At 32.6% G+C, this 60,948-nt stretch overlaps 1 protein-coding gene, 1 non-coding gene and 1 pseudogene across 2 annotated transcripts; 2 read left to right on the top strand and 1 right to left on the bottom strand.

Moving 5' to 3' along the window:
- The first annotated feature begins 2,607 nt into the window (after positions 1-2,607).
- Positions 2,608-2,680, top strand: TRNAF-GAA (transfer RNA phenylalanine (anticodon GAA)). Its single transcript has one exon. It is a non-coding gene; the product is annotated as a tRNA-Phe (tRNA).
- Positions 2,681-4,246: 1,566 nt separating this feature from the next.
- LOC132309589 (glucan endo-1,3-beta-glucosidase 1-like) lies at positions 4,247-11,942 on the bottom strand (annotated as a pseudogene).
- Positions 11,943-48,267: 36,325 nt separating this feature from the next.
- Positions 48,268-49,699, top strand: LOC132310269 (uncharacterized). The gene is made up of 3 exons (XM_059808460.1): positions 48,268-48,531; positions 48,663-48,888; positions 49,046-49,699. The coding sequence occupies exons 1-3, from the start codon at positions 48,307-48,309 to the stop codon at positions 49,465-49,467; spliced, it is 873 nt and encodes a 290-aa protein (XP_059664443.1). The 5' UTR covers positions 48,268-48,306; the 3' UTR covers positions 49,468-49,699.
- The last annotated feature ends 11,249 nt before the right edge of the window (positions 49,700-60,948 follow it).

Genomic DNA, 60,948 nt, shown 5'->3' with positions numbered 1-60,948 from the left:
AATAAAAAATTTGCAAAAAGGAAAACCCCTACTTCTCACTATATATTTTTAACACACAAACATTAAGGCTAGTCGACCATCTTCGCTCACCTCCCGATAACTCGGGACACACTTTCTTAGCATTGTTATAATTTTTGTAGTGGTGGTATATTTGTAATTTACACAAAGATATTTTGAAAAAATATATGCAAGTTATACATGGGGCAAGTCACTCGCATACAGGGACGAACTACTACTTTCTTACTAAGGGGGAGTTCACAAAGCTTGGGTAAAACCCTATTCCCAGCTCACGGAATTCAAGAAAACCACTCTCTTATTAAAGGGCAAACTCATTTTCTTAAAGGGAGGAGTTGAGTGACAGTAAAATATATTTTTTCTTTTTAAAGGGCGAACTGAATGAAACTAGTAAAATATGCTTTTCACTTTTAAAGGGTGAGCTAAGTATAGTGTGTAAAATATACTTTCCAAATTAACGGTTGAGCTTTTGAAGATCAAAAAATCTATTTGAAGGGTGTGCTAGACAAACTCAATATACCTTAACTTACTAATGGGTTAACTAAACACAACTGTTCTTCTCATTAAGGAGTTGAGAAAGAAGCAATTGTACATACTTAGCTCGGATTAGTGAGCTTGTTTGGAAAAAGAAAAAAAAGTTGCAACCTACTTGGAAAAGAAAAAGAAAAAAAATAAAGATTTACATGGCAATCTCGATGCTCGATAAGCAAGAGCTCGGGAATGGAGGGCAACTGATAAGGGAAAAAAGGATAACACAATTCAGAATCAAACCAAGCAGTTCAACCTAGATCGGGTCATTCAAATAAAGATAATATCTAGTTAAAATAGATCCAAATTCAAATGGGGATAAGAATAAGGTAATCCCTTTTTCAAAAATCTCTCTTCATATCACCAAAAGTTTCTCACGATGACCATCTTCTATAAGTAGACGAAGAGTCAGACTTGAAAGGTACCTGAAATTAAATGCATAAATGATTTTTGTAATATTGAAACTCAATAACTTAGTTGAATTTTGAAGGGTACCCAACCGGCACTCCATCGGTGCTAGTTTTGGTTACAATCTCTCTTCTCTTGCAGGAACGATGGTTTGGATCGTGACAAAATCAATTATCATCTAAAAATGATTGATATGTTTGATTATAATATATACGGAGTAGTAAAAAGATAGAGTAATCTTATTTTTTCATATATTTTTTTGAATGGCTGAGATCATTTCACACTTGTACTGAAGAGGAGGATCTTAAACTAAAAATGAAAATGTTACTACCCTCACTGACATTAAGATGGACGGTTGTTAGAGGTTCTTTTCAAGTCTGAACCGGATTGAAAAAATTTGGACTTGATTTAATCTCATATTTATTATGAATTTTGATTTTTTTTTTGGTTCCATTAAAGCTAATGACGTCTTCTGTGATGCTTTTTTCTCAAGATAGATGATAACAATACTAAAATGGCACAGTGGGACCCACTCCATACAACAAATCACAATCACAACTCAACACTCATCAATTCTAGAGTAGGATGGAATTACCTTTCATTGATGGATAGAAACACAAATTAAAAAAAAATTAATATCTTCAATTACTTTCTCAGAAATTGCATAAAACCGTATACGTATACATATACATAACTCATCGGAAAGCTCTAATGGACCCCCGTTTTTCCCATGTTGTCCCACTTGCTCCAATTCTTCTACTTTTAACACAAACCATCTTCAAATTTTTGATCATCAATGAACTTCCCCTGTTTTTCCCCAAACCTCTCTCCACCACCGCCCCTTCAAATTCATCTTCAAGATCCCTCGCCAATCTCCTACCAACACCCAAATCCTCAAAATTGCCTTCGTCAACCATGAAATGCCTCCATTTTGAGATGATCGGAGCAGGAGGCGGGGACGGGCTCGCGACGAAAGATGAACAGTCGGTCCAACTTGAACCATAATTCTCTGCAATTCTTCTTGTTTGCGAAGAATCCTTCTCCAACTTCTTGCTTGGACTTCCCCTGATTTCCCCCAAATTACTCTCCACCGCCGCCTCTTCAAATTCGTCCCAAAGTTTCCTTGCCAAATTATGCCCAACACCCAACTCCTCTTCATCAACCAAAGGCGCCATGAAAGCAGGAGGTGGGGACGGGCTCACGTCTTGGCCCGATGAGCCCTTGGTGGATGTGCCGATATGATCGGCGGAAGCGGTAGCTTGCTTTGTTTTATTGAGAAAACTCTGACGCTCCGCTTGTAGTTTCTTGAGTTTGCCCTCGATCTGTTGTTGGCGGCGATGGCGCTTGAATCTGACGCCACCTATGGACCAGTGAGTTTCTTCGGCCGACGACGTCAACGGGTCGAGAACGGGGAGTGGTGGGTCGACTCGTTCATCGTTCAGCTTCACATGTTTTAGGGCTATCACCATATCTGATTTTTGGAGACTCTTTAATCGAAGAGTGAATAGTTGCGTTTGTTGAACGATTATACCATATATAGCCTGGTATAATGACTGTTGTGGGGTGTAGTTTGGGCGGGAATTTTGGCGCCATAAAAGACCGACGTAGTTGTTCAATTTTAAATTAGGATTACAAGATCAACGGCTTAAATATAAAGCGGGGATAGCTCAGTTGGGAGAGCGTCAGACTGAAGATCTGAAGGTCACGTGTTCGATCCACGTTCACCGCATTACTTTTTTTTAAAAAAAATTCCCCTGGAACTCTACGGTAATTGTTTTATTTTCCAACTGGTGTAATTTCCCTTGGAACTCTATGGTAATTGTTTCATCTCTAAGTGCTTGTGCCTGGATTTATGAAATCTTTTTCTCTTGAATTTCTCTTATGAACCCTACGTAAGTGCTTGTGCTTGGTCTTATGAAAGATTATTCTCTTGGAACTCTACGGTAATTTTTTATTTTTCCAACTCTATGTAAGTGCTTGTGCTTGGATTTATTAAATCTTTTTCTCTTGAAATTCTATGGTAATATTTTTATTCTTATTTTAGTTATTTGTTCTCTGGGAATTCTAACTCCATGAAAGTGCTTGGATTTATGAACTCTTATTCTCTTGGAACTCTATGGTTATACATAATGCATCTTCACATTGAAAGAGTTGATGCATCGATCACTATCATACATCTTTTGCAGGAAAAGAAAAAGGTTGATAATTCTGATTCAATACTCTACTTTGTTTCTTCTCATAATTAGAGATTGAAATGTTGTTATCAGAAAGCTACTTGATCTTCATTAATCAAAAGATTCAACTCAGATACATATACATGTATCTTAGGCTTGCGTGATACAACAATTACTTGAAGTTTTAATGCTGTATCTTTTTCTTTTTTTTTAGATCTTTACACTTCTCCTAGGCACAACATGCATAGGTACTATAGAGTGCATCATCAGTTATCCTAAGAATGCAAATGAACCAAGTTGTTCATGAATAGCTAGTTTAGAGTTGGCTTGTTTAAAGTTCGGTTCGATCGAGCTTGTTCGTTAAGCAAATGAGCTGAGATTGAGCTCGGTTTTTAGGCTTTGCCGATCCCGAACAACAATGGGCTCATGAACACATTCATAAATCTAAGCTTGTATATGTTCATAAACTTAAGCTAATAAACATTTTCATGAACATTAGCCTCGTTTATGTTCATGAAGAAGTCAAATGATCTTTAACACGAGCTCAAATTGAGTTTAAAAGAATTTTGTTATTCAACGAGCCAAGTCCAAGTTTTTTAAAAAAAAAATGATGAGGCAAGTCTGAGCTCAACCTTTTGAGCTCTTCATGATCCTGAGCCAAGCTCAAGTTAAGCCCACAAATAAACAAACTAAGTTCGAACAAATTTAAACTCAGACTCAATTCATTTGCAACTCTAGTTAACCCCTCTTTCCAAACAAAGCACAAAATTATTAGAGCATCCATAGCTCAAGTCAAATGGCCATTGCCTTGAGCTGTGAATTCTCTACTGGAGTGGCAAATGACAATCCTGTATTTTTCTTTTAAAAAAATAATGTAATGGTGTGTGATGGGGTGTAATGTATAATAAAATAATGGGTTAATTATATTTACACTCCCTCAAATTTGCTCTATTGACAATTAAATAAAACTTAACTTATTTTTTTTTTTAACAATAACACCCTTAAGGTTTGATAAAGTTAATAAACACACCCTACATGATGAATTGACATTATTACCTTAGGACTTTTACAAGTCATTTTATTTGACTAAACTAACCCTCTCACTTTCTCTCTCTACCCACCCTCTCCCTTCGTCTTTTAGCTTTACCACCATAGCCACCACCGCCATCACAGTATATCACCACAATATATATAATGGATCTCCATCATTAGTCAAGTGCATCCAAAGGGGAAAAAAAATTGATTCAGTGGATAAAATATATAAATTTTAGCAAACTAAATGGGATATCCTTTTCCAATCTTTGAGGAAGAATGCGGTGTTAAACTGTTTATACTAAAAAAATAAAAAAAGAAAAAAAATTGTTTCAAATTAAATGAGAGATGAATTTACAGACGAAAACTAAAGTTATGTGTAAAATTAAAAAATGCAATGTATGTAGCACCAGTGGTCTAGTGGTAGAATAGTACCATGCCACGGTATAGACCTGGATTCGATTCCCGGCTGGTGCATGAGCAAAAGTTATAGGATAATTACACTGACCTCCCCCGAGGTTTCGTCAACATACACTGACCTCCTCTCTTAGACATCCCTTGTAAGAGTGAAGTTACTGATTTGGCCTCATTATATTTAATTGTATTTTATTGCAAAAATGATAAATTTTGAAAAGACCAAAAAACCCATCTCTAAAACCCTATCCTCTCTACCTCCTGCATCATTTTTTTGGATCACCACAAATAAATTGTCGGGCGCCGCAGCCCCACCATCCGCACCCCCACACAACCTCCCATTACCACCATCATTAACCCCAGCCCACACAAGAATGACCACATCAGTAATGTTAAGGTTCTTCATTAAAAAATAAATTGAGTCAAGCATTGCGTCGAGCACAGTCAAGCAAAGTGTTTGGATCCACCATTTCTTTCGAATGTGGCAATGGCTAGAACTATCCAAAAGAACAACCCCTTTGTTCTCCAAGGATAGGGAGAATAATTGGGACAAGGTTTGGTTGAAGAATGCTTGAGACGGCGGGAATGGGTCGAGAACAATTGACGCTACACGCGACGTCGAGATCTTGATCTGAGTGTGGAGATTGGCGACGACAAGAGCGCTGTAGAGGGACTCGATTGCCATTAAGAGCAGGGGAGCGGAAGAGAGTATGGTGGTCAGGACCTCGGCGACGGCAGTGATAAACGTTTGAGGGTAGTACACAGCGATGTTGTGGCTGTTCCAGGAGGCGGCGGTGGCGTTGTAGGACCCAATTACGAGGAACTGGTTGTTGGGCACACTGATGACGTCCCGAATCTTGGTTTTGGCCAGAGCTTTGAGAATGTCTACGTCGGCATCATAGAAACGAACGTGTATTATCTTTCACTTATGTAGAAACAAAACCAAGTCCTTTGGTGATAGCAAATTTTATATATCTGTACCTATGTTGACTCCAACATATGGCTCATCTTTATCTCGTTGCGCTTTAATATCTGCAAACAATACAAATTCAGTATACAATTCTACATATATACATAAATGGGTATGTAAAGACTGATTTTTTAGAAATGGGTTTGTGGAAACAATGCTAATTTAGTATACAAATCTATACATATACATATATGTTTATAAGACTTTTTAGTATACCAATCTATTAAAGATTGATTTTTCTGAAGTGGGTTTGTGGTTTTTTACCTGGTAAGAATGTGGATGCTATTAAAGACAGTGAGATGATGAAGTGGGTGAGCTTAGAGTCTACCATTAGAGAGACGCTTGAGCTCTACTTTCTACCTTTTCTGTTATCCTTTGCTTCTGGTTTAACTAAGCTTTGTTGCATTATCTTATGCAAGCCCACTCACGGCCTGGGTGAGTTGCAATGACTGATGGTGATGGTTTGGGCAGACCCAAACTCAGTGAAGTGTACAGAAGCGACACTGTCTGGCGACCCCCAAGCAACAACGAACCGGTTTGATTGGTTTGGCCTTGAAGAAAGAAGATGTGATACTTAAGTAATTTCATATGATTTAGTTAGGATAATAATTTATTTACATGTCTAAAATGGGAATTAAAGAATTAAAAAATTGATGACATCATCATTTTCAGTAATGGAGGAGAGGTCCATGTTATCACTATATAAATATCGAAGGAGGTCAGTGTAATTTGACAAACAAAAGGGAAGATAAGTGTATGTTGATGAAACATCAAGGGAGGTCAATGTTATAATCCCAAAATTATATTACCTTTTGTCCAGTCTTTCATAGTTTTTCTGAAAAATTTATTATTGTAAAAATAATTCTATATAATCTGAATGCTTGAAAAATATTTTTAAAAATTTAAACGAAAAGAAGACATTGCTGGCCACGTATCTTAGAAACAGAATGGAATGATATGGTAAATTGCACATGCAAATACAATGATAATACATTCCTATCCCTAGTGGTGGGGTAGGACACCAATGTGAAAACGAGTGCCAAGATAAAATGGTATCTATAGATGTTTGTTTTGTAGTCGGTATGATGTGATGTTTATAAGGATTGGTTTACGGCGTAGGATTTAAACATATGGTTTAAATATTATGGGTTGTAGATTGATCGCGTACCATGGACTTAAAAACATAAATTGTAAGCTTTATAATACTATATAATGGTAACAAAATTGGTTGCACCATAAAACAATAATTTTTAGTAGTGTGACGTAAACGGATGCTGGGAGTTGAACATAATTCTAGTGTTCGTTTTAGAAATAATTTTGTTTATTTATTTTATGAATAATGATTTAATGATCGAATTTAATTTAGGTAAGTAGGATGGTAGGTTCTACCATATGATGTTATTATGCCGTTATGTAATGGGACTCGTCACCCTTTTTACATAAATTAAATTCGATAATTACTTAATTTGATCCTTAAATTACTACTCTTACGGATTGTATTACGCCCAAAATATCAATATTGAAACTTTCTGATAATTAAATAAATAAATAATTTGATGTAATTTTTTTTTTAATACTAATTTGATGCTACTTGAAATTTGTTGTTTTCTCCTCTTCATCTTTTGTGGCTTTCTAATATGACTGCAACTCATGCCATAATGCTTTAAATATAGGAAAAAAAAAAAAAAACCATAGGAGGTAGAGGTTACCTACCAAGTGAATTGCTGAGAAGGATAACTTATTCTAATTTATCTTCTTTTTTTTTTTTTTAAAAAAAAAAAAAAAAAAGGTTAGAAAGGTGCTAGGAAAGTGAAAAGCTAAGGAATTCATTTATATCAGCACGAAAATTATTATATTGAGATATTTGAATCTGAGGTATGATATTTCATGATACGCTAAAATTTAAATTTTCACTCACTGGATCAATCCTATGAAATTAAAATAAAGCAATCTCTCTAATCAATTACAAGAAATTCCTTACATCATCGAAATTTTTATGATAAATCCAAAAAATATGTTTGTGGATTAGTTGTACATGCGAGGCTGTCATTGTTAATGAAATATACAAACCATGATCTTCATGAAGGCAGCTTAGATATGATTATTTATAACCACAGAGTTAGTTTGATCAAGTGTCCTTGTGAAGTTCCTATCAGTGGTGCTGGACACCACTTTGTAGACATTTATGTTTGAGATTGTCAAAATAAAAAACACCTACTACTATTTTAGCTAGTCATTTCATTGGTCCCCTTTGCCATTAATTTTTTGAATGGTTGTGATCATTTCATATGTAAAATTGTGACTTGTTTGGATTGTTAAAAGTCAAACAGATATATTGACATATTTTTTGGATCAATGTTGAAGTATCCAATTTTTATTATAAATGACAATTTCTCAACTGGAACGATCCAACAAAACTATGAGTTCGGAATCACTTGTATATATCAAGTAACGAGGAATTCCCTCATTACAAATAACTCGATTGAAAAAAGTATTAAAAGATTTATTTAACATTTCAAATATTTCAAAAAATTGTTTCAACAAAATAAATAAATATAGATAACTCTCTGAACAGAAATACTAATTGTTTTATTTATTTTTTTCCCCCCATAAATAAGTATTCATGAAAAAAATTTGTCATTAACTCCCCGTCAAATGAGCATATTTGAGCTAAAAAATAATGCAGAAATTTACGACATCATGCAGCCAATATTAAAAATGATCCCATAATAATTGAATATATTCATGTGATATACTATAAATAAATTTGATAATTGACTGTATAGTCATCATAATCATTTTTATTCAAGCGATTAAATGTGTGCTTTAATATTTGTATATAATTACAATTAAAAGACTAAAGAATTCTTGACAATTATCCTAAGTCGACCTCATTACTCAAATAAAAGAACACTATTGTGTGTGTAGATCGTGATATTTATATGCATAAAACAAAATTGTCCAAATCATTTGATGCCGTTGGTTACAATAAAATCAACATTTAAAACTTCATTTAAAAAGGTTAAAAAAAATTCGATGATACTTGCATGTACGAAGACTTTTATAATGATTAGTCGCTATAAACTCCTGTTTTTTCTTACTTCAAATATATTTGTGGTTATCTCTTCTTCATTTTGTACGTGTGGCTTCAAACAAATTAATAAAATATAATTTTCAAAAAAGATCAGGCATATTAGACCCCACTAGCCCTTCTCCCGACTCATTTTTATCCTTTCACCATCAATACTATCAACTTCTTTTTCTTTTCTTTTTCCTTTTGCCTTTCACATCGCCTCTCTGTTGACAAGTTAATCTTTTAATGAAGAAGCATTTCTAGTTGTTAATAGCTTTGATTCTGAATATTGATCTCTTCACGTACACGAGTAGTCTTGTCAATATATGGAATTCTGATTCAAATTTGATTCGTATCTAGGATATAGAATAAACAAAAAATTTCAAGATCACGATCTGAATTTGATACCCCGTTACTTTAACAAAGTGAATATAAATTATGTTAATCCGATCCAATTTGATAAATAATTTTCTCCTATCATATTTGTATTAGCGCTTAGAGGTAACTAAAAATAAATAAATATTTCTTATTTTCTAAAAGGAGGTCAATGATTCGAGTATCAGTAGAAATATGTGTGTGTGAAAATACAAACTAAGAAAAAAAAAATAATCATAATGTTATATGTACAATAGTGTGGCGTTCTCACCCACGTACTAATAAATCTTCTAATATACATATTAATAATATCATAATATTTCCTTCGATATTTTATTTATCTTTTGTTTTCTATAATTTTTTTTAATCATTGTTTTTTATTTTCTTTTGACATTAATTTATTTTATTTTATTTTTTTATTTTTTTATAAAAATATTATACTTTTATTAAATCGAATATCTATTTATTAATAAATTGAATATGAATTTACTTAACAAAAAATTGGTCGAATTATCAAATTGTATAAAAGGCTCATACAATTCGGATCAGATTAAGCAAAATTCGATCTGAATTCGATCGGTCGACAAATCTATACCTGAGTAAGGTTGTAAATACGAGGCTGTCATTATTAATGGAGTATATAAATCATGATCTTCATGAATGGTAGCATAGATGTGACACGTTTATAGGCACAAAGTTTGATTAGATGCCCCTTGTGAAGTTCGATCCACAGTGGAAATTTGTGGTGCTGGACACCACTTTGTTTGACATATATGTTTAAGCTTTGTGAATCTCATCAAAAAGCTACTTTTTAGCTGGTCATTTCGTCAGTCATTTTGTTTAAGGCTTCATTTCACAGATGTACTGAAGAGGATCTTGAACTCAAGACGAAAAATGTCGCTACCGTCTCTAACATTTAGATTGAGAGATGATAATGGTGTCTCTTTTGATCCAATGGTCGAGTCAGTAGGTGAAATGTCGTCTTCTTCAAGGACCGTTCAAAAAAAGCACTCCCAAAAGCACTGACTTTCACTCCGACTGTGGACTCGATAATATCTTCTCACATTGTTAGAGGTTTTTATCAAGTCTGAACCTGATTGAAAAAACTTATGGGTGCAATCCTATTCAACAATTTAAGTTTTTGAAAAAAAAGACAAGTGTTTCACGGTTTCATTCTATATAAATGATATTAAGATAGACTCAATTCTTAATTCAGTGTCAGGTGAAGCACCTTTAGTTAGAGATGTCCAGCTTCACGCCAAATAAGACAAATGTTTGACTGGAGGCTTGTTGGACTGAATATATATGTAATTCTATTCAACAACTTAAGTTTTTGAGAAAGAAGACAAGTGTTTCACCAGTTATAAGTGGTATCAAAGTAGACTCAATTCTTAATTCAGTGTCACTTAAAACACCTTCAATTGGAGGTGTCCAGTTTCACGCTAAATATACAGAATAGTCCAACCGCAACAAGGACAACCTCACTCTCATCTTCTTATCGAAATCTCTATGAGTCGAATGATGTTACTCTAGACGTTAGAGTTTTTCATAAACTTTTTCGATTAAGACATTCAAGACTTTCAATTATGTAAAGGTGTATAGAGCTTGCATTAAAAGTTTGGGTGGAGGAAGAATGCTAGGGGTTCTTGTCCAAAAACAGATGGATAATAAAAAAGTTAATATTAATTTAAAATAAATTTTATTTAATTCCTTGACTTATATTGTTTTGCAGTAAAACCTCCTTCAATTTTTTTTTACCAAAAATCCCCCTCAACTTATCTCATTTATTTGGTTAAATAGAAAAAAATAAAAAAATAAGAAGAAGAAGATAGAGAGGAAACGAGTTTGCAAGATTTAACTATTCTAAACATACGTTAAAGAAATACATTTAGTTGTACTCTTTAATATGAATTTTACTTTTTAATTATTTTTATATTTTTCTTTAATTAAAAATATAATGATGCATGTAATAAAAAATATAAGTTCAACTATTAATATTAAAAAAAAATCTTTTAGTTAAATTAACACAATTGGTCTAATTGTAATAAACCTGTTCATAACTTTTCATAGGGATATTTTAGTATAAGCAACCCTGCTCTGTACTGTTCGTTGAAGGGGATTTTTTTTTTTTTTACAAAAAAAATAAAATAAATAAATAAATGGAGATTTACTAAAAGGAAAATGTTAAATATCACAAAAATAAGTTTTGTTGGCAGCCTATTTGACAATTTTATTTAAATCTAAAAGTTATTTTTTGGAGAGTGAATATATGACAAAAAAAAAAAAAAAGGTAACCCATTATAAAATTCCAAATTCAAATATAACTCAATAATTTGAATTAATTTTTTTCTCCGTTTAAGAGCCCTTTCCATTAAATCTCATAATAGAATTTACAATTTTTTTTTTATTACTTGAATTCAATTTCTGTTATATTTGCATGTGTAATTATTATTATTTTCCTGCTTTATTGAAAAGAAAATACAAACTTTAAGTAAAATTTAGAGTAAAACTTTTGATCAATTTAAAAATTAAACGAAAAATTTCTCAGTCAACAATAGAAATTCTATCTCAGGCAAGATGTTTTGACCATCCAATTTGTGTTGATTACAATATATATATATATATATATATATATATATATATATATATAGTAGTGATCTCTTGCTCCCCGTTGAGTAAGAAAATTCTTCTGCACTTTTTATAATGACAATTAAATTAAATTTAATGGTTACATTATAAACCCACCTATATGTTTTCCTTTTAATAAAAAATCACTATCAATATTTCTAATTTCCAAATCCTCTCCATTCGCATCTCACTGGATTCGGTCCAGTCCTGGGCCCCACGCTGATGTGGCAAAGCAGGTGAAATGGGATTTCACTGTAGTTTAACACATACCCTTTCTGTATGTCGTTTTGGTAGCCTTGATCTGCTCTGTACCCTTTCTTCTCATAATACGTATAAGTGTATTTCATTTTCAACTTAAAATTCCCCCCAAAATCAAAATGAAGATTGCCCCTAAAACTGATACATATATATAAACTGATATATGCCTCTGCCCTATGCCTCTGCTCTGCAAATGTTCCACAACTCTGGAAAGGGAAACCGACCAAGAAGGCAACCAATACATTAGACACATAAAGGGAAAAATTTATGAAGAGAAGGTCCCTGTTCAGAAGCTCTGTTCGGAAAAATCATCATACATTCCAGCCACAAGCTGCAGTTCCGATCAGGGCTTCCGACGAGAAGCAGAATCTCCGATCATCTATTCCGGTAGGAAGCTGAAGCTCCAATCATCCATTTCGGTAGGAAGCTGAAGCTCCAGTCAACCAGTCCAGCGAGAAGCTGAAGCTCTGATCATTATAAGTATTAGGTTGTTATTTTGAATTTCTTGTAACTTTATTCATAATGATATATCAAATCCGGTGATGATTATTAGTAATCAAAAAATCTAAAGGCTGAGTTATTAGTCCTGATGAACATGGATTAATCTTATTTTTAGGCAACCCGAGAATTGGGAAGCTTGTTCTTGTGCGTATTTTATGTTCCTATTTATCTGTTTTACCCTTGTTCTGTAGGCAACCCGAGAATTGGGAAGCTTGTTCTTGTGTGTATTTTATGTTTCTATTTATTTGTTTTACACTTGTTCTCTATTTCTAAATGAACCCTATTAGTCATCACTCAACAAAGAATGTATATGCATATACCAGATTTTGAAGCTTGTTCTTGTGCCTATGATATGTTCATATTTATCTGTTTTAGCCTTTGTGAAATAACTTTATTTGTAAATGAAAAAATTTTACGATTGTATATACATATACCAGATTTTGAAGCTTGTTCTTGTGCCTATAATATGTCCATATTTATCTGTTTTAGCCTTTGTAAAATAACTTTATTTGTGAATAAACTCTATTAGCCATTAGTTAAAATAAAAGTTTACAATTGTATATGCATATTCCATTTTGAAGCTTGTTCTTGTGCCAATGTTATGTCTATATTTATCTGTTTTAACCTTGTTCAATCCTAAACTTTATTACTTTTCAGTTTGATTGTAGAATAGTTTTTGTATATTCCGAATATTGAAAGATGTGATTTTGTATTTATGAAAGTGTGGATATATATTATAGAAAAGTTTTGTTGTGAATGTCAAATTATGTATTTTAAAAATTATTTTCATATGAAGTGTACAGTTGTAGTGTACAAGTAAATTTTATGTGGATATGTTAGGCGAACGATGTGATGTTGTATTTATAAAACTGTTGACATATGTTATAAAAAAGTTATGCTGTGAAGGTAAAATTATGTTTGGCAGAAATTGTTTGCATATCTAATTTAAACTTGAATTATGTTAGATGTATTTGTTATGGCAACATATGCCACATGTTAGAAAAAAGTTGCATTAATGGCAATACATTATAGTAGTGTCTAAGTAAATTTGTAATGGATATGTTAGGTCAAATATGTGATATTGTATTTTTGAACTTGTTGACATCTGTTATATAAAAGTTGTGGTGAGAAAGTAAAATTATGTTTGACACCAATTGTTTTGATATATAATGTACAGTTGAAATTTGTTATAAGAATTTGATCTGTTAACATATGGCACATGTTAGAAAATGGGTGCATGAATTGTAAAACATTATAGTAGTGTAGAAGTAAATTTTATATGAATATGTTAAGTGAAAGATGTGATGTTGTATTTAAGAAACTGTTGGCATATGTTATAAAAAAGTTGTGCTGTGAAGGTCAAATTATGTTTGCCACCAATTGTTTGCATATATAATTTAAACTTAAATTATGTTAGATGTATTTGTTATGGCAACATATGCCACATGTTAGAAAAAAGTTGCATTAATGGCAATACATTATAGTAGTGTCTAAGTAAATTTGTAATGGATATGTTAGGTCAAAGATGTGATATTGTATTTTTGAACTTGTTGACATATGTTATATAAAATTTGTGGTGAGAAAGTGAAATTATGTTTGACACCAATCATGTTGATATCTAATGTACAGTTGAAATTTGTTATATGAATTTGATCTATTAACATATTGCACATGTTAGAAAATGGTTGCATTAATCGTAAAGTATTATAGTAGTGTAGATGTAAATTTTATGTGAATATGTTAGGTGAAAGATGTGATGTTGTATTTATGAAACTGTTGTTATATGTTATAAAAAAGTTGTGATGTGAAGTTCAAATTATGTTTGCCACCAATTGTTTGCATATCTTATGTACACTTGAATTATGTTACATTTATTTGTTATTGCAACATATGCCACATGTTACAAAATTCTTGGGTAGATGTTAATGCATTACAGTAGTGTACACCAATTGTTTGCATATCTTGTGTACACTTGAATTATGTTACATTTATTTGTTATTGCAACATATGTCACATGTTACAATATTCTTGGGTGGATGTTAATGCATTATAGTAGTGTACAAAAGTTATACTGTCGGAGTAATTTTATGTTTGTCACCAATTGTTTGCATATCTAGTGTACAGTTAAAACATGTTAGATATATTTATGATGGAAACATATGGTACATGTGAGAAAGTTCTTGCATGAATAGCAATGCATGATATTAGTGTAGAAGTAAATTTGATGTGGACATGTTAGGTTAAAGATGTGATGTAGTATTTATGAAAGTGTTGACATATGTCATATAAATGTTGTGCTGTTAAGATATACTTACTTTTTGGTCATGTTTTTATAGGTCTGCTATTATAGTTATGGCTATTAAAGAGGCAATTATTAACATTGAAGAGATAGATAGCGATTCGATTTGCGAAATTCCTGAAGCAAAATGGATACCCCGCATTGATATGTAGTTTGATTCCGAAGAAGCGGCTTATGATTTTTACAATGAATATGCTGGCAAAGTGGGTTTTAATATTCGGAGAGAGTACAAAAACAACAGTCGGAATGATGGAAAAGTAACATATAAAAATTTTGTGTGTAGTAAGGAAGGAAAAAGAGGTGAGGACAAGAGGGATAGGAAAACAAAGAATTGAAGGGCTGAAACATGCACCGATTGTCGTGCACGCATGCTTATTGCCTTTAATGTGGAATTTGGTAAGTATATTGTCAAAGATTTTAAAGATACTCACAACCATCCCCTCATCAGTGAGGATTGTGCCGACATGATGCCGTCACAGCGAAAAATCAAGTCAGTGTAAGCTATTGATATGAAGTTGGTTGCCGATTATGGAATACCCGTTTGTAAAGCCTTTGAGTTAAGTTCGAGACAAGCTGGAGGTAAAGAAAGTATTGGCTTCACTAAGGCTGATGCACAAAATTATATTCGGATGAGATGACAGAATGACCTTGAACTTGGTGATGCGAATTGGCTGATGAATTATTTCCAGACACAGTGTTTGGAAGATCCATTATTCCTCTATGCCGTGCAATTGGACAACAGTACAATGATGACAAATATATTTTGGGCCGATTCAAAAATGATATCAGATTATGGGCATTTTGGAGATGTGCTGACATTTGATATGACGTACAAACTTGTTCATGGGAATCGGCCTTTTGTAGTTTTTCTCGATTTGAACCATCACCGGGAGACAGTTGTGTTTGGAGCAGCTTTCATATATGATGAGACAAACGATTCTTTTGGTTGGTTATTCAATACTTTCTTGAATGACATGTCCCATAAAGTACCAAGGACGATTTTGACCGACCAAGACGCTGCAATGGCAAAGGCATTAGTCCAGGTCATGCTCGATACAAAACACCTTCTATATATATGGCACCTAATGCAAAATGACCAAAAGTATCTTGGGAATTTGTCTGTTGGTGGGAAAGGAATAAAAAGTGTGATATCAAAATTAATATACGAGATTGAGGGTGAGGAAGAATTCCTGCTGGAATGGGCGTGGATGGAAAAGGAATTTGCTGTAGAGAATAACAAGTGGTTGGCCAACTTATTTGGTTTGAAACATGTATGGGCCAGGGCATACGTTAAACATGTGTGGTCGGCTGGTATGCGTACCATACAGCTTAGTGAGAGCTTCAATGCTCGCTTAAAACAGTACTTAGCGAGACAATATGCACTGCCAGAGTTTTTCAAGCATTTTGAAACGCTTTTGTTCGACAAGTGATACAAGGAGTATGTAGCTGAGTATGACTTGCTGCAAAAGATGCCTAGGCTGAAAGCAAGGTCTCCTATTTTAGATCAAGTCGGATGTCTGTACACTACTAACATCTTTGACCTTTTTCAGGAACAGTTAATGGTAGCTGGCATGAGTGAAAATGTCTGGAAGTGCAACGACCTTGGTAACGTGGTTTTTTCATATGAAGTTGTGGTTTATAATGATAACTTCCATCGGCTCATTACAAGGACACATGACGACATATTATCATGTTCATATGGAAAATTTGAAATGGGGGGTATCATATGCAGCCACACTCTGAAAGTCCTTAAAGATGTGATATATGCCAATGAAATATCCAGCCACTATATTTTAAAAAGGTGGACCAGAAATGGCAAGGACGGCAGGGTGGAAGACATATTTGGCAGCGATGTTATTACAGATCCTAGAATCAAAATTAGGCGACGACACAGGATCCTTTGTCGTTATCTAACTAAATTTTTGCCATTGGATTAGCGAGCGAAGAGGGATTCAACAATGTTTTGGTGCAGGTGCAAAGTTTGAAGAAGATTGCTCAAGGAGCACAACCTAATCCCAGGCCTGCATGTAACCAAACCGCACGAGCCAGTGCCATGGGAAACAGCTTTACAAATATAGAGCTGAATATTCATGCCCAAACCATAGAAGGATTGACTCCAAAAGGGATTGCCACGAAAGATACATTGAAAGGAAGAAGACGTAGGCTCATACCTGCTTTGGAGAGAGCCACTGTGAAGAAGAGAAAGGCCGTTATGCCAGGTCGCAGTCGTATTACGACAACCCCTATGTATATTTTAAACAATGTGAGTCTTGTGTTGTGTTTTATATATCCCCTACCCGATCTATAGTCTAACGTACTAATGAAGTGATGATTTTTGGTGAAGGGTGCCGAAATACTAGTAGAGTTTTTTTGCTCCGATGAATGTTATATGCCAACATGTTCAACACAGGGCCATGAATAGGATAACAGTCCGGCTACTTATTTTGGTCAGTCCATGACTCCATTAAATAACCAGGTATGTGATGTCATCTAAATTAATTAAAGTCATGAAATTATTTAAGAATCGAAATTTAACGAGCTATTTTTGCATGCATGTGATATAAAAAGGGAGTTGATGTAAATGTTGTACGTGACACAAATTTCTCGCCAATGATCCAAATGCCAAACATGAATTCTACATTTGAGCACCAAGGGTTCTAAGAATTACCATGATATGGTAGCAGGGTACAAAAAGTGTACTTCATCGCGATTTTTTCGTTATTGCCATGGTTGCACTTCCTTTAATTTGTTCAGTGCTCAAGATATTGTAAAGGTGTCACTATATATGATATCTTCTACTCCAGTATATTTGTTATGTTAAAAATATTGTATTTAAGTCAGAACTGCACTTCCCTTTTTATATTGAACACTTTATATTTTACCATTTATTCCTTGCCTTCATTGTAATTGAATGGTTTGTTTAGAACATTAAAGACCCTACTTATTATTTTCAACCTACGCGATGACTCAGATCTATATTTAGGGCATTTGTATCTCCATAGCAGTCGTCCCATCCCATTTTTAAATTGATAGCCCTTCAAAGTATAAACAATGGCTAGCCGTCAATTTTACCTTGTAGTGAAGGGCCGGAATGTTGGTATATACACGAAGTTGGCGGAAGCAAAGGCACAGACAAAAGGGTATGCTGATGCAAGGTATTATCCATACAAAACTCATGCACAAGCTGTTCAAGCCCTGGGTAGATGGAATGCCCACTTCCATGGTGAATTGTTAAACATGGATATTGGTACGGTAGAAGACGATATTGAAGTTGTGGAAGGCGGTCCACCTCCATATCCGCCTGATCCAGATAGTGAGCGACAACATCGTATTAGGTATAATGAGTTAACAAATGCAAGGGGTGTAATTCTGGCAGAGTACAAAAGACAAGGTCTGTCATTTCCAAGACCCTATTCACTTGAAATGAAGCTCTCAAGTACATCAAATATGGATTCCGTGATTGGTCAAATCAAACGCGAAATCCGGCAACTATATGTGAGATGGCGTAAGTTCTAAAAAGTGAAACATGCTAAAGAAACATACGAAGATCCGGCAGAACAGTTGGCCACCATCTTCAATAACCCAGACCTAAAATCAAATTCAGAAATGTCCGATTTTTCAGACCCAGCAGATGATGACATTGTAATTTCACCTCCAAGACATGGTAGAAAGAAATAATGTGAGTGGATGTAACAAATATAATTTGTGGAGTTGTACCTTTATTGTAATAGTTATTATCCAATTAAATTAGTGGGAATAACATCAGAACGATTTCATATGTTTTATCGTAATTAATTTATATGTAATGTAGGAATGATTTTGTAACAGAAGTCAAAACAAAAATGAACTTTAAAAGATAATTTTATTTGATAATGTACACGTGTACCGTTGGACAACATAAATGAACTTTAAAAAAACGTATTAATGATTGAGATGTGGGAACTTCCATCTTACCCTTCTAATGTAAGTGGATGTAACAAATGTTATTTATGGAGTTGTACCTTTATTGTAATACTTATATTCTAATTAAATTACTGCGAATAACATCAAAATGATTTCATATGTGTTGTCGTAATTAATTTATATGTAATGTAGGAATTATTTCATAACAGAAGTAAAAAAAAAAAGTTACCGTTGAGATAAAAATTTATTTTATAATGTAAACGTGTACACCTGAACAACATAAATGAACTTTAAAAAAACGTTTAAATGATCCAAACGTGGGAACTTCCACCTTACGCTTCTAACCGTTGTTATATTGAAACGTTTTGACTTTTTAACTGCCCTAGGCAAAGTATAAACGGTTAATTTATGTGTTTATTTATATTGCCATATCCAGTCGGTGCATGTATTCGAAAGCCATGGATTCTGTTCTACAGACTGCAATTGAAGATGTGGTTAGATGAGTTGAGGCTATAGATTTTACAAACAGTGCGAAGAAGCATGGATGGTGAGTTATGTTTATACTTTACAATTTAATTGCATTATCGGGTTATGGGTTTTCATTACTGAAGTGAGGAATATGGGTGTTATTCGTATTTAAAATGCAGGGAAACGATATAACTGGGCACTGGACCATGGACGACTGGTCTACAATGATACGATGCAACAATTGATTTACTTGCACGTAATGAACCAGATGAAAGTATCCCAACAAGACATATGTACCTGGAACAATATTTTCAATCTAGGGATCATATTGCAAAGTTCATTAGGGGAGTGGTATGTTTAGTAAAATCATGTGTACTCTTTTATGCATTACACTTTATTTATTTGTAAGGTCTAACATGCAAAAAAAATTTGCATAGGTTGATTGGATTGTTTACAATGAAAAAATAGGGTTGGCTTTCCTCTGTAGAAATGGTTACCCGTCCCTTTATCCTATGTGTATTGCATTATCGTTTTCCAGTGAAGCGGACAAAGAGGCAGGGATTAATTTTTTAACGTTGTTTAGGACAAATTCAATACTGAGCCCTTCTATCAAGTCTGCCCGTAGAAAGATGTTAACAATTATTCAGAGGAGTTTTGTCTGCAATCGGTCATTCTTTATGCATGTTCTAAAATGTTGTCCCGAAGGCAACCATATTGATTGGCATTGCTGGATCATAAACGAGGATGTCATCAATTGTAATCGTTGTTGGTGTGATTTAAATATCATAGTTTTGCAAGGTCGTCTTTCGCAACATCACATAGAAGGATTATTTGGGTAGTTCTGCATTTTTATTGTGTTTGTGTGTGGACTTTCGGCACATCACAATGGACTTTATTCATTAATATTTGTAATTCTTATTTAATTTGTGTATGGATATTTGGGTAGTTTTTATTAATTTTGTTTTTTTTTTTTTTTTTTTTTAATATATTTGGGTATTACTGTTTTCATTCTGTAAATTTTTATTTTTCACTTATGTAAATTGTTCACATCCTTCCTTTTTTTCAGTGGTCCCATTACCCCTTAAGGTATGAATTCATACTAACCTTTTATAAATATATTCTTTATATATATATATATATATATATATATATATATATATATATATATGCTTTAAATGCAAATTTTTCCTTACAGATGATCCATTCCCACATCACATAACATATGTCACAACTTTATTTATGTTTTAAACATGTGTCACAACTATATAACATAACATAACATGTGTCAAAAGTAGGTAGCTAATGGATAACCTATTTCCTGTGTTTCAAAGAAAACAATCAGCGTTCTACAGGGATATTTCAATTGAAACATCGTTGCCATATCTGAATCGCTGCCGAGCACCATTCTGTCGACTGTGTCAGGGATAGAAGCATATACGTTCATGGCAAAAGGATGTGTAATAGCACGAATGAATGGCAGTCCACACAAATCTTCTAAAAATTTCAGGTAACCATAATTTTCTGGGTTCACATTTCTGATTTCACCAGTATGCCGACCATAGTGAACAATAATGGAAACCATGCCGCGAATACAGTCTGAAAAGAAAGTGCACAAAACTAACTAGTTCAATGCTCAGACTGACAAGTATAAATTATATATACACAGTTAAGATAAAAAAAAAAAAAAAAAAAAAAGTATAGTTAAGATAGGAAAACTCACCAACTTCTCGGGTTGCAATTTTTTGCCTTGGAATATTTATTGGGTTGCAAGAAACTGCCTTGGATATATTCAGTAAACTGAATAGTAATTAGTAGTTGGCCACTATTAACTTTTCAATTATACCCAACAACTTCATTAAGTATACTTGTTTTACACAAATATCTTAGTTATTAATGCAATGCAGTTGCATCTCTTTTTGCCGAACAAGTAATTGAATGCAGCATGTCCACTCTGTTTTGACGAACAAGTAATTGATTGCAGGTGCATCTCTCCTTTTGCCACACAAACCTCTCTGATGCATCTCTAAATGCATTTATATATGGTCAGATATGGTAGTTACATTTCCACCCTATAAATTTCATACATCATACTATTATACTAACTAACATCACAAATATATTTCATATAATGTAGGAACAAATTAATAACAAAAGATTTATATTACATTTTTACACTATTTTTTATTTCAATAAAGATAATGATTTATAATATTATTTAGTACGAACTTGGGATTATGAAATATAGTGATATTATTTTATTTTGAAAAATAATTTAACGTACATAATAAGATGAAAATAATTTAGAATACGGATTCGGGTTGCTACCACTTCAATCCAAACCTAATACCAATTATATATGGGTTCATATTTTTCAACACAAACCCAACCGTAATTGTGAAATATTAGGCTATTTTGGAAATTTTTTACTTTATCTATTAAGGAAATTTTAACTTTATCTATTAAGGAAATTTAAGGAATTGGAAGAGTAAAAGAGAAAATAAAAATAAAATTTTAGGAACTACAAAATTGAGGGGGGCATTGTAAAATTGTTTTCATATATATGGATAAAATATATAAATTTACCAATTATATTATAGCCAAACATAGCTTAGCCACCTAACTAGATATTCGTATTTATAAAACAATATAATTATAATATTGTATTTATGAATAATAGTATAATTTTCAGTTTTAAAATTCTTGACCGTCGAAATACAACTGTTACAACATTGACAAACCACATTTATACACACACACACATGCACACACGCACGCACACAAATACACACACCTATTTCCCAACTCCTACATTGATCTTTTTTTTGTTGGGTGGTATCCTTGTGACATAGGTCTTGAATGGCTGAATCCAGCAACAGTAGAATACGTCGTAGGGGTGAAATGGCACAACAAAAATGTTTCTGTGGAGAATTGAGTCTCTTGCACGTTTTGCAAACAAAATAAAATCCAGGGAGGGGATTCTTCAATTGTGCAGCAAGACGTTATTATTTTATTGTGTGGGTGGATTCACCAGTACCTATTCAAAACCCAGTTGGTCGTGCAACTACTTCTGCTTCTACTTCAGACGCCGATCTTCTTAATCTATATTTGTCAATTGCAAAAGCTTTCTTTATCTTCTTTGTTGCAGTAATGGTCTTCCTTGGATTAGTGATTTTTTTTTATTTCTCCTCACCTTACTGCATAAATGAAATCTGATTTGGACTACTACTTTTGTACTGGGGTGATATGTTATGTAATTGCATAAATGAAATCTCAGATCGCATTACATTGGCGGTTATCTTTCTGCATGTTTTTTTTCTTATTTACATCATACTGTATTAGTAACTAACATCACAAATATTTTTCATCTATTGTATGAACATATTTATAGCAGAACATTTATATATATAATATTATAACAAAACAGTCATATAAATAATTCAATGCATTAATCTGATTAATTTAATTGTCATACAAACAAATATTTTATAATTTCATTAAATGTCAACTGTTACTTGGATATAGCATCACAAACACGTTTTTATCTGATTTGGCATACATCATACTGTATTAGTAACTCAAATCACAACTGTTTTATATCTATTGTATGAACACATGTATAACGTAACTTTTATGTAAATAATATTATACATTTTTGCATACATCATAGGGTTTTATAAATCAACATCACAAATACATTTCATGTCGTGTAGAAATATATTTATAACAAAACATTGATATAAATATCATATAAATAATTCACTGCATTTATCTGATTAATTTAATTGTCATATAAACAAATATTTTATAATTTCACTATATGTCAACTGGTACTTGGATATACCATCACAAACACGTTTTTATCTGATTTGGCATACATCATACTGTATTCATTACTCAAATCACAAATATTTTTTTATCTATTATATAAACACATGTATAACGTAACAGTTATGTAAATAATATTATACATTTTCGTCTACATCATAGTATTTTATAAATCAACATCACAAATACATTTCATGTCGTATAGAAACATATTTATAACAAAATAGTCATAGAAATATCATATAAATAATTCACTGCATTTATCTGATTCATTTAATTGTCATACAAAGAAATGTTTTATAATCTCACTATATGTCAACTGTTACTTGGATATACCATCACAAACACGTTTTTATCTGACTTGGCATATATCATACTGTATTCGTAACTCAAATCACAAATGTTTTTTATCTATTGTATGAACATATGTATAATATAACAGTTATGTAAATAATATTATACATTTTCACCTACATTATAGTGTTTTATAAATCAACATCACAAATACATTTCATGTCGGGTAGAAATATATTTATAACAAAACAGTCATAGAAATATCATATAAATAATTCACAGCATTTATCTAATTTATTTAATTGTCATACAAACAAATGTTTTATAATATCACTATATGTCAACTGTAGCATTATAAATATTTTTCATGTACTGTACGAACACATTTATAGCATATAATTTCTATCAATAATTGAACAAACGTTCTATTTATCACATGTTTTTACCAACTAACATCACTAATACTAATCAATGGTGAGTACCAAATTCTGATTAATGTTATACAGCCATCAAGGTAACATATGAACAAATATTGGTTTTTTGTTTTACATTCATTCATGGAAGAGATGCCGCCAGCGAGTACAAATCACATCTTTTTTCATTCTTATCGTCAACAATCAATTGTAGTAACGTCTCAGAACGCTTGCTTTTGTGTCTTCCTGCAACATTATCAATATTGTATGAATAAATGTAAGTATCAATTAAATTACTTTAAATATACTTGCACATAAAACTTATCAACATATTTATTTACATGTTCAAATTCACAGGAAAAATATTCCCCATTTCACGTCTCCATAAACCTCATCACATAAAGCCCACATGATTCGCTGAAACGAAAATATAAAAACAAGTTAAACCGATCAACTATATTACAATTGGTTTACAACTAACTGACCAAAATTGTATAACCTCATGTTTACATGAAACACATATTCAATTATACATACCTGTCAAGTTGCTCGAGTATTTTCTTTGGTATGTATGTACGATATTTTGTCAAATCTTCACCAACCACAATCCCAGTAAACTCTTTCAGTTGATCAAAGCAAGTTTTTTTAAAATTTATTGCCACTATAAATTCTTTATATCAACTGAAACTGCATATACGTACCAACAAATTAACATATCATTTACATGTATGGGTTATTCCCTTTGAACAAATGTAATACACCCTTCGTTTGCGACGGTTTACCACAAACAATAACCAATGCCCATCTATGCATGACGGGAATAATAACTGCACCAAGATTAGTATAAAGTTAATCATACAAAAACCAAGGTTTAAAAATTTATATCCAATAAATAAAAGACATGCTCACCAACTGCGCTTGCATAGGACGTGAAAGAAAAGTCATCTCAGAATCCTTAATGTATTTTGACCAGACTTGCTGTAGGACAGGTCAGCGTCCAGCTTTAGTATTTATCATTGAAATCAGTTATGAACTGTACCGCTCTACTACTAAAGAAGTACTTTTCCCCAGCAGGTCCTTCCTCCATGTTTAGTATATTCCCAAAGAAATTAATCACCTTTAAATAAATACATTTAATTTAGATAAATTCAATTTGTATACCATCAACAACCACAACTATGCAATAGTAATGTGAAAATTCATTCAACTCACATCATCGAACAACCACCTATCATGGAATACGCTTTGAATCTGATGACGACTTATAGTGCAACCAAACATAGAAACAATTATTTCACTGAAGAGACATTTAACAACAATGCTTGTAAATTAAGTATCATACTCACACATTACATATAAAAAAATGCAATAATTATTTAAACGCAAATATATGTAATGCAGAAGATGAAAAGTGTGCATTAAAAAACTTAAGAACTATCTCCATTAAACTTTCCCACATATGTCAACAACATTTTCTACTCCTTGGTGAGACGAACCATTTTATTATTTTTCTTTACATAGTAAGCGTAACCATATCCGCAGCACTTTATTTTACTCTTCCCCCTTGCAACCTTTACAAGTCCTTCATTCTCTGTTAACTCACTGTCTCGACAACTGGCCGCAACAGCAGCATTCAACTCATTATTTGCCTCAGTACTTAGCAACAGACTGTGAGTTAGAGTAGAACAGCTCTGTAATACCCCTAGTTTTAAAAGGGATATAATTGGAATTTTACTACTTTTTTTTATTTATTATTTTCATTATTTCTTTTATTATTTTTAGGTGCTTACGTGGCTACGTGTTTGATGGTTTCTTGTTTTTGTGTGAAATTGACTTACATGTTGTGTAAATTAATTTGTTTGTTTAACTAGCATTGTCTGTTTACTTGATATTATAAAATAGGTGACTTGAATAAATGGTTAAATGAATTGTTTCAATTAAGGTGTTTAATTTATTAAGGATGGGATTTGATGGTATGGAGTAGATGGGTACGGTTAATACCCATGGATGTGTATACATGTATATAAGGGTATATATGTATATATGGATTAATAATAATTATTAACGATTGAATTATATTTTATTCATTATATAGGGTGTAATATAATTATAGGGTTTTGGATATGCTAACGGGATAGCCGAACTAGTATAGCTTTATTTTATTTATCTTTTCCGTCTCCCGTAAGAATTAAAATTAGGTTTTCTTAAGCCTATATAAATGTTACATTACGTCGGCTTAAGGTTTAGAGCAACAAACCTTTTTCCATGAACAGTGAAGTTTGAGAGAAAACAGAGAGAGGTTGTGAGGAAAACAGAGGAACTTTGGTAAGGGTTTCGGCTGTGGATTAGGGGTCGGACCTAGGGGAAGGGAAGGCTGAGCAGTGGGAGGTTGGGTTGACAGTAGTCGGACGTCGTCGGAAAGCTTAGGAAGACGGCGACATGGTTTTGTTCCAAAACTACAAAGGCAAGTTCTATTATGTCTCTCTCCCTTTGGCCTGTGTTCTGTGCATTCTTAGGTGTTCTTTATGATCTTAAACGGATATTAAATGAATCATGCATGCTTAGTATAGATTAAATTAATTATCTGTATTTGTTGAAATTAAACTGAAATCGTTCTTGCAAGTTTGGTTTCACTTTTAAATCTTTGAGCATGTTGAAACGATAATTGTTTTGATTGTTCTGTTAATACAAATTATGGTAAACAAAGGATTGGATTGATAATTGGATATTGATGGAATATTACATGCTTAAAAAATGATTAATTACTCGTCTGTATGTATTTAGCTTAAATTATAATGGTTTCTGGAAGTTGAAATATGTTGCCTGTTGTTAAAACGTAATTAAATCGGCAATGGTTTTTATGGTTCTTTTTTATGCAAACTGGTTGGAATGAATAACTGGGATATTACTGGATGCATATTAGACTCCTAAAGTCAATATAAATGAAGAACGGAGGGGTTGGAATCAGCCGGAAACAAAGAAGACGAAGCAGAAACGAAACAAGGCTCAGAGAGGGAGAGAGCCGGCTCTATGGAAGAGGGAGCCGGCTCCCTCAAAGTGCAGAGCCGGCTCTGGGGAGTCAAGAGCCAGCTCCTAGCTCTCAAGAGCCTATTCTCCCATGTAAGGAGGCAGCTCCATGCTTAGACAAGCGCCTACTCTTGTGTTTTAAGAGCAAGCTCTCTCATGTGGGTGTTTTCTGAAATTTTTTGTGCACTGTTTGGAGAAGTTTCATTTTTCAGAAGGGTTTAGGACTTTACAAGGGTTTCTAAATAAGGTTTTCATGAAACTTTAAAGCCTCATATGACATAAATTATACCTATGGAGATGGAACAGTAGAAAAGTATACAACGGTGCAAGCTGTTAACGGATGGAAGGAGTCTAATTGCCTAATTTAATTTTAGCAATTTAATGGAATATATATTTGATTATAAATCTTATTTTGGTTGCATGCTAGGGTCATTTATTTATCAAATTTGATCTATGCATACCTTGGATGTTAATTGTTGAAATACTAAATTCTTTTCTACAATACATGGATTTAAGTTTGGATTTTAATTGCTGTAATATTATGCTCTATTCTGCAGTTATTTGAATTATGATTTGGACTTAAATTGTTGAACTAATACTTAGGTTCTGTCAATCATATGGATGTTGGCCTGGATTTAATTGAAGAATTAATTATATATTTTCTATCAATTATATGGAGGTTGGACTGGATTTTAAATTGACGAACGATCAAGCATTGTTTCGTCAATTACATGGATTTTATTGTGGATTGATAGTTGATGAATTGTTTAAATTCTGTAATTATCAACTATATGGATTATGTGGACTTTATTTGATGTACTGCTTAAAATGTTGCATTATTTACGGATCATTTGTATGGTATGCACCGGTATGGGATGGTGGTATATGGAAGGACGGATTAGATTAAAATGTTAATTCTTACCCATTCATACATACAGAATGGATTAACTAAAATAGTTAAATCCTATATGGTTTCATGTCCTGTCAACTAAAACAGTTGAACGACATACTGGATGGTTGTTATATTTCTGTATTAGGAAGAATAGGGATTTAATCAAAATACTTAAATCCTAATTATATGTTGTGTTTTGGCGACGAATAGTTGACCGGCTCAACATTGTATTTGGATGGGATTTATATACATACAAATTATGTTAGTCTGTGCGGCTGAACAAGGTGAACGACTAACTGGATTTCTTATGGATGGAGAGGATCGGACTTTAAATATATATGTATGGTACCGCGATATGAGTTTGAGTCTTAGGATCGTCGGTTAGGGAGCGTATATGCAGTAAGATGCGTAGCTGGCTATGTTGGTTGAGGTATACCCTGTTAGGCTTTAGTAGTCGTGCCCACTCAGGTGCGTTTTGCATGTTGCTTTCTATTTAGGTTGAGACCTTCATCATAGTCCAGTGAATATCATGTAGTGTGGATATATATATCTATTTACGGACTATATAGTTATGGTTGAGACATTTATGATGTATCTGCGTATCGGGTCTCTATTTGAATTGTAGTTATGATAAAACTTGTTCGTGGGCCTGAACCACTATTATTTTTCCGGTAACAGATGGTTCCTGGTCTTAGAGCTTGTTCGTGCTGAGCAGAGACGACTAGTCATTCTACCGACGACGTAAGAGGTTTCTTCATGGTTTAGTATTGGACTTCTTTTTGGTTGTTCGTTTTCCAGTGTTGGTTTTTATTAGAGGTCCACCAGATGGATTCCCGAGTTATAATAAAAATGGAGAAGTTGGATGTATCAGAATAATTTTCTTATTTATAAAATTTTGTTCTGAGGTTTCTGTTTTGGATTATCTTCTTAGTTTCTTTTTAGCGGTTTTATTTATTCCTGTCTATCTTAATTGTATTCTGTGTTCATTTATTACTAATTGGTTTGATATCCTCAGTTAATCGGGCGTGGACCTAGCCAACCCGCATCCGAAAATCCGGGGGTATTACAATTGGTATCAGAGCACTCCTGGTTCTAGTGTCCTTAAGAGTGTCTTTCATTATAGGACTTCCGCGTTACGTCTCTTAAAACTTAGAGCCATATTAGGATTCGTTGTACTCTCTTTACGGTTCGTTAGGAGGAGCTAATGTTAGTTGAATTCTGTAGATACAGAGTGATTGACACTAGGAGGAGGATGGGTTCAAGGCAGAAGCGATACAGACCCAACGGAGTAAAGGAGTACGTTATTGAGTTCTTTGCCAGAAGCAGAACTTGGGATCGAAGGTTTAGTTCCAAGGTTGGCATTACTTAAAAAGTATACGCCAAGGAAGGATTAAGGTGTAGGTGTTAGGTCACCGCGTGTCGAGACCAACACAACTTCAGTTGTTCTAAAATAGGAGACAAGTGAGGAGTAAGGTCCGAAGAGGATCGTAAGGGAGGAGATTTCAGCGTATCCAAGAAAAGGGATATTGAAGTTTGAGGATGAAGGATCGTAGGAGTGTGCTCTCATTCACCAGCAGTATAGTGAATAATACTAGTAGAGTTGGTGTGAACCAATCTATATATAGTTAAAGTTTCGTATTATCTCTCCGGGAGTTATTTGAGAAGTACTCTTCTGGAGGGTCGGAATTTGATGGACTTTTTTTCAGAACGAAGATGTGATTTTGTATCATATTCTGGAGCGTACGGGGATTAGGTTGTAACGTTCTAAGTTGCTTTGTAAAGCCATGATAGACGGTTTGCATTCCACATATAAGAAGGATGAGGGTTAAGCCTTTGGGTATTTGCTTAGGCAACCGATTGTGCAATTAAGCTATGTTTAATGGATAGGTTTCAAGGTTGGATGATTACCAACGAAACTATAAAATGAACTTTTGTGAAATAATTTGGCAACTTGAGTTCAAAGAAGGTTTTCTTCTCTGGAATGGAGGATGTCTCAAGTAGAATTATATTTTGAATTCTAATGTGTGTATCTACGTGTTTCATTTTTTTGATATTATGTGTTTCATTTTGTTATTACGTGTTTCATTTTTGTTAATGAGTCCAGATTGGGAATATGGTTTAGTTGGGGACACAAGTATGTGATTAGCCAACTGTTGTTTTAATAACATGGAGTAATAACACTATTTGCGCTAAGATTGTGAGCATGTGATCATAGGATTTGATAAAAAAACATAATTCTAGCCAATTTATTTGACCTGGGCATACGTCATTAAGGTATGCTATTTACGATGGGATAGTTTAACAGTCAATACGAGTCAAATAATCTAAAAAGATTAGTTTGATATGCTCTATATTAGGTAGGGATTCGTTTTCACAACGCTATAATAATGGTGGTTGTTAATGTTTTGGGGATTCATGAGGTTGTGGTAGGTAAAGATCACTATAATGTCATTAGGATTCGGACGGAGGATTTCATGCTGGTAGGTATTTATTAGAATGATGCCGAGAGAGGATAATGGACTGATTAAAGCTTTATCAGTCTATTCGTAACCTTTTTCCACGAACAGTGAAGTTTGAGAGAAAACAGAGAGATGTTGTGAGGAAAACAGAGCAACCTTGGTGAGGGTTTCGGCTGTGGATTAGGGGTCGGACCTAGGGGAAGGGAAGGTTGACCAGTGGGAGGTTGGGTTGACAGTAGTCAGACGTCGTCGGAAAGCTTAAGAAGATGGCGACATGGTTTTGTTCCAAAACTACAAAGGCAAGTTATATTCTGTCTCTCTCCCTTTGGCCTGTGTTCTGTGCATTCTTAGGTATTTTTTATGATCTTAAATGGATATTAAACGAATCATGCATGCTTAGTATAGATTAAATTAATTATCTGTATTTGTTGAAATGAAACTGAAATCATTCTTGCAAGTTTGGTTTCACTTTTAAATCTTTGAGCATGTTGAAACGGTAATTGTTTTTTTGTTCTGTTAATACAAATTATGGTAAACAAATGACTAGATTGATAATTGGATATTAATGGAATATTACATGCTTAACAAATGATTAATTACTCGTCTGTATGTATTTAGTTTAAACTGTAATGGTTTCTGGAAGTTGAAATATGTTGCCTGTTGTTAAAACGTAATTAAATCGGCAATGGTTTTTATGGTTCTTTTTGATGCAAACTAGTTGGAATGAATAACTGGGATATCACTGGATGCATATTAGACTCCTAAAGTCAATATAAATGAAGAACGGAGGGGTTGGAATCAGCTAAAAAGGAAGAAGACGAAGTGAAATGGAACAAGGCTCAGAGAGGGAGAGAGCCGGCTCTATGGAAAAGGGAGCCGGCTCCCTCAAAGTGCAGAGCTGGCTCTGGGGAGTCAAAAGCCAGCTCTTAGCTCTCAAGATCCTGCTCTCCCATGTAAGGAGGTGGCTCCATGCTTAGACAAGCGTCTGCTCTTGTGTTTTAAGAGCAAGCTCTCTCATGTGGGTGCTTTCTGAAATTTTTTGTGCACTGTTTGGAGAAGTTTCATTTTTCAGAAGGGTTTAGGACTTTATAAGGGTTTCTAAATATGGTTTTCATCAAACTTTAAAGCCTCATATGGCATAAATTATACCTATGAACTAATGGATAGAACAGTAGAAAAGTATACAACAGTGCAGGCTGTTAACGGATGGAAGGAGTCTAATTGCATAATTTAATTTTAGCAATTTAACGGAATATATATTTGATTATAAATCTTATTTTGGTTGCATGCTAGAGTCATTTATTTATCAAATTTGATCTATGCATACCTTAGATGTTAATTGTTGAAATACTAAATTCTTTTCTGCAATATATGGATTTAAGCTTGGATTTTAATTGCTGTAATATTAAGCACTATTCTACAATTATTTGAATTGTGATTTGGACTTAAATTGCTGAACTAATACTTAGGTTCTGTCAACCATATGGATGTTGGCCTGGATTTAATTGAAGAATTAATTATATATTTTCTGTCAATTATATGGAGGTTGGTATGGATTTTTAATTGATGAACGATCAATCATTGTTTCGTCAATTACATGGATTTTATTGTGGATTGTTAGTTGATGAATTGTTTAAATTCTATATTTATCAACTATATAGATTATGTGGACTTTATTTGATGTACTACTTAAAATATTACATCATTTACGGATCATTCGCATAGTATACACCGGTATGGGACGGTGGCATATGGAGGGACGAATTAGATCAAAATACTAATTCTTACCCATTCATACATATGGAATGGATTAACTCAAACTGTTAAATCCTACATGGTTTCATGTCCTGTCAACTAAAACAGTTGAATGACATACCGAATGGTTGTTATATTTCTGTAGTAGGAAGAATAGGGATTTAATCAAAACACTTAAATCCTAATTATATATTGTGTTTTGGCGACGAATAGTTAACCGGCTCAACATTGTATTTGGATGGGATTTATATACATACAAATTATGTTAGTCTGTGCGGTTGAACAAGGTGAACGACTAACTGGATTTCTTATGGATGGATAGGATCGGACTTTAAATATATATGTATGGTACCGCGATATGAGTTTGAGTCTTAGGATCGTCGGTTAGGGAGCGTATATGCAGTAAGATGCGTAGCTGGCTATGTTGGTTGAGGTATACCCTGTTAGGCTTTGGTAGTCGTGCCCACTCATGTGCGTTTTGCATGTTGCCTTCTATTTAGGTTGAGACCTTCATCATAGTCCAGTGAATATCATGTAGTGTGGATATATATATCTATTTACGGACTATATAGTTATGGTTGAGACATCTATGATGTATCTGCGTATCGGGTCTCTGTTTGGATTGTAATTAGGATAGAACTTGTTCGTGGGTCTGACCCACTATTATTTTTCAGGTAATGGACGGTTCCAGGTCTTAGAGCTTGTTCGTGCTGAGCAGAGACGGTTACTCATTCTATCGACGACGTAGGAGGTTTCTTCATGGTTTAGCATTGGACTTCTTTTTGGTTGTTCGTTTTCCAGTGTTGGTTTTTATTAAGGGTCCACCAGATGGATTCCCGAGTTGTAATAAAAATGGAGAAATTGGATGTATCAGAATAATTTTCTTATTTATAAAATTTTATTCTGAGGTTTCAGTTTTGGATTATCTTCTTAGTTTCTTTTCAGCAGTTTTATTTATTCTTGTTTATCTTAGTTGTATTCTGTGTTCGTTTATTACTAATTGGTTTGATATCCTCGGGTAATCGGGCATGGGCCTGGCTAACTCGCATCCTGAAATCCGGGGGTATCACAAGCTCTCATTCTTTTCACCCTGCTCCTGCTCATAATCATTATTACACTCTTCGTCACTTCTTTGACCAGTTTCTTCATTTTCGCTTCTTTCATTGCCATTGCCAAACTCTCCATCATTTTCTTCATCCTCACCTTCCTCACTGGCCTCATTGCCATCCGCAGAGTCTCCATCACTTTCTTCATCATCAGCTTCCTCATTCTCACCATCAATTTCTTCATCCTCAACTTCTTCATGCTCAACTTCTTCATCCTCACTTTCTTCATCCTGAACTTCTTCATCCCCACCTGATTCCTCAACACGGTCTACATCATCATCATTACCATCTACATCACTTGGTTGCCCACCCAACCCATCATTCTTCTCTTTGTTCTCCCTTTACAGTCTTATTTTTTTTCGCATGTCCCGCTTCGTGAAGGCAGATAACATTTTTGTTAGGCTTCTTTTGGATTTTAATACATTGAATTCAGCCATTTGTATGTCCATTCGCACTTTAGTTATGCAAGCCTGTGAAAAATAAGGACAATTAGTTCACATAGCTTTTGCAAACATATCCTGTAAATAGAGAAAATGTATTTTACAACACAATTACCTCCACATCCGAGTCAGAAAAATGATAATCATCAAAATCAATGTTTAAAGAAGGGCCAAAACCATCTTCGGCTGGCACATCATTACCACTGCTGCTGCTACTACATGTCTTCGGCTTCAAAGGGATCAACTATTTTCATTCCATATTTAGATAACATTAGTCTATCATCAAATTATAATATACATACATACATATATATATATATATATATATATATATATATATATGTATAGATAACTATTTTCAACAATACAAAATACTATTCGTAAATAGACCTGTTCATACATGACAAAAATAATTACCTGTCCATGTCCAAAACCTCCATTACCCATCTCCTATCTGATTCGTGATCGTACAACCTTTGATGTCCAAAAACCTAAGCTTTAAATATCTCCCTCAAGATAATCTCGGTATTGCGTATCACAACGCATCAGATAAAACAGCTGATTTAAAAGACCAATAATTAAAGTAAATATTTCTTCTATTTCATAAAATTAATATGTAATTCACACATTTTAAAGGCAAATGTATAAAAATCATAACCAAGGATACCTGTAAAAAAATCATACAACCACCGTATGACTTTTTCAACTTCCCGTTTCCAAATGGTTCCAGGGTTCTCACCAAACAATTACGGACATATCCGCACCAGTTGTAACTGCTAATTGCATTCACATCATCCACAGTTTCTACAAGCCCCAATGACAATTATTACGACTGGTGGGACTGAGTACAGTACTGCAAGCAAAGAGTACAAACGCTCGCTTGAATTCATCCATTCCCTTTACCATTAAAACCTGCTCTAACAATACATCTTGGTGCATTCGACCAGCTTCTTTATAACCACCTTCATCTATCCACTTAGAATCAAGGTACTGATTATTTTTCGGCACTTTTGGAACACCAAATGGTATGCCAAGGATCGAGTGGATATCAACTGAATGGATGGGTATATAACCAATGTCCTCAGCTTTTATACAACATTTTTCAGAGTCAATTTTTTTTATTAAATACATACATAACTCCCAGGACAAAAAAGAACATTTAAGTTCCAGCAATTTTCCAAATCCAAGCTCCTCAACAGCCTTTATCTTTTCCTCATCAAGCCGTGACACTGCTTTGCGGAACTTGGAAAGAGAGCATCTGTGCCAGGCACCTTGGGTCCGATTGATCTTTTCCTTTTTCTTCTGCTTCAAAGGCATATGATTATAACACATCATGCATACATTCTGGGTTTCGTCATCAAATAAAATATTTACATTAAAATTTAATCACCCTTTCTTTTTTTGGGGCCTTTCTTTCCTCAGGAAGTTTGTCGTACTCTTCTTTTCGTCTTGTACACTCCCTGATCCATGGCTCTTTATCAGCCGCAAACTTTGTGCATTCCATATCTGTCTAGCAGATTTGTGCACCGCAAGCATCACTGCCTTCGGTAACCTGTCATGTTTTGAGTGCTTTTGCTGGTACTTTCTAATGCACTCGGCCCTTCATTTATGCATTGCATATTATCACAACTTATTTTTACATGTATCATGTATGAATTGCATATTGCATCAACATATTTTTCTAACACGTTAAAATAATTAACTACCCCAACTCAGTTTCACAATTCATAAATTAATAATAAGAACCACAAATACTTTCAACATATATGTACGAAGATTTGCATATTTCATCACTTACTATTTGTAACGCAATACAATACAAAAGTTAGACAGATCAATTTCTTATGCTCACAACTTATCTAAACATGTATCATGTATGAAATTAACTTATTATTTTTATTGAATCAACATATTGACCTAACAACTTAAAAAAATTAACTTCCACAACTCAATCTCACAATTCCTAAATTAATAATCACAACCACAAACACTTTCACTATATGTAGGAAGATTTCATATTCGGAAACAACAAATTATTATTATCACAACTTTCTAACACATGTATCATATATCAATTGCATATACCTTCATAATATTTGCCTAACACGTTTAATAAATCAACTTCCAAAACTCAATTTCACCATTCCGAACCATAAAATCTTAAATAAATTTCTAAACCCTAAAACAAACAAACCGATACATAATCAATGTTTACCTATACATTAAGAACACTGTGGGAGGCCGGTTCACCAAATCCTGCTCGCCACCGGAAATACCAACACTGCTTCGTCCTTCACCTGAGGTTTGTCTTTCATGTGAGACGTTTTCTGTTCTAGCGTCATTGGTAGAAATTGACTTCTTCTTCTTAGATACCTGGGACGAATGTTTATTGGATTTCTTCCTCGCTATAGATTTAAACCTAGCCATTAAATTTTTAAATTTCCAACTTCAGACGAAGACAAAGACGAAGAGGAGACTACAAGAGTTGGAAGGAAGAAGAACAGTGGAATTCGGCTTCACAGGACGCGAGGAAGACGACGAGCAGAGGAGAGAGATTAGGGTTCTGTAATTTAACCCCCAAAGGTAAAGTTGAAGGTAATTTTTAACATAAAAATATTAAATGTAATTGTAAATTATGTATTCTGAGGCTGTATAATGTATAAGTGTATGGTGTATTAGTATAAGTGTATGTGGTATTCGTACATATGGTAAATGAAAATAATATATTAGTAATTTTTTGAGGTAAATGCTGACAGGGTGCTGATTGATGGTGACGTGACAAATGGGCTGAGGTGACCACCTCAGCCCTTGAATGTGCACTAAATTTACTCCAGTGAGAGGCGCATTGAAACAGATTCGGATCCAATACAATGATAATACATACCTATCCCTTAGTGGTGGGGTAGGACACCATTGTGAAAACGAGTGCCAAGTTAAAATGGTATCTATGGATGTTAGTTTTGCAGTCGGTATGATGTGATGTTTATAAGGATTGGTTTACGGCGTAGGAATTAAACATATGGTTTAAATATTATGGGTTGTAGATTGATCACGTACCATGGACTTAAAACATAAATTGTAAGCTTTATACTACTATATAATGGTAACAAAATTGGTTGCAGCACAAAACAATAATTTTTTAGTAGTGCGACGTAAACGGATGCTGGGAGTTGAATATGGTTCTAGTGTTCGTTTTAGAAATAATTTTATTTATTTATTTTATGAATAATGATTTAATGATCAAATTTAATTTAAGTAAGTAGAGCGATGGATTCCACTATGTGATATTATCATGACGTTATGTAATGGGACTCGCCACCTCTCTTATATAAATTAAATTCAATAACTGCCGAATTTGATCCTTAAATTACTACTCTTGCGAATTGTATTACACCCAAAATATCAATATCGAAACTTCCTGATAATTAAATAAATAATTTGAGTTAATTTTTTTTTAAATCCTAATTTGATGCTACTTGAAATTTGTGGTTTCTCCTCTTCATCTTTTGTGGCTTTCTAATATGACTGCAACTCATGCCATGATGCTTTTTGAAAAAAAAAAAAAAAAAAAAAAAAAAAAACACACCATAGGAGGTGGAGGATACTTACCCAAGTGAATTACTGAGAAGGACAACTTATTCTAATTTATCTTTTTTTAAAAAATAAAGTTAGAAATGTGCTAGGAAAGTGAAAAGTTAAGGAATTCATTTAAATCAGCACAAAAATTATTTTATTGAGATATTCGAATATGAGGTTTGATATTTCATGATACACTAAAATTTAAATTTTCACTGGCTTGATCAATCCTATGGAATTAAAATAAAGTAATCTCTCTAATCAATTACAAGAGATTCCTTACATCATCGAAATTTTTTTGATAAATCCAAAAAATATGTTTGTGGATTAGTTGTACATGCGAGGCTGTCATTGTTAATGAAATATACAAACCATAATCTTCATGAGAGGCAGCTTAGATATGATTATTTATAACCACAAAGTTTGATCAAGTGTCCTTGTGAATTTCCTATCAGTGGTGCTGGACACCACTTTGTAGACATTTATGTCTGATATTGTCAAAATAAAAAAATAAAAAAATAAAAATAAAAATAAAAACACCTACTACCCTTTTAGCTAGTCATTTCATTGGTCCCCTTTGCTATTAATTTTTTGAATGCTTGTGATCATTTCATATGACTTGTTTGGATTGTTAATAGTCAAACAGATATGGTGACATATTTTTTGGATCAATGTTGAAGTTTCTGATTTTTATTATAAATGACAATTTTTCAATTGGAATGATCCAACAAAACAATGAGTTCCGAATTAATGAGGAATTCCATCGTTACAAATAACTCAATTGAAAAAAGTACTAAAAGATTTATTGAACATTTCAAATATTTCAAAAAATTGTTTCAACAAAATAAATAAATATAGATAACTCTCTTAATAGCAATACTAATTGCTGTTGTTGTTGTTTTTTTTTTTTTTTTCTTAAATAAGTATTCATGAAAAAAATTTGTCATTAACTCCCCGTTAAATGAGCATATTTGAGCTAAAAAATAATGCAGAAATTTACGACATCATGCAGCCAATATTAAAAATGATCCCATAATAATTGAATATATTCATGTGATATACTATAAATAAATTTGATAATTGACTGTATAATCATCATAATAATTTTTATTCAAACGATTAAATGTGTGCTTTAATATTTGTATATAATTACAATTAAAAGACTAGAGAATTCTGAACAATTATCCTAAGTCGGCCTCATTACTCAAATAAAAGAACACTATTGTGTGTGTAGATCGTGATATTTATATGCATAAAACAAAATTGTCCAAATCATTTGATGCCGTTGGTTACAATAAAATCAACATTTGAAACTTCATTTAAAAAGGTTAAAAAAAATTCGATGATACTTGCATGTACGAAGACTTTTATATTAGTCGCTATAAACTCTTGTTTTTTCTTACTTCAAATTTATTTGTGGTTATCTCTCCTTCATTTTGTACGTGTGGCTTCAAACAAATCAATAAAATATAATTTTCATAAAAGATCAGGCATATTAGACCCCACTAGCCCTTCTCCCGACTCATTTTATCCTTTCACCGTCAATACTATCAACTTCTTTTTCTTTTTCTTTTTCATTTTATCCTTTCACCATCGCCTATCTGTTGACAAGTTAATCTTTTAATGAAGAAGCATTACTGGTTGTTAATAGCTTTGATTCTGAATATTGATCTCTTCACGAACACGAGTAGACTTGTCAATATATCAAATTCTGATTGAAATTTGATTAGTATCTGATCTAATTAATTGGATATAGAATAAGTAAAAAATTTCAATAAATTGATCACAATAAATTGATCACGATCTAAATTCGATAGCCCGTTACGTTAACAAAGTGGATATAAATTATATTGATCCGTTCCGATAATAATTCGATTTGAATAAAATATTTTATATATATATATATAATACTCTCCTATCATATTTATATTGGAGCTCAGAAGTAACCAAAAATAAATAAATAATAATCATAATGTTACTATCGGACCTAACAATATCAGTCTCTTATCTCTCAAAGGGAGTTTAGGAATTCAAGTATCAAAGGAAGGTCTAATGTTATATGTACAATAATGTAACGTTCTCACCCACGTACTAATAAATATTCTACTATACATATTAATAATGTCATAATATTTCCTTCAATATTTTATTTATTTTTTGTTTTTTATAATATTTTTTTTAATCATTGTTTTTTATTCTCTTTTGACATTAATTTATTTTATTTTATTTTTTTATAAAAATATTATACTTTTATTGGATTAAATATTCATTTATTAATAAATTAGATATAAATCCACTTAACAAAAAATTCGGATGGCATAAAAGGCGTATACAATTCGGATCAGATCAAGTCAAATTCGGTCCGAATCCGCCGACAGATCTATATATGAATAAGGCTGTCATTATTAATGGAGTATATAAATCATGATCTTCATGAAAAGGTAGCATAGATGTGACATGTTTATAGGCTCAAAATTTTATTAGATGCCCCTTGTGAAGTTCGATCCATCAGTGGAAATTTGTGGTGCTGGACACCACTTTGTTATACATTTATGTTTAAGCTTGTGAATCTCATCAAAAAGTTACTTTTTAGCTGGTCATTTCATCAGTCCTTTTGTTTAAGGGCTTATTTATTTATTTATTTATTGAATGGTTGAAATCATTTCACAGTTGTTCTGAAGAGGATCTTGAACTCAAGATGAAAAATGTTACTATCGTCTCTAACATTTAGATTGATAGATGATAATGGTGTCTCTTTTGGTCCAATGGTTGAGTCAGTAGGTGAAATGTCGTCTTCTTCAAGGACCGTTCAAAAAAAGCACTCCCAAAAGCACTGACTTTCACTCCGACTGTGGAGTCTATAATATCTTCTCACCTACGTAAACGATTGTTAGAGGTTCTTATCAAGTTTGAACCCAATTGAAAAAACTTATGGGTGCAATCCTATTCAACCATTTAAGTTTTTGAAAAAGAAGGCAAGTGTTTCACAGTTTCATCCTATATAAATGGTATTAAGGTAGACTCAATTCTTAATTCAGTGTTACGTGAGGCACTTTCAATTAGAGATGTCCAGTTTCACGCCAAATAAGACAAGTGTTTCACTAGTTATAAGTGGTATCAAAGTAGACCCAATTCTTAATTCAGTGTCACTTAAAACACCTTTAAGTAGAGGTGTTCAGTTCCATGCTAAATATACAGAATAGTCCAACCGCGACAAGGACAACCTCACTCTCATCTTCTTATCGAAATCTCTATGAGTTAAATGATGTTACTCTAGACGTTGGATTAAGACATTCAAGACTTTCATTTATGTAAAGGTGTATAGAGCTTGCATTATAAGTTTGGGTGGAGGAAGAATGCTAGGGTTCTTGTCCAAAAACAGATGGATAATAAAAAAGTTAATATTAATTTAAAATAAATTTTATTTAATTCCTTGACTTATATCGTTTTGCAGTAAAACTCCTTCAAAATTTTTTTTTTTCTTTTTACAAAAAATCCCCCTCAACTTATCTCATTTTATTTGGTTAAATAGAAAAAAATAAAAAATAAAAAAATAAGAAGAAGAAGATACAGAGGAAACGAGTTTGCAAGATCTAACTATTCTAAACATACGTTAAAGAAATACATTTAGTTGTACTCTTTAATATGAATTTTACTTTTTAATTATTTTTATATTTTTCTTTAATTAAAAATATAATGATGCATGTAATAAAAAATATAAGTTCAAATAATAATATTGAAAAAAATCTTTTAGTTAAATTAACACAATTGGTCTAATTGTAATAAACCTGCACATAACTTTTCATAGGGATATTTTAGTATAAGCAACCCTGCTCTGTATCTGTTCGTTGAAGGGGATTTTTTTTTTACAAAAAAAAAAAAAAAAAAAATTTAAATGGAGATTTACTAAAAGGAAAATGCTAAATATCACAAAAATAAGTTTTGTTGGCAGCCTATTTGACAATTTTATTTAAATCTAAAAGTTATTTTTTGGAGACTGAATATATGACAAAAAAAAAAAAAAAAAAAAAAAAAAAAAAAAGAAAAAAGCAGGTAACCCATTATAAAATCCAAATTCAAATATAACTCAATAATTTGAATTAATTTTTTTCTCCGTTTAAGAACCCTTTCCATTAAATCTCATAATAGAATTTACAATTTTTTTTTATTATTATTATTATTTTTACTTGAATTCAATTTCTGTTATATTTGCTTGTGTAATTATTATTTTTTTTCCCGCTTTATTGAAAAGAAAATACAAACTTAAAGTAAAATTTAGAGTAAAACTTTTGATCAATTTAAAAATTATACGAAAAATTTCTCGGTCAACAATAGAAATTCTATCTCAGCAAAGATGTTTTGACCATCCAATTTGTGTTGATTACAATATATATATATATATATATATATATATATATATATATATATATATATATATATATATATAGTAGTGATCTCTTGCTCCCAATTGAGTAAGAAAATTATTCTGCACTTTTTATAATGACAATTAAATTTAATTTAATGGTTACATTATAAACCTACCTATATGTTTTCCTTTTAATAAAAAATCACTATCAATATTTCTAATTTCCAAATTTAATTTTCTTTTAATAAAAAATCACTATCAGTATTTCTAATTTTCAAATTTAATTTTTACCAATACAAGTAATTATAACAATAAAAGGTAAGTACTAAAAAAATAAAAATAAAAATCTCTTCACCTCTCGAAATCATGTCTCACCACTAATCGAAATTTTATTTTCTTTAAATTTTTTTATAAGTTTTAGAAAATTACATTAATGACTTGATACTAAAGTTGACATTGCCTATTTGTTTGAGTGTGAAAAATAAATTAAAAATTAAACTATTATCATACAAACATCGACTAAAAAATAATAAAAATTTAAAATTAAATTTCTACTTTTTTATCCACTTGATCAACTTAAGTTAACCTGTTATTTTTACAAAAACTTATTCTATTTTATCTTATAAAAAAAGTTAGGATAAATGGTTAAAAAAAAAAAGTACTAGGAAAATGAAAAGGGTAGAAATTATTGTGTATCATTATCATCGAAAAATGATTGATATGTTTGATTATAATATATAGTAAAAAGATAGAGTAATCTTCTCTAATCAATTACAATTCTTCCATGTGATGCATACATAAATTTTGTAACAAATCCAAAAATGTGTTTGTGGTTTAGTTGTAAATACGAGGCTGTCATTATTAATGGAGTATATAAATCATGATCTTCATGAAAGGTGGCATAGATGTCACATGTTTATAGGCACAAAGTTTGATTAGATGCCCTTGTGAAGTTCAATCCATCAGTGGAAATTTGTGGTGCTGGACACCACTTTGTGAGACATTCATGTTTAAGCTTGTGAATGTAACCAAAAAGCTAGTTTTTAGCTGGTCATTTCATCAGTTTTTTTATTCTTTTTTTAGGTAAAAATTTCATCAGTCCTTTTGTTTAAGGCATATTTATTTATTTATTTTTTGAATGGTTGAGATCATTTCACAGTTGTACTGGAGAGGATCTTGAACTCAAGAACATTTAGATTGAGAGATGATAATGGTCTCTTTTGATCCAATAGTCGAGTCAGTAGGTGAAATGTCTTCTCCTTCAAGGACCACCCTAAAAAAGCACTCCCTTTCACTCCGACCGTGGAGGCTATAATATCTTCTCACCTACATCAACGGCTGTTAGAGGTTCCTATCAAGTTGAACCCGATTAAAAAAATTACGGGCTTGTTAGATTATGCAGCTCTATTCAATAATTTAAATTTTTTAAACATTGGATAAGTGTTTCACTCATTAAAAGTGGTATTAAAATAGACCCAATTCTTAATTTAGTGTCACGTGAAGTACCTTCAACTTCCGCGCCAAATATATAGAATAGTCCAATCGTGACAAGGACAATATCACTTTCATCTTTTTATCGAAATCTTCGTGAGTTGAATGATGTTACTCTAAATGTCAGAGTTTTTGGAGACTTTTTCGAATATGACATTCAAGGCTTTCAATTATGTAAAGGAGTATATAGCTTTTTCGATTATGACATTCAAGGCTTTCAATTATGTATATGAGTATAGAGCTTAGGGATGTCAATTTTTAGTGCCCTGCCGTGGCCCCGTCCCGTTAATAACGAATATGAGAATACTTTTTATACCGTTAAGACAGGCATGGATACAAATTTTGTACCCGTCGCGAGTCATAGGGTGGGTAAGGGTTCAATATATATATCCTAGTGGCCCCGCCCCGCCCCGTCAAAAAAAAAAAAAAAAAGGGCGGGACTGGATATGAAAATCTAACCCGTCGCGGATTTCGAGGTGGGCATGGACTTTACAAAAATTAAAAAGGGCGGGGCGGGATTTAGAGAAACTCGCTCCAAACCCGCCCCGTTGCCATCCGTAATAGAGCTCGCATTACAAGTTTGGGTGGAGGAAGAATGTTAGGGGTTCTTGTCTTACAACAGATGAATAATAAAAAGTTAATATTAATTATGATAAACTTTATTTAATTCCTTGACTTATATTGTTTTGCAGTAAACCTTTCTTTATTTTTTATTTTTTTACCAAAAATCCCCTTCAACTTACCGAGGAGTGTTCTTTTATGCTTACTGTTAAAAGTATCTCTACCAAGTAAAGGGAGATTTTATATAATCCACCAAATTGTGTGAATTTAACTAAATGATTTTTTCTTTTTTATAAATAAAATATATTTGAACTTATATTTTTTTGTTGCTTCTAATGTCATACTTTTTAATTAAAGAAAAGTATCAATAAAATAAAATAAATGTAATATTTATTAGTGCAATTGCTTAAAAGTTCAAATCTTATGTTTACTCATATTATATATGCCATTATTATATTATTTTATTTTATACAATGCGTATATATATATATATATATGTATATCATATAGAGATTTGATTAAACAATTAGATGGACAAAAGTGAATCTTAATTTTCTATTTGCGCTTAGTCGGACATGATATAAAAAACTTAATTGAATGACACAAAATAGTAGACTTTTCTCTCATTTTATTTGGTTATATAGAAAAAAAAAAAAAAAAAGAATAAAAAGAAGAAGAAGAAGAAGAAGATAATAGAGAGGAAATGATATTGCAAGATTTAACTATTCTAAAAATATGCTAAAAAAATACATTTAGTTGCACTCTTAAATATGAATTTTACTTTTTATATTATTTTTTAATTAAAAATATAATGATCCATGTAATAAAAAAATAAGTTCAAATATTAGTATTAAAAAAAAAAATCTTCTAGTTAAATTAACACAATTGGTCTAATTGCAATAAACATTCCCATAACTTTTCGTGGGAATATTTTAGTATAAACAACCCCTGCTCTGTAACTGTTCGTTGAGGGGGATTTTTTTGACAAAAAAGAAAAACAAAAATTTAAAGGGAGATTTACTAAAAGAAAAATGCTAAATATAACAAAAATAACTCGAATTATGTGACAGTTTTGTTGGCAGCCTATTTGACAATTTTTAAAAAATATAAAAGGTATTTTTTGGAGAGCGAATATATGACAGAAAAAAAAAATGGTAACTCATTATAAAATCCATTTTCAAATATAACTCAATAATTTGAATTCAAAATTTTCTCCATTTAAGAACCCTTTCCATTAAATCTCATAATAGAATTTTCAAATTTATTTATTTATTTTTTTACATTGAGGAGCGACCTCATTGACAAGAACCCTCTTTTTTTTTTTTTTTTTACTTGAATTTAATTTCTGTTATATTTGCTTGTGTAATTATTATTTTTTCCCCTCTTTGTTGAAAAAAAAATACAAACTTAAAGCAAAATTTAGAGTAAAACTTTTGATCAATTTAAAAATTAAACGAAAATTTTCTCGGTCAACAATAGAAATTCTATTTTAGCCAAGAAGTTTCGACCATCTAATTTGTGTTGATTACAATATATATATATATATATATATATATAAAAGGTTTAATTATATTTGATATATGAGCAGTTATACTTATACTGAACACTTGTAGTGAATTGCCTAATCAAATAATTTTAATACAACTGAGTGGGGCTCCACTTCCTTATTTATTATATAATTGACCAATTAAAAGTATAATTGATGGAGGAGAAGGATTGCATTTTACTGATAAAGTGGAATAAATTTACCCTATTCCTAAATTGATACTTCGTAATTATTTGAAGATTCAAATATGATATCAAATCCTCTTCCTAGAATTTAGAGTTTTTGTTTCTAAATTTGCAACCATTTTGTTCTCATCCTTCTCAAAGCAGTAAGTACGCAAAATCTTAAAAAATGATTCTTGCATCAAATAGTTGTAATAAATTATTAAATTTAATTTTTTAATTGATCAATTATGCAATAAATAAGAAAATAAAGCCCTACACTATATATTTGATATAAACAACTAATTAAAAATAATTCTAATTCACTGCAAATATTCGAGGTGAATACCCCTACTCAACCTACTTTAAAAGAATTCCTAAAATTTAGGCTTTTTTCTCAATTAGTAACTAATCCATATCATTGCCGCAGGGATTGAAAAGTCATCAACATCAGATTAGCTTAGATTAGATATGTTTAATTCGAAATAAATTAAATTCCTGACATGTAACAAAGCTGTTACTGAAAACACTACAAGTTGCACCGGGGTTTGTTAAATACTATTTACCCATTATTTTTAAAAAATGTTATTACCATTAAATACAAACTCGCAATTCGACAGTGTCATAAATATAAACTCGCAATTCAATATAATAACTAATAAAGTTCTTTTTTTTTTTGGAGAATTGTATTGATGCAACTGAGATTAAAAAAAAGAATAAAACAGTGAGATAAACATATGCTAACTAATAATGACTCATTTTTTGATGCAAGTGAGATTAAAAAAAAAAAAGAAGTAAAAAACAGTAAGATAAACATAAATAGTCATCATAGATGTGTAACTATGATTAGTTAAACTTCCGAAAGTTGTGACTACTGATTAGAAACATGAACTAAATCTAGACATTGCAATTGCTGTGTTCTTTCATTTTTGCCACAATTAAATTATTATTAAGGTCTCCTAATAATGTTTCATGAAATTTTGTCTCACACGTAGTGGAATGTTCCAACTGACTAGGATGAATCTGGCCCTTGCCCAAGTGCTAGAGTTGTTGAAAAACCAGACGCCGGCACCCAGAATTGAATGTTTCTAACAAATACACGATTGCAACTTGTAATCCTCGATACGACAAAGATACCCCTCAATTTATCTACTGTTACGTTTCAGATAGATTTCAATGTCAAGGTCATCTAGGTCCAGATAATACTTAATGACCATTATATATATATATGTATATGTATATGTTCGTGTAAATCGTGATATATATACATGTATATGTATATATTCGTGTAAATCGTGATATATATATAAATGTAATTCGTATTAATATACTCCGTAATGAAATTGTCCAAATCACTAAACGTAGGTCCCACTTTCAATAGATAAAGCCTGTATATATATGCGTGTTTAAATCATGATATTTATATATATATATATATATATGTATATATATACAGATATTTATAATTTGTGTGGGAGATGCTGTTGGTGAATGGATCTCCTCTTCACACTCCAAACTCTTACTATCATTATAAAGCAAATGGCTAAACTACCTCCTACTATTTGCTAATTTGACCGCAAAAAAAACCCTTCTCTTTTTGTTTTGTGCTCTTTTCTCTCTCCTCCTCTTTCTTTGTTCTATGAGAAATCTTTCTAACTCAATGGAGTAACTAAATACGACTAAAATTATATTTCTCATAAAATTCCAATAACAAATCAAAATAAATAATTTAATATCAATATTATTATTATTTTTAATTTGGAAACCAAAAACTTGTAAATTTATAAACTTTCACTATATATGGATTGAATGATTGATGATATCCCATAGTGAATACTGATAGTAATTGATAGTTTCAAATGTGTTATTGATGGATGTAATGTTTCAATCACGAATTGGTTGAAATTTAAATTATATATTTAATTTTCTATTGCTTGTAATAATAATCAGTACCTTTCTTGCAATTTGAGTCTTTGATAGCGGTTAGTATATTTAATTCTTTTATGGATTGGTTAGATTGTTTGATAGAATCCAACGAATAATTGATAAAAAGTCTCTCATCAATCAATTATATTTTGTTATATAAGTAAAAATAGAATAGTGACACGAATATTTGTAATTAATTGTTTAAGTGAATAATTTTTAATTGGCTATTTATATCAAATACAAAAAAGTGGAGAACTTTACTCCTTTATTTGTTACATAATTGACCAATTAAAAGACTATGTCTAGTAATTCACTGCAATTATTAAGTGCAAGAATAATTTTTCCGTAAAAATATATTTATTTTTGTGAGACTTATCATTATTTGTCAATATTTAATCAATCAATAATACTACTCCTTTATTCCTCAAATACTTATCCATATTTCTATTTTGGGACATCATATTTTGTCATACAAGTAAAAAATTTATTTATTTTTATAAGTCTTATCATTATATGTCAACATTTAATTAGTCTCCTCCTTCCATCCTAAAATACTTTTTCATATTTATATTTTGGGACATCCCGAAATATATGTCTAATTCCTAAAATGAATGTATGGAGTACTATTTTATTTTTTATAACATTTCTAAATTACTCTTTTGACATTTACTTGATTAAATAATAATATATGTTCAATTCTAAAAATGAATGTACATACTTTTTATAACATTTCTAAATTACTCTTTTGACATTTACTTTTTTAAATAAGTGCACTAATTTTGAACGTGCTCTTTTATTTTTTATAATAATAATAAATTAAAAAATTCACTCTTATCAATTCAACACAAAAAATTATTAAAAACTTACCATCATTAAAAAAAAAAAAAAATGAAATCACCAAAATGCTACAAAATTTTGGAGAATATCATTGAATTGTTCAAATCCTTTGGGACAAAAAGTGGGTCCCATTTTCAGTAGATAAAGACTACATATTAAACCTATTAGGATAAGTCCACTTGTGCCAAGCGTCAATTGATAATTGGAATAGATTTCATCCAATGGTTCCCCACTAACTCCAAGGATTAGGATAGCCTCGAAGATCTATTGTTAGTTGTTGTTATTCTAATTTCTAATTATTATTATATTGGGAAACAATGAAAAACCTTTCTAGACCAATTATGATTTATTTTGGGACATGTTATCAAGAAGCGATTTTCAAGCTCGCACCATTGGCTATGCTGACATGGAACCAGCTGTAACACGTTTCTAATTGTGTCGATGGTTCGATCGTCCACCTCAGCTTTGTGGGTCCCATCGAAGTCAAATCTTCTACTCCTATAAATACATTTACATATCCGATCCAGTCAGAACATCGTGGAATGCCCAACTAGAATTTGGTAATTGAGTTTAGGACATTATTAGATGATGATGGCCGGAGCAACCGCAAAAGTTCCGATGGGTAGACGGAATGTAGACACTTTCATGATTTTTGAATTTTTGGAGGAAGGGGAAGAGCTGTCCGAAAGTTCGTGCAACTCCGGATATGAATTTAATGGTGACGATTTTGTTGACGAGGATGAAGATGAGAATGGTTGCAACGTTGAAGAAAAGAAGGTTTTTTGGGAATCACAGCACGAGCTTCTACAGGTAAACTTTAATATTTGATAACAATGATTTTGAAATTTGAATTTTTTTTTTTTTATAAAAAATTTCATGTTTGAAACATGTTAATTTTATTAAATTAATAAAATTAGTCATTTTTTTTTCTTTCTTTGCAGACGAATTTACGTAGATCTAGTTTGCTCGAGTCCCATATTAGGCAGGCCACCAAGGCTGCTTTACGGGAGGTAAATACGGTGGGTGTCAGTTGTGTTTGTCGGAAACCGGTGGCTGACGGTTGCCGGAATTGCCTGCTAAGAGAAATCTCCGATCGCCTTCAAATTGCAGGTTACAATTCTGCCATTTGCGAGTCCAAGTGGAGGAGCTCACCGGACATTCCATCAGGTACAACAAGCTTTTAAACAATCATTTTTATCTCATTGAAACCATAATTCAAAATGACAAAAATACCCCTCCTGTACAATTCAATAATTTGAGTACACATGCAAGTGTAATATATATATATATATTATGCGTGACCAAATTTTTTATGATCCTCCAGGGAAACACACATATATGGAAGTCATGGACAAGTCAAATTCCAAGAAACGAGAGGTGAGAGTGGTGATTGAGTTGAATTTTCGAGCCGAGTTTGAAATGGCGAGAGCTAGCGAAGAATATAACCAGTTAATTAGCCGATTACCGGAGGTATACGTGGGTAAAGCTGAAAGACTTGAAAGGGTGATCAATGTGTTGTGTTCAGCAGCTAAAAAATGCATGAAGGAGAAAAAAATGCATATGGCTCCATGGAGGAAGCAAAAATATATGCAAGCAAAATGGCTCGGTACATGTGAGAGAAAAATGGCGCCAATCCAACCGGTGCCACAATTGGAACGACCTCTGAAACAGAAGACATCGATGCTAACCTTCGATTTGCTCGAAAATTTGCCGGGGTTGCACAGTACGGCGATTCAAGTTGTGTGATAGATTAATTGTACAGAGATTAATTGTGAAGAATACTTTAGACAGTCGCGATATCTGTAGCACTGGTCGAGAGTTTTTTTGTTCGGTTACTAATTTGTCCCCAAGAATACTTTAGACAGTCACGATATCTGTAGCACTGTTCCAAAGTTTTGTTTCATTATTAATGTTGTCCTTATGATTAATAATTAATAGTTGTTTATACTAATATTTATACATTTTGAGAGTTCAGCTACTTGTTTAACTGATCTTAACTTATCTTGTTAGTTGAAAAGAAATAGAATATGAGAAACTGAGAAAAGAAATTAGCTATCGATTTCTTTTACCCATAAATTAGGAAAATCCAGAACATTGTTTGGGTATTTTATATTTTAGCTTGAATATTTTAGATTTGTTATTAGTCGACTAGGAAGGGAAAAATAAAACCGTGGAAATAAAAAAGGGAAAATTACCTTATAATTCTACCTTTATACTTTAAAGATAATTAAGTATTATAAAATTTTAATTTGAACAAAAAAATCCTACTTTTAAAACCTTCCTGATTTATCCTTATTGTCCTAGAAGGATAAAAGTAAAAAATTAACATCACTATGAAACCCTATCTAAAACAAAGGATAAATTTGAAAATCGCCAATGCATAAAAAAATATTATTAAGATGCTCAATTATAATCACGTGCTTGTATAGTCTATCATATTATGTATTTCCTACAACTTCCTCAGATAATTCTGATCCAAGAAAATAGTGTGTTATGAGAACAATAATCTACATTTGAGATGTGCTAATCCAACGCTGTGCTGTCTTGTCTCAACCCCACTCGAACTTCTCTCGAAGAGAGTAACCCACTGTCATCATTTCATGATTAATTTATTTTGAAAAAAATATACCTTGAAGTAGTCAAATAGAACGAAAAATTATTTCAAATTAAACTTGTACATTCTTTTGATGTTTAATATATAATTACAAGCGTTGGTTGGGCGGAGTCAAGAATTAAATTTAGGAGCACAGAGTGAAAAAAAAAAAAAAAAAATTCAATAATTACACCAATAAATATAGATTCAATAAATTAAGAGATAAAGAAGAAAAATTACTCAAAGGTCAATTTAAGAATGATAAATAGTTAACAAAAAATTTAGAAAGGAAAGAAAAATGAGAGAATTTTGAAAAAGAAAAAAATTGGAGTTTGATTCAAAAAGGAAAATTTGACTTTTTAAAAAGGACATTAAAGGAATTTAAAGAGAAATTAAAGAGTAAAAAAGATAAGAAATACAAAATTTAAGTGATAATTTTAGAAAATTAAAATTTTAGGGAGGCATTATATGAATTTTTTCATATATACATATAAAAATATATAAATTTATTATATATTTTATAGTAAGCGGGGCTAGGCCAGGAGGCACGGCCCCCTGGGCATGCACGGGCTCCACCCTTGGTAGATTTCATTGGTGACATGACTCACAACTGAGAACAATAATCATGCTCTCCGAGTTATTTCTTCAAATCAAGAAGCTTATAATTCTTGAAATGTAAGCATGGTTCAATTGGAACAATGGCAGCATGTCGATCAGTTAATGCCTCCTCCACCTCCTCATCCCTCGAGTTACAATGCAGCTGGTCAAATTCAACCTCCTCATGTCAATAAACAAAAAAAACTCATTCGTCGTGACAACGACTTGTGCTTGATAACTGCAAAATGATTTGTAAAACCTCAATAAAGAAGGGTCAATCGAGATTCAAGAATTCTGTAGTAGCAAAGAAACTGCTAGTTTCTGTTTAGGGTATTTGGGACAAAAAAATCATCCCAAAAGGTGCCTAATCCGTCCTTAATACCTTTAAAGGACAGCAGATGCAACCGTCCCAGTATGTAGCATCCTAAAAGCCAATTAAGGACGGAACAACTTTTTGTCCCAAATGACTATTTGGAACGAACACCTAACTTCCGTCCCAAATGAGTCATTTGGTTGGTGTTCCATCCCAGACGGAACTTTTTTCTGTCCCAAATACTCATTTGGGACGGATTGATTACTTTCTATTTCTGCTATTTTCATTTACCTGCTCCGTCCATTAAAACTAATAAGAAACTAGATATCATGTAAACACAAATAAAAAAACTAAATTTCATGTCTATATAAATAAAGATGCTAAATTTTATTGGCCATTAATTAAAAAAACAATGTACAAATCATACTTACATCAATTATGCTTAAATCATCACCAAATAACATAGTATCTAGACATCAATGTTTGGAATACATTTATCCAATAATAGAAGAGTAAGCATTGATCTATTGGTGAATGAGAGTGAAATGGTGAGTTCAGAGCAAACTGGCTAAACATTAGTGGCTACAAATTATAGAACAGGCTGCCAAAGGGTCAATAAAGCTACTACTACTGCAAAACAGGGTCGATATGCGCTGAACTATGTGGACATGAATTGAGAGGACATTTTTTGATATTCATGTTAGGAAACGTGCAAGTTTTTAAAACTTTTTGAGGGATTTGCAATCATAAATCTTGATTCATTACATGGAGACAAGTTTTATGCAAAGATAAATAAAATATGATGCATAATTCAATAAACAGATTGAATACTTACATCAAAGGTCTGAGTAAACCTTTTAAACTTTCCTCTAAAGTGAATGTTCTCACTTATTGTAGATCCCTTTAGTAAGATCCTTTCTCCTTATTTTTTAATTATTATCTTCCCTTTAGGAATCACCAATATGCCTTGATGAATGGCCTTGGAATCTAGGCTGGTGGTAGCCTCCTTTAGAAGAGAAAACAAAACCCTAAAATCTAGAGAGAGAAAGTGTATTCCTTTTTCTTGTTCTCAAAGTCACACCTAAAATATACATGAACTCATGTATATATAGGCAAAATAAAAATAAGAATAAAGAAACAATAAATCATTCTCCATCTCTAATTTAACTTTCTCAATCCTAACATGACTCTAATATCAACTTTGGCTATTGGTGAGAATCCTTTTGGGCTTACTATTTTCTTGGCTCCTATAAATTAATAATTGGTCCGGTCCATTAAACCATGGACCCAATTCAATTAATTCATAAATTAATTTCTACTCCACTAAAAGAAATTAATTGCACTCCAATTAAATAGTAAATAACCTCTAAGTCAATGTTGCACTTTGACCCCTCTATGCTTAATTATTTATCAAATAATTAAAGCCATCAATCCGACAACATAATTAATATAATTATTTTGTTACCTTTGATTATTTCCGGCTCGATCACAATAAAATATTTATTTGACAAAAAATAATAATAATATATTAAATAAATATATATAGAAAACATTTGTCTAAAACATACGAAGGCCTTCGAATTTAATTTGTGATCAACCATAATCAAAACAAAATAAATACAAATAGCACTGATGCAAATATTGAGAATATAGACCTCTAATTATTAATTACATAACTACCCAAAGTGTTGATCTAAGGATCCCGAGGTATCCGCCGAACAAATTAAAGTAATTATTAATTATTAAAAAAGTCTATACTTCTCTCATGCTTGAGAGTCAAAAGCCATGACTGTGATAGAGAGCAATTGCATACGACAGCTCTCGCAATATATCTCAATCTATCATGGACTCGGTTTAAGTCTTAACTAATTAAATGTCCATCCATAATTACCGACTTTAAACCATTTATGATTACTAATTTATAACATAATATTAATTGCCATTACATATATATAAATATATTTTGTAATCAAGTGGACACAATCAATTCCATAATGAATCGAACAAATAAGACATTCCATTCACCAATTGTATAATGCTTTAATAATAATATCCAGATAAGAAACCATGACTTTTACAATCCAAAATTAGAATTTGCTATGCTAGGGCACACATATCCTAACAGCTCCCACTTGCACTTATAGCCAATTCGAATCACATCTAACTCCCATGTTCTCCATATGACGATCAAACATCTTGATCGGTAAAGCCTTTGTGAATGGATCAGCAAGGTTATGTTCCGATGCAATCTTGTTCACAAGTATATCTCCTCGCTTTACTATATCACGAACCACATGATGTTTCCTCTGAATGTGTCTTGTTCCTTTATGAAATTTTGGGTCCTTGGTTTGGGCTATAGCTGCACTATTGTCGCAATGAAGCGTCATAGGCCGATCTATGTGCTCCACAACCTCCAGTTCAATTAGAAAGTTTCTCAACCAAACAGCTTCTTTTGCTGCCTCAGAGGCTGCAATGTATTCTGCTTCCATGGTTGAGTCAGCAGTACAACCCTGCTTGACACTCTTCCAACTAACTGCCCCTCCATTGAACTTGAACACATATCTAGATGTAGATCTCCTGGCATCAGGATCTGATTAAAAATCAGAATCCGTATATCCGACTGGAACCAGATCATCACCTCCATAAATGAGCATTAGATTCTTAGTTCTTCTAAGGTATTTTAAGATATTCTTCACAGCTGACCAATGATCAAGTCCAGGATTAGACTGATATCTATTGACAATCCCTACAGAGTAGCAGATGTCCGGTCTGGTACAGACCATGGCATACATGAGACTACCAACTGCCGAAGCGTATGGTACCAGCCTCATTTGCTCAATTTCCTTATCAGTCTTGGGAGACTGATCATTAGAAAGAGCCAACCCATGTCTAAATGGCAAAAACCCTTTCTTAGAGTTTTCCATTCCAAACCTGATCAGAATTTTGTCAATGTAAGACTCTTGAGACAAACCTATTTTCTTTTTAACCCGATCTCGCATAAGCTTGATCCCAAGAATATAACTTGCTTCTCTAAGATCTTTCATCTCAAATTTATTGAACAACCACCTTTTAACTGATGACAAAGCCTTTGCATCATTACCAATGAGTAAGATGTCATCAACATATAAAACGAGAATCATGATGACATTACCCTATTTTTTCTTATAAACGCAAGGTTCAAACATGTTTTGTTCAAAGCCAAATAATTTGACTGCCTGATAAAAACAAATGTTCCATGTGCGTGAAGCTTGCTTAAGTCCATAAATAGACCTATTCAACTTACATACACAGTCCTCACGACCTTTAACCACGAAACCGTCTGGTTGCCTCATGTAGATGTCTTGTTCAAGATGGCCATTTAAAAATGCCGTCTTAACATCCATCTGCCATATCTCATAGTCATAATAAGCACTAATGGCCAAAAGAATGCGAATAGATTTAAGCATTGCAACTGGTGAAAATGTATCCTCATAATCAATACCTTCACGTTGAATGAAGCCTTTGGCAACCAGTCTAGCTTTGAATGTCTCAACATTCCCATCCATTCCTCTCTTTCGTTTGTAGATCCACTTACAACCAATGGGCTGAACCCCACTAGGAAGTTCTACAATATCCCAGATTTTGTTAGAATACATTGATTCCAACTCTGATTTCATGGCATCTTTCTAACGATTTGCATTTATATCGGTCAACGCTTCCGCATAGCTTACTGGGTCCGACTCATGCTTATCGGGGACGGCCTCATAGACCTCACCCAAAAGTGTGAGTTTTTTGGGTTGGATGATAGTCCTCCCACTACGCCGAAGGACCGGTGCAGGAATCGATGTACTAGATGATGGTAATTCAACAGGGACTTCTTGTGTCTCATCATTCTCAGTATTTATATTAGGTGTGTCCACAGGGGGTATATTTGACGTGCCAACCATCTCCTCTAACACTATCTGGCTACTAGGTCTGTGGTTCATAATATAATCCTCTTCCAGGTAAACAGCATGAGTGCTGACAATAACCCCTGGGATCATAAAATAATCCACCTCTAGTGCCCTTAGGATAGCCAACAAACAAACATGCATCTGATCTTGCTTCCAACTTGTCTGCTTGTTTCTTTCGCACGTGTGCTGGACACCCCCATATATACATGTGATTTAAACTAGGTTTATGTCCAAACTACAGCTCATATGGCGTTCCCGAAACAGACTTGGATGGAACACAACTCAAAATATACATCGCTGATTCTAAGGCTAATCCCCAAAATGATAGAGGTAATGTAGCAAAACTCATCATAGATCTAACCATATTAAGTAAAGTTCTGTTTCTCCTTTCTGCCACTCCATTCTGTTGAGGGCAGTCAGGTGCGGATAACTGGCGCACAATACCCACATTGACCATATGATCCTTGAACTCCCCTAAGAGGTATTCATCTCCTCGATCAGATCGAAGTGTTTTGATAAGTTTACCTAATCTACGCTCCACTTCCGCCTGAAACTCACGAAATTTTCCATAAGCTTCTGACTTGCGTCGCATTAGGTAAATATATCCAAAACGTGAATAATCATCAATGAAAGTGATGAAGTACTCTAACCCTCCTCTCGCTTGGGTGTTCATGGGACCACACACGTCTGTGTGCACCAACTCTAATTGTTCTTTGGCTCTATATCCTTTGGCTGAGTAAGCCCTTCGAGTCATCTTTCCTTCAATACATGATTCACAAGTTGGCATAGGCTCCTCTGCCTCACAAGGTAATAAACCTTCTTTAACCAACCTTTGAATCCTATTTTGATTGATGTGACCCAATCGTAGATGCTAATGATACAATGAGTTTGGAGAAATTGCTTTTCTGTTAACATTCAATCTAGATGAAGTTGCATTTAATTCATAATTTTGCATTTAATATGAGCTAGGAGTTAAAACATATAGATTATCTTTCAATGCACCAGAAGTTATAACACAACCATTTAATTTAATTAAAACATTTTTTCCAAAAGTAAAAATATAATTTTTGCAAACCAACGAAGAAACTGAAATTAAATTGTACCTAACATTTGGCGCATAAAGACAATCTTCTAAAATAAGACTCCTCCCACTATCAAACTGCATATGAACCACCCCCACTGCTTTAGCTTCCACCTTGGCATTAGATCCCATATGCAAGTATATCTCTTCTTCATTGAAGCTTCTGGACTCCTGGAATCCCTGCAATGAATTGCAAACATGATTAGTGGCTCCAGAATCTATGCACCAGGAATCTATAGATTCAACCACATTACATGCCTCAACAATGAATATACCTTTTCCTTTGCCTTGTGTGCGAAGTATTGGGCAGTTAGGTTTCCAGTGACCCAGTTGACCGCAATGGAAGCAGTTTCCTTCGCCTTCAACCCGCACTTTCTTCTTTCCCTTATCCTTTTGGATTACTTTGTTTGGCATAACCACAGTTTTGGCACATCCTTCTTCTTTTTCTTGCCCCTCCTCTTGGGCCTAGAAGTGGATGGTCCAGCAGACTGAGTGTAGTTGATAGATGCACCCTTGCTTTTGTTTATCCCTTCAAAGGTTACCAACTCATTCAATAGTTCAGCGAGTGTGTACTCAAGCTTATTCATATAATAATTAACCCTAAAAGAGTTAAATGAGTCTGGCAATGAAGCGATAATCATGTCAACCTGAAGTTCACCATCCAAGTTGCATTCAAGGATCTCCAGTTCATTTAAAAAACCAATCATTTTTAAAGCATGTTCTCGAACTGAAGTACCTTAGACCATCTTAATGGTCATCAAATTTGTTATAGCATTTTGGCGTGCACTCTTACCAATTTGCCCAAACATTTCCTTAAGGTTAATCATGATGTCTGTAGAAGTGAGATATTGAAGATGTTGACTTTGGAGTACATTCAAGAGTGAAGCAAGAATATAGCACCTAGTCATCTCATCTGCTTTATTCCATTTCTTAAAAACTTCATACTCCTCAGGAGGATCCTCAAGCAAAGGTGGAGAAGGTCTAGGAGTAGTAAGCACATAATTCAACCCCTCATATGTGAGTACAATATCTAGTTGCCTTTTCCAATCGATATAATTAGGTTCAGTTAATCGATTTTCTTTTAGTATGTTTGCAAGTGGACTGAATGGACTAGTCATGATAAATCTGAAAATAAAATCATTCATACAATAAATAAAGTGAATAATAATAATCATGCAAGTATAAAATAATCAATTAATTGTGGGTCCCTTAACCACATTGCATGAAAAATCGGACAATCAATATGCTAATAACTTATCCAGTTGGCGGAATTCATTATTGCTTATTGACGAGAACAACTCATTATTTCCATATCTATTTAGACAATGCCTTATCTATATATATGAAATAATTCCCGATTAGATTTAGCGTTTCTAAAATCACCTAGTATGGACCACTCCATTGGGGAGCTAATACTATTGATTTTAGATTGAGTGTATAACATAATTAATGCTCCAACGAAAAATCAAATATTAAATATATTGCCATTAATAGCTTAGACTCTTTAAATCATGCGTAGAGCCTTATTTTTAAAGATCTAACTATAATGGTTATAAATATTTTCGTGAGACCACCATTCTTGTAATCTAGACTCTTTAAATCATGCGTGGAGCTTTATTTTTAAAGATTTAATCACAATGGTTATAATTACGAAGGCCATGGGGTAATGTATAAAAAATCCCCGCTCCCACTCAATTTTTAATAATATAAAACTAGGGTTTTCAATTCATGATTTAATGCATGCAAAACGCCTTGATTTTAATCCAATTAAATTTAGAAAATATATGGATTTTAAATGATTCACTAATATTTAATTTGAGGTAAAAAAATAATTTACAAAAATAATTTTTCTGTTTCCCAATAAATGCCCTCAAATTAATTAGCAATCTAATCCAATTTATCTTCATAATTTAATTAATATAAATCAAGCCATTTAATTAAAAAATCATGGATCCAATGCATGAACAATTATAATAAGCATTAAATTATTCCATGCATCAAATAATAGACAGAAGCAATATAAATGGCCAATAGATTCAGCTTTTAACATTTAAAAACTATTCATGCTGTACGGGCGTCCTTCAACTGTCTGTAAACACCCATAGGAAGCTTGTACGCGTCAGGAGAAGCAAAACGCCGCTTCGAACGAGCCCGGAGGACCCCACACACGCTGACACATGCTCCCACGCGCCCCCACGCGCCGGTACGCGCCTGGGGCGCGTGGGACGCGCCTCCACGCGCCTTCACGCGCGTGGAGAGTGATACACCCTTGGCTGGCGCGTGAGATCCACGCGCCAGCTTGTCCTCTCCTTGCCACTTCCTGGCGCGTGTGGAACACGCGCCAGGCTTACTTTATCTGTGCCACACCTGATCCGGGCCACCTTTGACGCCCCTTTTCGCCGCCGGCGAAGCTCCGGCCACCAGAAAAACGCCGAAAAAATTCCAAAAAATCCGAAAAAATCCCAGAAAATTAAATTAAGCCTCAAAAAATTTCAGAAAATTACTTAAGCATAATTTAACCCTTTCGGACCCTCTTGAAGCTTCATAGCATCCTTTGATGAATATTACATGGCTTTAATAAATACTTACAATTTGAAATACAATGGAAAAAATTAAATTACATCATTGAATTTTCAAACGGCTAAAACAAAGCCTTAATTACATTCATCTAAAAATAAAATTACATTCTATATACCTATAAGCTTCATCCATGGCCCAAACACACATCATCATCCATTCACAATTATACATACATCATCATGTATTAATATATATCAACATAATAAATCATACATCAACATATATCAACAATTTTATATCTGTATATATAATTTGGATCCATGAATATGATTTTTATAAACACATGTTCTCTAGTAATGAATCAAACCATGTGCTCTGATACCACTGTTGGGAAACGTGCAAGTTTTTAAAACTTTTTGAGGGATTTGCAATCATAGATCTTGATTCATTACATGGAGACAAGTTTTATGCAAAGATAAATAAAATATGATGCATAATTCAATAAACAGATTGAATACTCACATCAAAGGTCTGAGTAAACCTTTTAAACTTTCCTCTAAAGTGAATGTTCTCACTTATTGTAGATCCCTTTAGCAAGATCCTTTCTCCTTATTTTTTAATTATTATCTTCCCTTTAGGAATCACTAATATGCCTTGATGAATGGCCTTGGAATCTAGGCTGGTGGTAGCCTCCTTTAGAAGAGAAAACAAAACCCTAAAATCTAGAGAGAGAAAGTGTATTCCTTTTTCTTGTTCTCAAAGTCACACCTAAAATATACATGAACTCATGTATATATAGGCAAAATAAAAATAATAATAAGGAAACAATAAATCATTCTCCATCTCTAATTCAACTTTCTCAATCCTAACATGACTCCAATATCAACTTGGGTTATTGGTGAGAATCCTTTTGGGCTTACTATTTTCTTGGCTCCTATAAATTAATAATTGGTCCGGTCCATTAAACTATGGACCCAATTCAATTAATTCATAAATTAATTTCTACTCCACTAAAAGAAATTAATTGCACTCCAATTAAATAGTAAATAACCTCTAAGTCAATGTTGCACTTTGACCCCTCTATGCTTAATTATTTATCGGATAATTAAAGCCATCAATCTGACAACATAATTAATATAATTATTTTGTTACCTTTGATTATTTCCGGCTCGATCACAATAAAATATTTATTTGACAAAAAATAATAATAATTTATTAAATAAATATATATAGAAAACATTTGTCTAAAACATACGAAGGCCTTCGAATTTAATTTGTGATCAACCATAATCAAAACAAAATAAATACAAATAACATTGATGCAAATATTGAGAATATAGACCTCTAATTATTAATTACATAACTACCCAAAGTGTCGATCTAAAGATCCCGAGGTATCCGCCGAACAAATCAAAGTAATTATTAATTAATAAAAGAGTCTATACTTCTCTCATGCTTGAGAGTCAAAAGCCATGACTGTGATAGAGAGCAATTGCATACGACAGCTCTCGCAATATATCTCAATCTATTGTGGACTCGGTTTAAGTCTTAACTAATTAAATGTCCATCCATAATTACCGACTTTAAACCATTTATGATTACTAATTTATAACATAGTATTAATTGCCATTACATATATATAAATATATTTTGTAATCAAGTGGACACAATCAATTCCATAATGAATCGAACAAATAATACATTCCATTCACCAATTGTATAATGCTTTAATAATAATATCCAGATAAGAAACTATGACTTTTACAATCCAAAATTAGAATTTGCTATGCTAGGGCACACATATCCTAACAATTCAAACATACCATTCACAGTTGCCTTCAATCCAATAATGGACTCCCTCACATCCAAATAATCAAATGCCTCTGATAATGATTAGCTCACCATATTGTCCTGCATTATCAAAGAAGTGAATGAACGACCATCAAACAGAATAACTGAATGCACAACCATCAAACAGAATAAATGACCGCAATGCTAAAATCTAGACAACAAACAATACCAACAGATTATCAACATTTAAGCTAAACAGGGATTTATTATGACTTATCATAGAAAATCTAGCTTAGCAGCTAAAGTAAAACAACTAAGCTATATATTATATGTCATTACTAACATTTCTTTATTTCACAAACATTACACAAACTTAACATCCATTTACATCATTATTGGA

This window comes from Cornus florida, unplaced genomic scaffold, assembly GCF_030987335.1.
Source record: "Cornus florida cultivar Cherokee Brave unplaced genomic scaffold, ASM3098733v1 CherokeeBrave_3.0.0_Hap2_Chr05, whole genome shotgun sequence".
Classification (NCBI taxonomy): domain Eukaryota; kingdom Viridiplantae; phylum Streptophyta; class Magnoliopsida; order Cornales; family Cornaceae; genus Cornus; species Cornus florida.
Note: the sequence above shows the minus strand (reverse complement) of the source record. Positions and strands in the feature narration are given on the sequence as shown.

What these genes read in the sequence shown, in the direction of transcription:
- LOC132310269 (XM_059808460.1), top strand. Translation starts at nt 48,307, where the DNA reads ATGATGATGGCCGGAGCAACCGCAAAAGTTCCGATGGGTAGACGGAAT. An exon ending in CACAGCACGAGCTTCTACAG is followed by an intron (nt 48,532 to 48,662) that starts GTAAACTTTAAT and finishes CTTTCTTTGCAG; the next exon opens with ACGAATTTACGTAGATCTAG. An exon ending in CTCACCGGACATTCCATCAG is followed by an intron (nt 48,889 to 49,045) that starts GTACAACAAGCT and finishes ATGATCCTCCAG; the next exon opens with GGAAACACACATATATGGAA.